This window comes from Siphateles boraxobius, unplaced genomic scaffold (assembly GCF_051911475.1).
Source record: "Siphateles boraxobius isolate OS27281-9 unplaced genomic scaffold, OSU_SipBor_1 22, whole genome shotgun sequence".
Lineage (NCBI taxonomy): Eukaryota > Metazoa > Chordata > Actinopteri > Cypriniformes > Leuciscidae > Siphateles > Siphateles boraxobius.
In genome coordinates, this window is record NW_027508833.1 from 5,447,218 (window position 1) to 5,512,515 (window position 65,298).

At 39.8% G+C, this 65,298-nt stretch overlaps 3 protein-coding genes across 5 annotated transcripts; all 3 read left to right on the forward strand.

Annotated features, from left to right (window-relative positions):
- Window positions 1-5,494: 5,494 nt before the first annotated feature.
- vcpkmt (valosin containing protein lysine (K) methyltransferase) lies at window positions 5,495-9,252 on the forward strand. Of its 2 annotated transcripts, none has more exons than XM_077238480.1 (5): window positions 5,495-5,811; window positions 6,038-6,151; window positions 6,544-6,616; window positions 7,117-7,236; window positions 8,082-9,252. In XM_077238480.1, the coding sequence occupies exons 1-5, from the start codon at window positions 5,525-5,527 to the stop codon at window positions 8,112-8,114; spliced, it is 627 nt and encodes a 208-aa protein (XP_077094595.1). In that variant the 5' UTR covers window positions 5,495-5,524; the 3' UTR covers window positions 8,115-9,252. The 2 variants fall into 2 exon arrangements, with proteins under 2 accessions (XP_077094595.1, XP_077094594.1); XM_077238479.1 differs by having other exon boundaries at window positions 5,497-5,811; window positions 8,130-9,252.
- Window positions 9,253-12,881: 3,629 nt separating this feature from the next.
- Window positions 12,882-23,559, forward strand: LOC143746581 (calpain-1 catalytic subunit-like). Of its 2 annotated transcripts, none has more exons than XM_077238491.1 (12): window positions 12,882-13,047; window positions 13,317-13,561; window positions 14,606-14,678; window positions 14,833-14,951; window positions 15,041-15,174; window positions 15,807-15,981; window positions 17,757-17,831; window positions 18,561-18,646; window positions 20,921-20,992; window positions 21,076-21,236; window positions 21,517-21,684; window positions 21,915-23,559. In XM_077238491.1, exons 2-12 carry the CDS (start codon window positions 13,325-13,327, stop codon window positions 21,965-21,967), a joined length of 1,353 nt encoding a protein of 450 aa, XP_077094606.1. In that variant the 5' UTR covers window positions 12,882-13,047; window positions 13,317-13,324; the 3' UTR covers window positions 21,968-23,559. The 2 variants fall into 2 exon arrangements, with proteins under 2 accessions (XP_077094606.1, XP_077094607.1); XM_077238492.1 differs by lacking the exon at window positions 21,915-23,559 and adding an exon at window positions 21,779-21,886 and having other exon boundaries at window positions 12,896-13,047; window positions 21,517-21,680.
- Window positions 23,560-40,892: 17,333 nt separating this feature from the next.
- Window positions 40,893-52,854, forward strand: LOC143746352 (calpain-1 catalytic subunit-like). Its single transcript, XM_077238178.1, has 14 exons — window positions 40,893-41,101; window positions 41,385-41,629; window positions 43,049-43,121; window positions 43,265-43,383; window positions 43,473-43,606; window positions 44,484-44,658; window positions 44,923-44,997; window positions 45,823-45,905; window positions 46,453-46,527; window positions 49,402-49,562; window positions 49,779-49,942; window positions 50,041-50,052; window positions 50,176-50,639; window positions 52,592-52,854. Exons 2-13 carry the CDS (start codon window positions 41,393-41,395, stop codon window positions 50,407-50,409), a joined length of 1,542 nt encoding a protein of 513 aa, XP_077094293.1. The 5' UTR covers window positions 40,893-41,101; window positions 41,385-41,392; the 3' UTR covers window positions 50,410-50,639; window positions 52,592-52,854.
- Window positions 52,855-65,298: the final 12,444 nt, after the last annotated feature.

The window sequence follows — 65,298 nt, forward strand, 5'->3', positions numbered from 1 at the left end:
TTTCTAATGAAATTTCTGAGAGATTACTGTCTCTCCAGTAAGTCTAGGCCTATTCACCCAAAACTCTGACCATTCAAAACATTCATAAAGAGATTGTAAAAGAAATCCATATCCAAGCTGTTTAGAACAAGTCTTCTGAAGGACCACGATCGCTTTAGATGATGAATAAATTTAATTTAGGTTTTTATTCACAGACAGGTATTGATCAGCGTCAGCGACATACATAAAACACTCAAATATGGTGAACAGAAGTGTAAGTATGCTTGCTTGACATGCAAGAACCAATGAGATTTGTTCTCGCGTGTCTCGCAAACCAGTGTTGGGAAAGTTCACTTTCTACATGAACTAGTTCAAAGTTCAGTTCACAAATTTTAAAATGAACTAGTTCAGTTCATAGTTCATACTTTAACATTTTGAAATAGTTCATAGTTCTTTTTTTCCATATGTTGCTGCGAGCTATTATTTGTCAAAATTATTGCCACAGCCCATATAGAACCACAGACATCAATTATTTTATCGCCGGGCAAAGTTTGCACAGAAATGTAAGATTTTTCCCATCCTCACCGATCTTGTCTTAAAACTTGTTTAAATGATCAGACAACGCCTCCTTGCTGCTTTTTGTTTTGATGACGCATGCGGCGGTGCGACACTGGTGGCTGGTGTTGCCAGATTGGGTGTTTTTCTGCTACATATTAAGGCCTGTTTACGGTGTGTTTTAGCGGGGTTTTCGCCTGAAATCTGGCACCCTATTGAGTGAAGTTAAACTGAGAGAGCGTGCCGTTCACAGACACCAGAATGAACGAGTTCACAGTAACGTTCATCAGACAGTAATACAGTACGTTCAGTTCACGTTCGCCCAAAATATGAACAAGTTCATGAACTATCATTCAATGAACGCGTTCAGGCACAAAACATTTGAGCTTCCGAAAGAATCAATGGAGGTTTGTTCTCGCACATCAAGCAAGTATGATTTACCAAATTTGAGTGCTTTAAGTATGTCAGTCAGAGTGGACGACCAAAATGTCTGGATCTCAACAGGAAGAGTTACTTCCACACCAAAGTCCTATGTAGTGAAGATTCTGGAAGGGTCACTTAAATTTGATGATACTAATTCCATAATCCATTTTTTCTGAATCTGATACTGTAGTTGAGTTAAATCCGGCAAATTTTTGGTCAGAGCAAAATTTTGACAAAAATTGTGGTCACTCTGTTTTACATTTGTACATAATAGATGACAATTATGTCATCATATACTATTGAGAGTGAGGAGTTGTCGTCATGGTACAGAGCCCCTCCCCTCGATATCACGTGATCTCGCGGGATTCTCACCCTCTCCGCCATGTTGGCAGGATTCCGGCGGCAAAACAAGATTGTTTACGTGTGTTGTGAACTCGGTAGTAGAGGAGGTTCTCGCAATTCCACACTGTTTTACCATGCCTGGAAGTCACTGCTGCGTTAAAAACTGCTCCAGTACCTCACACGATACATTTGGAAAACATAGGAAGAATGGAATACAGTTTTTTAGGTTACCGAAATGGACACAGCATCAGGGAGAGCAAGTCTCTGACCTGACGAGGAGACGCCGGATTGCTTGGTTGGCTGCAATAAGAAGGAAGGACCTTACTTTCGATCTCACCCCCCAGTCGATGAGAGTGTGTTCTCTGCATTTTCACTCGGGTACGTTCTCTAAAAAATGTCTTTATGTTGTCTCTTAAAGCTACGAAGTGTAACCTAGGTTACCTAATGTTGTTGCAAACCCTGAAGTGCATCTGAAGTTGCTGCCTAGCTAACTATCTAACAAACTGTTGCCTCTTCAAAAATGCTCAATGGCCAACCATTAATGTTAACTAAAAAGTAGTTGAGATTCTGCTCATGACATTATGTCACCTTGTTGGTGGAATGTGGTCGCTGTAGTGTTCTCTACACCACAATTTCACTAACCTTTTTTTTTGTCTTGTGTAAGTTACCCCCTGAGCTCTTTTGTCATACCATGAGTTAACGTTAGCGTTACCCTCTCAGGATTTATCTTTATTTTGCATGTGTTCTGCGATGGCAGTGTAAAGCAAGCATGGATTACATATATTTTTGTCATAATCTAATTATTATTTTGTAGTAAACCATTATATGAGATTATTTATGAAATGACTAAAAAATAGTTGAGATTATGTTCATGACATTATGCTACCTTGTTGCCATTTTAAAGCATTGATTACATAGATTTTTCATAATCTAATTATTCTGTTGTAGGTAAACCATCATATGAGATGTTGGAGAACCACCCTGACTGGACACCATCCCTGCGGTTAGGCCACAATGACGTTAAAGAAACAGATGGAGCGAGATATCAGCGGCAAGTAAAGCGAAGGACCCAGCATCTGGAGCGGCTATCACAGCCAGCTCAGGACCACCACCAGCCGCCGCCATCGCCAGCCCAGGACCACCAGCCGCCGCCATCGCCAGCCCAGGACCACCAGCCGCCGCCATCGCCAGCCCAGGACCACCAGCCGCCGCCATCGCCAGCCCAGGACCACCAGCCGCCGCCATCGCCAGCCCAGGACCACCAGCCGCCGCCATTGCCAGCCCAGGACCAATACTGGTAATACTGGTGATTCTTTTTAAGGTGCACCTGACCATCAACTACATGTAAGCAGAAGTTGCGGTCATCTGATGAACAAGCTTGAAGGATTGTGCAGTCCTTGTATTTTGCTGGGCATTTCACCTCCACGCAGCCTTTCCCACAACAGGTGCAGGTTACAATGGCATCTGGCGAGGCTCCTACCTGTGGGAAGGCTGGGTTGACAAAAAAACTACAGGTTTGCACTTGTCGATCGGTGTGCTGGTGTGCTGTTTGGGCAGTGTATGCCTGCCTCGCTGTCTCCTCGTGTCTGATTCCCCAACTGGTGGCAGCTGTTCCTGGCCCACGAGTTGGGTAACACACCCTTTTTATGATGGAGAGTGCTGGAGAACTGAGGTCTGTTCCATAGACGCTATGCATCGAGGAGGCCGTGACTCTCCCTGCCCGTGCAGCAAACCAAAGGGATGACGTGTGCTGTCCCCTTGTCCGTCTCTCCATCTGCACTGCCTGTTCCTCAGACACATCTGCAACGATCTTTATGGTCTGACAGTGCTGTTGCAGCGCAGGTAGGTCACTCCTATTAAGGCCAGTTCCATTAACCAGAGACTGTAGGCTCCGAATGGGCAGAACAGGATCTCTAAACAGCTCACAGTAGTCAGGGAGCACACTCAAAATGGCAGATCCTGTGCCTGTCATGCTGATTCGCCGGTAGAATATTGCCAGCTTTTCTGGTGTTGGTGTTGGTGTTGTTTTGGCCATACGTATTCTCTGCGCTGGACTATCGTTGGTCTCACCATCAATTTGTCTGTCCAGAGATCTGCGTTTGGCTGCTGCAGATATAAAATTGATCTGGTGACCAACCTCTGGTTGCACCTTGTTGATGCTGCTTGGGAGCTTCCAGTACGCCGGCTCATCTGTGACCGTGGCCTTCTCCTTTAGCCGGACACAGGCATCGACCATGAAGAGCAGAGCTCCAACGTGGGTGCACGACTCCGCTACGCCGGCCATACAGGTGCAGTGGGCTGAACACACTTGCCCCGATGGTGTTAAGATAACCCATGGAGTAAGAGGAGGCTCACTGAGCTGCCGTGAATGAAGGACCTGTTAAATAAATAAAGGTAAATAAATTAGGGAAACAGTAAAAAGCATTTAAGACAGAAAGTGCCCATTTTTATTTCAAGTTACATTCTAGACTTTAGATTACCATCTGTCTGCAGCCTCGTCTGAATCTCATACACCTTGCATTCACACTGTTAATGGCTTTAATCTAACCAGGACATTTACATCTTGCAATCACACATTTAACTACCCTAGCCAACCCAGATTCAGATTCAGATTATTTTATTTAATGACATTAAATAAAATAATTATTTTATTTAATGGCAGTCAAAGCTATTTTCATGGCAAAAATTAAATTACAAAATTACAAAAGTACAAATATCATATAAATACAATAAAAACAAAACAAATATAAACAACAAGTCAAATTATACAATATATATTTTCAAATTAACATATGATAACAAAATCCAAAACCTTTTCAAGCCAACCCAGAACTGGTTTGTCCACTTTGCCAAAACCAGGTACAGTATGTGTCATTGGGCTAAAATCAAATGACTAAATTACTATTTTAATTACTAAAACTAAATACCTTAACATACACAGCTTTAGCCTACATCAAAACATGTTGGAAACGTTTGTGTACATTGAACATCTCGTTACAATCTAGTGTTTACGAAACAGTCGCAGTTAATTACTTTGTCATTTTGGTCAAGAAGTGTCTGCTAAATGCAATGTAATTAAAACACACTAAAACGCATGTGAAGAAACGTACCTTTGCCAGTACAATGCTGTTTTCACCACCTGGAGGCTTGTAGATGGCCAAGTCCTGCACCCAGCCACAGCAGAAAGCCTCGTAAATTTCCAAAGACTTGTGGCTTTTAAACTCCTGCATTGTGTAGTAACTTACACCAAAAACAAGATAATTCACGATGTCCATATATGTGCATGGAGGTAAATGGTCCAGGTCTCTGTGCCATTCCGCCGCAGGGAGCTCGTATGGGTCGATATTTTGGATGCCTGAGAGCTTCTCCAAATACCGCTGTTTTGCGCTTGGTGTGAGCTTGTTCTTGTAAGGTCCCTTTTCTTTCCCCTTATCTTTTTGCATTACTTTACTTTGTCGTGTTCGTAGATCAGTCTCTGTCCCGCCGAAATAATAAATGCGCGAAAATAATAAATGCGCAAAAATGAAAGAGCTCTTGAATGTTTAGTCGCGCTTCTGTGAAGTTCTGATGGCGTTGCCCCTGGCAACCGATAGCGTCTCCTACCATCATGGCGGACCGGCTCAGACCCCGCCCACATCGGCACGTGACTCCTCAATCTCAATAGGCTACAAACCATAGAAACCTGTATGAATCGGTCTACACTGCCATCTAGAGGCACCATACAAAACCACTATGTTTGGTAGAACAGCACAAAACTATCAACTTCACTATTAAACATCAGTCACATAGGCCTACACGTTCTCACACATCATGCACCTGTCACAAAAACGGAAGTGTTATATGAATATTATAATATGAACTATTGATCATGCAATCAAAATGGTACGGAAAATCTTGTACGACACACACTAACTGCATGTCCTTGACCATAAACTCAATTAACTTTATTTGTAATCAGTTGTCTATCTATCTATCTATCTCTATCTCTATCTCTATCTCTCTCTCTCTCTCTCTCTCTCTCTCTCTCTCTCTCTCTCTCTCTCTCTCTCTCTCTCTCCAGTTCAACAAATAGATTTACGCATAGCCAAAAAATACCAACATTACACAAACAGCCTACCACCAGTATTATGAGTATTATTATACTGCCATTTGAGTCCATCAGTGAAAAGAACCTGTTCAAGTGAATGATTCGCGAATCAGACGTCACGTAGATGCGTGACGTAGAATGCGTGCAGTGTTCAGCGGTCTAAAGAACATGGCGACTGACGAGGATTCGGAAGATTATTTTGTTAGAGAAATAGAAAAAAATGACGGGTCTATTTTAAGAATATATCAATGCAGCAAAGGGGACGTGGGCTGTGTAGTATGGGACGCTGCTATTGTCCTGTCAAAATACCTCGAAACGGAACAATTTTGCAGTACTCAGTCTGGTGTTAGTACGTGGTTCTCCAAGAATATTATTGAACTGGGTGCAGGAACAGGACTAGTTGGTCTCGTGGCTTCAACTCTGGGGTGAGTTATGAATGCTGTGTACCATATACACATATTAATTAAATAGATTAGATGTGATTGTTGCCATTTAAACAACTGATGACAATTAATTTATTATATTCGGAAAGTTATAGGATTTTAATTTATTGTTCTTTGTTTTGATAATAAATATTATGAACAAATATTGTTCAATTAAAAGTGTTTTGGCTGGATTTCAACCTGAGTAATGTGCATTGTGCACCCATAGGGCAAATGTCACAGTGACAGATCTAGAAGACCTGCAGCCTCTCCTAAAGCTGAACATTGAGAAAAATCAGCAACTCATCCGTACAGGCTCAATCACAGCCAAGGTACTGAAATGGTTTGTACTGCATTTCATCCTAAACCACAGGATCTTTTTGGGAGGGGTGTGTTTTCATCTTTAGCCATGAAACCTATTTATTCATTACATTCAAGGTTTACTAAATAAAAGTTTACATCAAAATAAATTAACACACTTGTTTTTTTTTCACACGTTTTCTTTCAAATAAAGTGAGTTGCCCATGACCATATTGCACACAAATACATTAAAATGTCATCATTTATTCATTATTTTTCATTCCAAACATTTATGATTTTTCTTATATTATACAGTATATTCTATTCTTATATGAAAATATTTTGAAAAAGGTCTGTTTTTTTGTCCTTACAATGAAAGGTTTTCATTTCATGAAAATGACTAATGAAACTTATGAAATATTTTCCCTTTAAAAGGGGTGGAAATGTTGAAGATTTTCTACCTTATCATCATTATATTCTGATGGCTGATTGTATCTACTATGAGCAGGTACTATAACAATGAATATTACACAATATATAATTATATATATATATATATATATATTTTTTTTTTAGAACTTTTGTTACACATACAGCAATAGGCTTGATCTTATTCACAGCAGCGCCATCTTTGATTTTTAACTGGAATGAAAGTGAGACTGTGAGGGATAGACATGCATTTCTTCTTTGGGTTGTACTGTTTATATGTACTTTAATGTGGTTTTTGGTTGTTCTGCTGACAAAGCACTGCAAAAATATCTTTCCAAGTAATTTCAGGAGACAAACTCCAGACAACACGAGCTGTGAAAAATTATAAGTGATAAAAATCTAGGAGTTTTATACAGCTTTTTAGAGCGGATGCCATTGAAAACACGGTGAGTCTATCCCTCACAGCCTCGCTTTCATACCTCTTATGGCACTGCTCTGAATAAGGTCTATAGTTAGCTCTACATTCCAGAATTGTTAACAGTACTATGTTTAATACCCATTGTGTTTTATATTCCACAGTCTGTGGAGCCACTAGTGGAGACTCTGAAACTCTTGGCTGGACCAGAGACGTGCATCATCTGTTGCTATGAGCAGCGCACTGTTGGTGTCAATCCTGAAATAGAGAAGAGATTCTTTGAGGTGAGAGAAATAAACTGTAACACCCACCACAGATTTACCAAAAATCCTTTGTCAAACACTGATATTGCTATGCCAATGCAGCTTATAGCTTGTTTTAGGATTCATCATTGTGGAGTAGTTCGATTGTATTTTACAATTAGTAGTTATTTCATCTATTAACTCCTACTCATTTCTACTCACTCATTAGGCTAGATGGCATTAGTGGTTTTAATAGGAGTTAGTATACATATTCAGGGGCGTGAAAAGATCGGTTGTGTTTATGATTATATGTAGTGGGCGAGTCTGGGCCAAAATGCCCAGGCCGATTTTTAGTCCCAGTCCAGCCCTGCTTGTACCTGGAATAGTCTGGCAACAACAAAACAGGAGAAACAGTATGGATGCATTTTTTAATTCCACTGCACTGCTTTTCCGTTATTTTCTATGTAAACGTGCATTAGACAGACCTTGCGTTTCCCCCCCCCCCCCATTCGGGGCAATTCACTCAACGTGTCTTTGCGTCTAAAAACTGGAGACACAGACAGTGGAAAACGCTCGGTGTGGAGATGCGTTTTTTAAAAGTTAAACTTCTTTTACCTTAACTTTAGTGCTGGGTTTTTAGAATGATGTTTCCTGTGGGCGGGATGTTTCCTAACAGCCTGTTACACTGTGACCTCACAATGTACAAAAGATGCGAACAAGTCATTTTGAGACACCGTTTATGAAAATTTGTGGAGAATAAAAAAAAAGGAGTAGTTGGATTTTTACCATTGTAGGAGGTATGTGTACACACACTGCTGACGCATTTGTTTTGCATAATAGGTTCCTTTTAAATGCATGAATAAAAAGCCTGTTAAATTTCTTGTCAGGCTAAATCTGCTATTGTCGTATTCCTCATCTAACACACTGTTTCATAGCTACTTCTGCAAGAGTTCCAGTCAGAGGAGATCCCACCTGAGAAACAAGACCCAGAGTTCAACAGTCCTGACATTCGTATTCTCCACCTGCGACGAAGAGTCGACTGAATGCCTTTTACGAGGATGGGCTGTTTATGTTTGTGTTTTAATAGACTGCAATGTTTGTCACTGTAACTATTATGTGCATGTTATGTGGTCTGGGAATTTGCCTTAATATGAGCCCAAGTGTGTTTTCAGACAAACAAGTTTAAGCAAATGGTTCTGCATGTGCATTGTGCACTATGTTAAACTGACAATAAATCTCAAGTGTGCTTTTTTTTTTTTTTACACCAATTCAAAGAATGTGAAACTGAGTGTGATCTGTAAATAGGCTAATCACTGTCTAAACTTCACCAAACCATTTCTGTCAATACTAAATCATTTAAAATTCTTTAGACAATGCTCAGTTTCAGTGTCATTAATCATCTGATTGTGATGTTTCAGCATTATTATTTTATTTTACAGTTTTGTCCAGTGTCATTCTGGGCCACTTAATGCATTGAGACAGTGGAGATGTTTAGTGGTATGTTTAATAATTTCTTAAGACTTAAAGAGCTACATCTAAAGCAGAAAACACTGAATTTTCAACAAATACGGATGTTTATAGATTTAAATTTAAAGTATGTATTATTTAGTTATAGATTCATATTAATGTTTTTACTTTTCAAAGTCACAATTAATTACAGACGCAGATGTTTTATTTTGTCTTATAGGGGGAAACATTTTGATGTTGTTAAATATATAAAATATAAATTATGAGTTTAAAATGAAAATTTAAGGGATTTATTTTATTGTGATGGTAAAGTAGTTTGGCAAAGTGAATATATGTTACAAAACCCCGGAGATTCATCAGCTTGTTACTTTCATTTGCAAGAATTTTAAAAGAAACTTAAAATAGGAAAAGATTAATATATAACTGCAAGTGTCTTTGGGATAAAATGCTATTAGGATTTTTAGAATGCTTTACTCTACCAAATACTAATAATGATTGTTCAAAGGATTCTACATCAGACCACCTGATCTTAACTGTTATTCCCTCTTCTACACCAAAGATGAACTAAATAAACTATGATTTTATTTAAAATAATGCATGGACTGGATTTAGTGGTTTATGGGCTCACATAAAGTCTCTGGTGGGAACATGATCAAATCTTTGAGTTTATTAGTTCTTTATTTTACAAACAACATAACTTGTTTTCCCATCATTTGTGTCCGGAGTTAAGGCTATATGTGGAATTCACTGTTTGGAAAATTTACTGGTGGGAGGGAAACACTTTTACAAATTCCAAGAGATTTATTGGGAAAACAAAATTGAGGGAAATTTGAGCTGTGGAAAATTGTTTGAGATGATCTATGTATTTTTTAAATTTTATTTTATTTTTTACAGTGGATGCCATTGAGAACAAAGTAAGTCTATCCTTGGTCAGAGGGTTCAGGGTTTTCTATTGCATTTGTGTCCACCACGCTTGTTCATACAAAAATGCAGTTATTTTAGTCACAATGCTTGTCAAGTCAGTGATAGACAGAAATCAAAAGTTCTTCAGATGATGTGCCTACTGCCCCTTTCATTGGGCCTTTAATTTGACCTATTCTGGACACAGATTTGCGGAAACACCAGACTCCACTTAATCTGCAGTTCATAATGATTCAGAATAATCCAGAATTATTTTTGCCAGACCTCAATTAAAAAGAATACAGGTGCATAAACTGATCAGCATAAAATACTATACACAGTTAAAAAATCCAGTCAAATCAAGTCAAAATGTAGCACATTTAAAAGAAACAGAGTTGCACCAGAGTGCTGTACAATAAAACATTGAGCACATAAAAAGAAAGCATAAAAAAACATGCAGCATACAAAATATAAACAAAATACAGTAAAAAGTCTAATCTAATCAAAAGCCAGAGTTCAAAGATGTAAGAGCCGATTTAAAACTGGCTAATGAATGAGCAGACCTCACATTTAAGGACAGACTGTTCCAAAGTTTAGGTGCTGCAGAAGAGAAGGCACGACCACCCTTAGTTTTACAGCGAAAATGTGGGACAGTTAAGAGAAGCTGATTACCAGATCTAAGTGTTCTTTGGGGAGAGTAAGAAATCAGAAGGTCACAAATGTATTTTGGTGCAACGCCAGATAAAGCCTTTTACACAAATACAGCAATTTTATAATCAATTCTGAACTTTCCAGGAAGCCAATGTAAAGTCGCTAAAATGGGAGAAATGTGTTCTTTTTTGTGCCGGTAAGATGTCTCACTGCATCATTTTGGACAATTTGCAGGTGAGAGATCGCAGTTTGAGACAGGGAATTACAGTAGTCCAGACGTGATGTTATGAGAGCATGTATTATAGTCTCCAAATCTTTCGGAGAAAGATGTTTTAATTTCGCAACCGATTTCAGATGATAGAAATTGCCCTTTACAACTGTACTGATTTGTTAAAAAAAAAATATAGTTACGAATCAAATGTAACCCCAAGATTCCTTACATGAAGTTGAACACTGGCAGCAATAGAATCTAAATTAAAAAGAAATCAAAATTTTGCTTTCATTTAATTGCAAAAAATGATTAGTCATCCTACATTTGATCTCCTCAAAACAATTACAGAGCACGTCCAAAGGATAAAAACTGTCAGTTTTAGAGGGTAAAAACTGTTTATTGTCAGCCAAGCAATGGTAGGAAATCCTATATTTCTTAAAAATGGCACCCAAATAACAGCAAATAAAAAAGTTGAAAGAGAAGAGGGCCTAGAATTGACCCTTGGGGCGCACCACATAATAGGGGAACCGAGGAATAAGAAAACTTCCCAATGCTCACTGAGAAAGTTCTGTCTTTGAGGTATAATAGGCCAACCAATGCAAGACGACACCCTGCATATTAAACATAGGTTTAAAGTGTCAGGATACCTGGCAATAGAGAAACACACGGCAATTGTGCTGGAAGTTTTGCTTACAGATGCTTTCTTTAGTGGTTTTCGAAATCTCTTTAAATACCCAAATGGAACAAAAGAACTGTAAACATTTAGCACCTGAATATTTATGAAGCTTTTGTTGGACCTACTCTGATGCTCAAAGGGTCACACCTGGTTTCGGGGATGAAAAGCAATGAGATTTGTGACATATGCATGACTGACTGAGGGAGTGGGGAGACGGCAGCTCTGATTGGGGGGAAGAGATAAGAATGGCCAGATTGAATCGTGTTCTCTCTTTTTTGAGATTTTACATTTGTACTGCTTGTATTACAAGTGAACTTATAGGTATACTGATAGTTTACTAGTCAAATACTTGTAGCACATTTTTTAGCTTATGAAAGTACACTTTGAAGTATACTCTCAGTAAACTACTAGGTTTGGTAGTTTTATACTGCAAGTATACCTGAAAGTTTTCATTAAGTGAACTTAACATCATACTTAGTTTCCTATTTATGTATTATTAAGTATACTACTATGTTCCTATGTAGGTATTACTTTAACTAGAAATATACCTTTAACTGTATTTTAACACTTTCCCCACCTGCATTTATTTGATTTTATTTTATTTACAGTTGCCAGCCAGTGTCAGAATTTGTTATCATTTTCAGAAAACTTTCATGGCCCCCAGAATATTTCAGAATATTTTGTTGTATGAATATTTGAACATACAATAAATCAAAGGAAAGAACAGAACCTCTGTTTTTACACAAACAAACAAACAAAAGTATTGTTTTCTAGCTTCATGCATATTTTTTTTTATCAACACTTGAGTAGTTTAAGTTCCTTTAAACATTTTGAACAAAAAGCTGATTGTGTTTTTGTCAAATACTACAGATTCAGAACAATTATCAAAATGCAGATGGAGAAGATAGAGTCCATCAATACCCCCAAAGCTTCAGTCATTACCTCTTTATGGGTTTAACATTTTATTCCCCCTACCGTACAGTGAAAAAAAATCCATCAGGAAGCATTGTGTCATAAATGATGGAAAAATCTGTCAATGTGGGGATGGGAAAGAGTAAAGTAGATTGGAAGTAAACCAGTGGACTAGCCAACACAAAAATTAATATACTCAGAATTAGGAGTATATGCCACAAATATACCTGTGCGACATGTGACTGTTGTGGTCCAGGGTCACATATCTGTTTTCTTTATAAATAAAACAATGTAAGTTTCTAAGACAGAATGAAAAACTATGTGTAAATGCTACTCAATCAAACACAACTACAAGCATGCTTGGAATAATTCATTATAATTTTAGGCATATCTCTATCAAAGGATTAAGTACACTATAGGCAAAAATACTTTTCTGTCTGTTTAAGTCAAGTATACTTGTGTAATTTTAAGTATATTTCTGAGAGGTCCATAAAAAGTAGACTGAAATTATGCTTTCTTATTTTGTAATTTAAAAGTATACTAGTAGCACATTTGAATAAACTTTTTAAGGGAAGTCTCAGGTGAGAACTTGAGTGAGATTTGTGAAGAGATCAGAGTTTCTGTATTTTCATGATCTTATATATCATTTTAACTCGTTGATAAGTCAGATTACGTTTCTTTATTAATTCAATATTATAAAAAAAAAACGTTATTTTGGCAACTATCTTAAAAAGACATTTGAAGTTCAAACTGCTTTCTGTGTTCATTTGCATATTCAAATTATTTTTAGAGTTAAGGCTATATTTGGTGGAACTGTTACGAAACTGCACAGGTGGGATGAATTGGGAAGTCTTTTTCAGTTTACGCAATAGTGTCCCTGAGCAATATAAAACCTACACACTGCTCTACACCCTTCCTGAAAACATCATTCACTCTGAGCACGGAAACCCAGAGCCAAGGGCAGAACAAAGAGAATCGGTCAAACCTAGAGAAAACTCAACTGCTCAAAAACTTCTCAATTAGACTGCTCAATTAGGTAAGTTGTTATCCTTAAATTTATATCTTCAAAAATGAGTTTAATCACTAATTAAATTTGAAGGTCTCTTAAAAGCTATCAAGATGTGTCTTCCAAAGGGACAAGATTTCTCTCCCAAACAGGTCTAACAAGCCTAGAGTCTCTTATAGGTCTTTGGAAACAAAACATAGTACAGTATATGTTGTGTCATCTTACCAGTAACAGAGGCCAGATGTGACACTTTTATCTGTTTTTCTTTATATTTTTTCCTAAAAACCTGACTTTTACAGCTGTAAAAATGCCACCACCTCGTGTGAACAGAATACCCAGGGATGAACAGCCCAAAATAGACAGAACGGGCACTCTTGACAACCCTTTGAAATTCTTGGATCAGGACTACCAGGAGTTGAAGAAGAGCTGCTTCAAAAATAACAGGAGATATGTTGATGAGAAGTTCCCTTCAGACAGCAGCTCCATTGACCCAAAGAAGAAACTTGGATTGGATATGGAACAAATCAAATGGTTGAGACCATCAGTAAGTCCTGTATTGACTTTCCATCTTCAGACCTTCAGAAACTTGCAAGAAGAGTATGTAACCAGAATTGTTTGAACAGATCTAAACGAACTTGTTGAATATTACCTGTCATCATCAAATGTTGCAATGTCTCTTAGGGCTTATTAGAACAGGTTTATCTGTAGCATTTCCCAACATATTTTTTTTATTTACAATTGTGGCAAGACATCCTAAAGGCACAATATGTAAGATTTTTGGATTAAAATATCCAAAACAACTAAAACAATATTATTTATTTTGTTGACGTGGACTTGCATGATCGCAAATGTTCCAAGCAATGTTTAAATCCAGAGAAATCAGGTATTTTAACCAGCGTAACGGCCCGTGTCAATTAAGTAATATATCCACGGTACCAGTAGGACATATTTGTGTTTGGATACTTTTATTTACAGAAAACTAATAATTGTTATATAGTTCAACACGGTTGATCTTATTGCTTGAATCTCTTGTTTTCTTGATTTATCGCGAGTAACATGTTTGTACCATGCCTCAGAGACAATGTAATTTATTCGAGTGGCTAACATGGCATAACCAGAAAGCGCTTGTAGTAACAGTACAGCATTTTCTCCACTGTACAATATATTTTAAAATGAAGTGCATGCCATTTAGCAACACAAGTCACCCAGCTTTTAATAATATGATATTCTGATATCGATCTAAGCTACTGCAATGTGCAACAAGTGTCTCATACCAGCCACCGAGTGAATGCACAGAGTAACGTTAACATAACTTTCAACACACTCAAAAATATATTTTAGTTTTATAAGTAATTTTAGTAATTTTAAGATGACAACTCCCATGATTCCACGTTCAGTCACGGCATCATCAAGCTACGCCTTTGTTATTGTTTTGATAAAGGAACCTCTAGAGGCGTACTGTGCCTTTAAGTGTCTTGAAAGCAGATTCAAAATACATTATATGAGTCTAAATGTCTACTGGTGTTCCCAAATCCTTAGGGCAAATTTCATTGTATAATGTATTAATTTAATGAATCTCTCTCTTTAGAGAATAGTGGAAGACCCTCAACTCATTGTAAAGGGGGTTTCCAGGTTTGACTATTCCCAAGGATCTTATTTAGGTATGTTTATATCTGTGTTTATTTACATACTCCAGTAGGTGTTGGTTTTGAATGATACTGTATCAGTAAATAGCATCACTTCATATGGACGAGAATGCCTTTTGTTAACTCAATGAAAGATCAATTTTTGCTAATGTTTTTGCTTTTACCTTAGGGAACTGCTGGTTTCTTGCTTCAGTTGGAGCTTTAACCTTTCAGGAGGATGTCATGGACCAGGTCATGCCAGTTGACCAGTCATTTGGTGAAGATTATGCAGGGATATTTCGCTTTAGTGTGAGTTCTTTGATCTTCTTCAAAATAACTTAAATACATTTTATGAAATCAAATGATCAGTCCTTAAGCCTTCTGCTTTATTCATATAGTTCTGGAGGTTTGGGAAATGGATTGACGTTGTCATTGATGACAAACTGCCGACAATCAATGGCGAGCTCATTTTTGTTCATTCAAAAACATCTAATGAGTTTTGGCCTGCCTTGCTGGAGAAAGCTTATGCCAAGTAGGTTTATTCTTAAAATGATTCTTCTTTCATAGTATAAAAGCATGTTTGTTTATTGAACATAAAAATATTAGGTTACACTTGATTTTAAAGTATGTGTACTTACAGTGTACTTACTCAAGACAGCACTGATAATACAAGGTAACTACATGGGTAAAGGTTAAGTTTAGGGGTAGGTTCAGGGTTAGTACCTAGTAGTAACCCAGTTACTGTAATTGCTAGTATGTACATGGGAAACAAGACTGTTATTTAACCATAATTACAAGAGATTTTGGCCTTTTTTATGTTTTGTATGTACCTTGGTTCTGAAGTTTCCTTACATATGGAAGTATTGGACATTGTCACAATGATAACAGTTCAAACCTGGTCCTGGAGGGCCACTGTCCTGCAGAGTTTAGCTTCAGCTCGCCTCAACACACCTGTCTGGAAGTTTCTAGTATGCCTAGTAAGACCTTAATTATCTGGTGTGTTTAATTGGGGTTGGATCTGAACTCTGCAGGACAGTGTTCCTACAGGAGCAGGATTGGACCCCCCTGGTCTATTTTAATCATCAACAATTTGAGTAATCCCATAGAATCAATCATTAAAGGTTTGTTGTTCCACTGTATTGAAATGTAGAATGACTTTTACAGGGTGTGCGGCTCCTATGCTGACATGCACGCTGGTCTAGTATCTGAGGCGCTGTTGGACTTCACTGGTGGCATCCACATGCACTTTGAAACAGCACAAACTTCCATTGATTTGTGGAGCCTGATGAATCGTGCAGCAAAAGCAAAGGCTCTGATGGCCTGTGGCACCTTTCTGGGGGTAAGCGGTGTCCTCATTCCTTTCATTACACTGACAGATTATCACCATGTCCATCTAAAATACTGTCACTGAAGTATTTTTGGTAACACTTTAGAATACGGTTCCTTCGTTAATGAATAACTACACAAGAACCAATGAGTAACACAATATTAACAATCTAGTAACTATTATTAAGTAACAAGAAACTCTGATTAACGAACTAATAAGTAATAGCGCACAGATGAAAGTGGTAGTTCACTATTAACTAATCAATAACTACTATTTTTTTATGCTTCCCAGAGAACTACTGAAAAAGTTTATTAACAATCTAGTAACTACTATTAACTAAAAAGAAACTCTGATTAACCAATTAGGAAGTAATAGTGCACAGATGAAAGTGGTACTTCAATAACTACTATATTCTTTTATGCTTCCCAGAGAACTACTGAAAATTTTCATAATTCATACAAAACTAATCAATAACCAATGCAGAATAAATGACTAGCACTACATTAACATTTGAACTGCTACCGTAAATGAATACACAAGGTTGTTTAAATTATTAATATGTAAGCTGTTAATAATTGGCCTATGCTGTCTATTTATCAACTGAATAATTTTAAAGAAATTGATTTTTAAATGCAGTTGTCGGGACTCGGGACCTTACTTGTCCTGTGGCCAATTTTCTGGCATTCCTTTGGACTGGCATTGAATCACTAGAGTCACGGTGACGACTGGAACATATTGAGTCATCAGCCATCCAAGTACCATATAGATTGAATTTATTATTTAACTTACCTCACAAAAAATGTTGTTTTTATGTATGTATATATATATTTATGTATATATGTATATATATGTATATATATATATATATATATATATATATATATGTGTGTGTGTGTGTGTGTGTGTGTGTGTGTGTCTTGTGAGTGAGAAGATTCTACACTTTATTGGCTTTTCATTAGTAACTACTGTAAGAATCATGGGAACAAACTAGTAATGACTCAAGTGTTACTACATAGTTCTATGGGAATTACTAATTATTTGGATCCGTATTCTAAAGTGAAGATCATGGTAACTAACTATTAATGACTCAAGTGTTACTATACTTCTAAAGAAATTTTACTAAAGTATACTAAAGTTCACAAAAAATCTCAAACGCTTGAAATTACTTTTGTGTTTGGTTGCACAAATCATGACTAGATCATGTAGTAACACTTGAGTCATCACTAGTTAGTTCCCATGATCTTCACTTTAGAATATGGATCCAAATAATTAGTAATTCCCATAGAAGTATGAAGTATGACTTTCATCTGTGCATTATTACTTCCTAATTTGTTAATCAGAGTTTCTTTTTAGTTAATAGTAGTTACTAGATTGTTAATAAACTTTTTCAGTAGTTCTCTGGGAAGCATTAAAAAATTGTAGTTATTGATTAGTTAATAGTGAACTACCACTTTCATCTGTGCGCTATTACTTACTAGTTCGTTAATCAGAGTTTCTTGTTAGTTAATAATAGTTACTAGATTGTTAATATTGTGTTACTCATTGGTTCTTGTGTAGTTATTCATTAACGAAGGAACCGTATTCTAAAGTGTTACCGTATTTTGCATTAAAGATTTCAATGTTCAATTAAATACAAATTACTACAGTGAACATTTTTAAAATGTAAGATGTAGGAAAAAATGTAGAGCATTAGCTGTACATAAAACAACCTGTTCCTATTTCCTGATACATATTTCACTGGGCAGCATTATTGATTCAATATACGTATTTTTTTCATACCATGTCAGAAAACATCTGCAAACACAGTATTACCCAATGGCATTGTTCAAGGCCATGCATATACAGTGACGGGGGTTTACAAGGTAAGTGCACAGAATCAAATGTCAGATTACACTGCCATCAGATTAGACAGACAGACAGACAAATAGATAGATAGATAGATAGATAGATAGATAGATAGATAGATAGATAGATAGATAGATAGATAGACAGACAGACCAACAGACATACATCCTGCTGTCTAGCAACTTTCTGAATTTGTTCTCCATAGGAGCATCACTTTTTAGCTATGTTAGATCTTCAGGAGCGCTTGATAATTACAGACGGGTGTGTTGGATCAGGGTTAGATCTGAACTCTCCAGGTTTGATCTATACTATAGGAACAGGATTGGGCACCCCTGAACTACAACAATACTTGCTTTGTTCTCATATTAAACATTTTTTGTTATTGTCTACACCAGTATTTATTTACTAATTGCATTCAGCTGTATTCAGCATGAGCTCCACACTTTGATATGACCTTTGTTCAGCTTACATTCATTCCTGTGTATCTCTTACGTCAAGCCTGTGATTTTGCAAGAGAAGTTCCTTGAAATAATGTTTTGTACTTTATGTAACTCAAAGCATTGTGTTTAGTCACTTCAGTCCTGAGGTAAATAGGTTATTTCACAATATCCCTGGTGCTGGCATATTCTGTTTAAACTGTGGTGGCGAAATCCCACAGAAGAAGCAAGTAGCCCACACTAAGGTTTTAAAGACTTTTATTACAAGCATTTTGCGTTAAAAGTGTCATGTCATGTTGTATTCTACAGGTAACATGCCAAGAAAAACCAGTTCAGCTGGTGAGAGTGTTGAACCCTTGGGGAAAAGGCGAGTGGACCGGTGACTGGAGTGACAAGTAAGAGTCATATGAAATTATAGGTTCACTAATCAAAACACCGATCAAGCGTCATTCTTTGTTTGAACCACTAGATGACTCATGACTATTATATTAAAAAAAATTCTTAGAGGACAAGTTCAGTATTTTACACTTAAAGCCCTGTTTTAAGATCGTTTCTGATGAAATAGAACGGTTAAGATTGAAATTTGGACAAATGCTGCTGTCCCGAGAATTTTCGGTTTCTGTGTTAGCACCCCCCACCTCCACAATGGTTTCATAAGGGCACTAGAAGAATCATTCATAAAATGCATTAAACTTTAGTTTACAAAGACGTGAAACTCACCGAGTGGTCTGGGGGGTTCACTGATATGCTCACACAAAAATCGCTGCAAAAGATTCTTTCCAACAGGTTTTATCATAGTTTTTGTCCAACTCAATTGACTTGTGTTGGGTGTTCTGTGAGGTACGTTATTACTCCGCCGACGGAAACTGAAATGGGGTTGTTTGTATTCTTTCTGTAGTCTTCCAGTCGCGGTATCGTAGGCTACGCTATCCAAACATTGGCAAAGGTGCATTATCCAACTGGGCTGGAGTGTCTATTATTCAAGCTCTCAACGGAAGAATGTCCAGTTGTGAGGCGTTTGGAAAAATGGGTCCACAGTTTTACAACGAATGGTAAAACACCTGTTTGAAGACAATGACTTACAGTCATAAATCCAACTGTACATTGTTCATCTAGGTGTCAGGTATGTGACAGTAGTGAAATACATATCAATATTTGCATATGATTTAACAGTTTATTGTCATAAATATCAAAAATCTTAAAGGTGTGCATCATACATGAGACCTGGGTGAACAATGTACAGTTGGTTTTATGACTGTAAGTCATTGTCTTCAAATGCTATTGAAGTTGGAAACGTTTATGCCAATGTCGCATGTAATTTTGAGACGGTCCCTAAAATGCGAATATCGAACGTCCAACATCAAACCAAACATTTTTATTCATACAAATAAATCATGAGAACATGAACTTCATCACTGCATTTGCAGGAATTGTAAAAATGTTTTCTTATTAACTCATGAAGTAGCCTAACGCAATATTTTTACTCTAATAGCTCTTTCCCCACACATATGAACTGTGATCATGCACAACGAAAAAACATGCAAGAATTAAATCCCCCTCCCTGTAAGTTTTACAGCTGCTGCTGTTAAAGTAATAACATTAACGTTACATCGCGATGCTGAGCTACAGTGAAATAATAGAAAAGACAGATGCATTATCTGTGTTAGTCAATTATCCTCATTTGCGTGAACTGGACGTGCGAATGAGGCAAATGCGCGTCTACAGCGCCACGCTAAACGAATCATTCGCGCTGCAGGACCTCTAGACGCGCGGAAACACGTCTTTAGTAAAAGTAAAAGTTTTTCTTTTGCGTTTTTGGCGTACAACGACAATGAAACACTACGCGTCACCTATAGACTGAACATGTAACACGCATGCGCATGACGTCACAGTTTTTAATAATGTGTGTTTTTGTACTTTACATGGAGACGATAACATTTTCGTTTTCAAAAACTTGCACAGGCCCCCGAAACACCATTGTCGTGTACAAAAACCCACAAAATGTTTTCTGTTTTTAATTTAAAAGGGTGTATTGTAAATGCCCCCTCAGTCCTTGAATATACCATTACAGTCTTGTTAAGGAATATTCACACTAACATAGATTAAATCGCTGGAGGTTGTCAAGCCCTGTTGGTTTGCCATTTGCATTATTTACATAACGATCACTGTCATTCATTTTGCCGGAATCGAATGAATGAGCTTCTGTTGCCTTTAGTCACTCTTTTGTAATAGAATATCCCTTCAAAAACAAAAGCCAGTTCTTTAGTGACATCATCTTATGGAAAATTACATATATGTTTTTTTATTACTATTAAATTAATAATTAAATATTTTCTTTTTACTACTTTTAAAAAGAGTTGATGAATTCTTATGTTTTGTGCTATGGTCACTTTAAAACATCCCAGCCTGTTAAAATGAGGGAAATCAGTTTGATAATATATAAAAAGATGGTTGAACAATATTAAAATGGACTTTAATCTTATTTAATTCTGTGCCCTTGAAAATTCAACTATACCCTTTTAGAAAAATATTTGTTAATTACAAAAGAAGCCTATTCAATTCAAAAGGTACAGTATATTTGTTTTTTTCCTCTTTATTTGCTGCTGTTATGTTTCTCAGGTAGCATAGCCCCATGCAATATTTTATTATATGCTTTTGCATAACTTTAGGTCATCGTTATGGTACAAAGTGAGTGAGGAGCAATCCAGGTGTCGTTCTTTGGCCAATGACGGAGAGTTCTGGTGAGCATTAACTGTAGTTTCAGATATGATCTCTTGATGCATTAATGAATCAAATGTTTTCAGTAACTCATATTTTACTGCAGGATGTCAATGGAGGACTTCACCAAAAACTTTGAAGACATTGATATCTGCTGCCTCAGTCCAGATTTTCTGGACAGTTCCTCTGAATGCAGATGGACTTCCACATGTTACAAAGACAGCTGGGTTGATGGGACTACAGCTGGTGGCTGCCTCAAAAATAAAGGTAGCACATAAATACATAATGAGAGAGAGAGGGGCATGTGAGCATTTCATACAATTACATACTAACATGCATGAATAGAAATATTAGATACAGCATGCAACATGCTTTTTGGGTGTCTATGCATAATATTGGCCATATGGTTTGTGTGTGTGTGTGTGTGTGTGTGTGTGTGTGTGTGTGTGTGTGTGTGTGTGTGTGTATGTGTGTATGTGTGTGTGTGTGTGTGTGTGTGTTCCTACTGCATGTACCTCAAATGTCTGATTCAATGGATGTCTTGTAGACTCTTTCTGGACGAACCCTCAGTTTCGTGTGAGGATTGAGGAGCTTGATAAGGAATGTAGTGGTCAGTGCCCTGAAAACATACTGGTGTCCCTCATGCAGGACCATGAGAAGAGAAACAGAAGGGAAGTTTCTAACTATGCCATTGGCTTCAGTGTTTTTGCGGTCAGTATTAACAAATAACTCTATTGGAGTCACAGAAAATACAGTAATTTTGGTTTCCACGTATTAATGGTGTGCTATTCTATTTTCTACTTCAACAGATTCCACCAGAGGCAAGTAAAAAATATAATTCAAGCTCAAAAGTGTAAAACTTTGCTTTTACAATGCATACATTACATGGAATTCACAAAATAAACTGGTTGCTTGAATACAAGTTTATATTTAATTCTCCTTTAGATGAAAGATGTGAAGCTCCCGGACAAGTTCTTCTACCGCAAACGCCCTATTGAAAGTAGTGGGAACTTTGTCAAGGCAAGACATGTGATGAAATTCTTCAAGCTTGAACCAGGAGAGTATCTCATTGTACCGGCCACTTTCAATCCTAAAGAGTGTGCAAAATTCATATTGTCCATCATCTCAAAGAGTGAATCCCATAGGAGAAATAAGAAACCTTAGGTGACATGTATGAAATGACCTATCAGTGAAACTCCAGATAAATGAAAAGTCACGACTGCAGTGCTGACCGTTTCATATATCAGTGCTATCAGATTCTTGTTGTTTACAAGCATTAATGTTTCTCTTAATTGTTATTTAATGTAATATATGAATTTGTGATCAATTTTATATATATTTTGAAGGGGTAAGTCCTTGAATATCAGAAGAATAACTAAAACCTTATGTTAAAGGTGCTCTAAGCGATGTTGGGTGACGTCACTTCTTGTTGACGTTCGAAGTATTGTCAAACAAAACGGAGGCTAGCTCAACCCTCCCTCCTCCTCATCCCGTCCCCTCCCCCCTGTGAGTTTGCTTGATCATTTACAATAGAGATTGAGCGCTAGCTGCTAGAAACCTACATGTTGTATTCACCAAGGTTAGCGCTGACTGCATAATTCTAGCTAATTATAGGCTATTCTTGTGTTGGTAAGGCGAACATGAACGTCCATTTAAAAAAAAAAAAAAATGGATTTACCCACCTATCCAGCAAAAACAGAGTCACCTGAATGTTGGATTGGAAGCCCTTCTGCCGGCGGAGTTCTTGCCACCTTTCGAAGGCTTTTCCGATGTAAATTCGGGACTTTGCCCGTTCCTTCTCCTTTTCCCTCTTCTTTGCTATTTGTTCATCAGAACGTCTTCTCTTTGGTCGTGTGTCGATTCAAGAGAATATACTTCTCTTGAGTGTGCGAATGAGTGTCAATATGAATCAATATGTTTGCAAAACTCATATTTGTCCATCTTCTCAAAGAGTGAATTCCATATGAGAAATAAGAAACCTGAGATAACATATGTAGGGCGTATGAAATCTAAAAAAAATAAAAAAAATGATGTCCGCAACACTGCTTTAAATTCCCATATTTAATATAAAGGCAACGTTTCAACAGGTCTTCTTCAGGCAAAAGCTTCTTCCCTGAAGAAGACCCTGCAGGGTCGAAACGTTGCCTTTATATTAAATATGGGAGTTTAAAGCAGTGTTGCGGACATTAATTTTTTTTCACTTTAGTAAGTTCCTTTTGTCCTGCACCTGCCAGGTGGGATGTGCACACAATTACTTTTATAAATATGTATGAAATGACCTATCAGTGCAACTCCAGATAAAAGAAAAGTCACGCCTGCGGTGCTGACAGTTTCATATATCAGTGCTATATTCCCTGGGGATTTTTGTTGTTTACAAGCATTAATGTTTCTCTTAAACTATTGTTATGTAATGTAATATCTGAATTTGTGAGCTGTGAAATTAATGTTATTAGTCACATTTATTGTGGTATATGTGTAAGGATTTTGATTTTCTGTCATGTTGTAACGTTGTGTATGTATATATAATCATATAGGCTGAAGTGTCACAAAAGATCCAATACTAAAAAAATAAACAATGTTTTTCAAATAATTATTTCCACATATATTATTTCAAATGTCATATTCAATTTTAATATTTGCTATGCTATAAGACTGAAAACTGCTCCAAATCATTAAAACTAGTTATTTATTGGATAGTGTTTTGCTCCATTTAGTTTCTGGAGGAATAAGTGAAGTGCCCCTGTAAGTATTGAACTAACACTGCAGCTGCGGGGTTCTTACAGTAGAGGGCAGTAGTTTACTAAAACAATGGACAACAAACACAGGTGGAAATGTGAGAGCATTTACTGAGACCCGCCTCCGTCAGCTGAGAAGTATCGCTGTGTACACCTGTAACATGAGTCTCCTCTGACGGTTGATCTGGTATGAGTCGGATCCGGGTGAGCGTCTCTGGATTTGTAACTAAATCATCACTAAATCATAGTGTTGCCGGGCGTCAGAGATTGACAGGTTATCGTCCTCGCCGTTGCCCCTGTTGATGCCATAACTAGTGACTATTACAGTATTTATAATGGCAAAACGCTCGTCTTTCCATTAACGGCATTCAAAAGTAGCCCTCTATTTCAAATTAATTTGTTTTCACGAATCACGCCTTATCTTCACTTCAAGTAGCCTAGCCTATTTATTATGTGAAACTAGGTTATGTTTGGAGAGCATGAACTTGACATATTTACGATGACAAAACGTCTTTGGGTTTATTGTTGTAGGCTAGCTCTCCACTTTTGATCACCTCATATGGATCTTAATAGGCCTACCAGGTGTAACTGAGGTCTAAGAGAGCCAATAGAGTTTGAATAACCTTTATTTATAAAATGTATTATTAAATTATTAGAATTAAATTATTAATATTCAAATCAAATCAAAGTTTATTTATAAAGCACCTTAAAAACACACTGTGTACCAAAGTGCTGTAAAATTTCAAACGAATTAGATAAAACACAATAAAATACAAGAAAGAATACAATGTAAAAATGAAGAAGTAATAAAATACTACAGATATAAAATCATAGTCTAGCGGTCAGCAAAGGCTTCATCAAACAAATATGTCTTAAGCTGAGATTTAAACATGGTTACAGTAGTAGAGGATCTGATGAACATTGGTAACCCATTCCAAGTAGCGACTGAGAAAGCACGATCTCCTTTAGTTTTTAGACGTGACCGAGGAATTTCAAGGAGCAGCTGATTTTGTGATCTCAGGGATCTCTGTGAGCAACTCAACTCAGCAACATAATTTCAGAAACATATTTTGGTGCCAGTCCTTGCAAAGCTTTAAAAGTATATAAAAGTACCTTGTACTTTATTCTAAAATGAACTTTTTTTTGTGTTTGTCAGCAACCTTGCTGCTGCATTTTGTACCCGCTGAAGACGTTACAGAGAAGACTTATACCCAGATAATGAACATTACAGTTATCAAGACGCGAAGAAATAAAAGCATGAATTACTATCTCCAGGTCACTGAATGATAGGATAGATTTAAGTTTAGCGATATTTCGCAATTGAAAGAAACTATTCTTCACCACCGAATTTAGCTGTCTATCAAATTTAATTCTGTGTCAAAGATAAAACCCAGATTCTTAACCTGTGTCTTCAAATTAGATGACAGAGGTCCTAGTTTTCCAGCTATATTATTTGCACTGTTATTAGGGCCAAATATATTACACCATTGTCCCTCTAGCAGTTAAAACCAAAATTGCATTTTGCAGAAGAACATCGTTTTCTTTGTGCTTTGGCTCTGTGCGGAATGCGGCTGAATATGGCTCTTTCTCATAACTAAATAAAGTAGACAGGGATAGATGCAGGTCGGAGCAATTATTGAATTGTTACAACAGAAACTAACCCCTAACCCTATCCAAACACAGACAGACAGCTTCCGCAACCAATAATAAAGATAGAGAGATTTCTCCACGCTTCTACCTTTTGGCACGTCCATTACTCCAACCTGCAGATACTCACACTCATTAAACTTTAACAACTAGACCTGTTATTACGGCTCTGTGGAATAGTTGATTCTGATTGGTCAATAGCGCCATCCGTTATTCCCAGAGAACAACTGCTCAAAACAGACGCAGACTTATCCGGGTTACTGAGGTCAGCAGCTCTAGGATAGCTTTTTTCTTCATGGAAGTTTTGCATTTAGTGAGCTAATAAAGTATTAAAACTCAAATCAATGCAGTTTCAAAGGTCTTTGACGGGCTGTGCACGATCGCAGCTGAGGAGGAGAGTCTTATCTCGCGAAACGATAGGTCACTTAAAAAAAAAAAAAAAAAAAAAAAATATATATATATATATATATATGTACTTTTTAACTACAATTGTTCGGATTGAGCTGATCTGCAACGCGCCGGGAACTACGTTATCACGTTGAAAGGTCAGGCTCGATGTCGCCAGCGCCAGCGAAAGTACCGCCCCACTATTTACAAAGCGACCAATACAATTTGAACTATCATATATACCATAGACATCATATAGATAGACGCCCTATTGACCGCTACTGCCTACTGGCATGGACGAGCCTTGGGGCCGCCATCTTAGATCGGTCACCCGCTCTCCTCAGTGTAATCTGTTTAACAGGTGCAATGACCTGTCAGCGCTGTGTTAAACATACCTCACTGCATACCAAACTGATTTTCACACGGGTTTTTTTCTGCAAAGGTCATACAGGTAGCTATGATACAGGACACATGGTTCGGCATATTTTAATATTCATAGTGGGCTTAACAGTAATAGAATATTCTGATATATGATATGAAGTGGCCATACTCCCCTTGATAAAATGGGACATTTTGACTATCAATCTGATTGAAAATGAAAAACCTAATGTTGTGTCTTCAAAAACAAAACGGCGACAGATGTATTTTTCTGTATTTAGCCAGGGACAGGCAACCAAAAACGGGGACGTCTGGTCACCCTATGATATGTGATGTAGGCTATGATAACGTAATGTATTTTACAAATCACACACTATAAATATGATAGAGAAGCAGAAAGAGAAGTAAAGTCCGATATTTTGTGCATTGGGAGTAAAGTCCGATATTTTAAAAAGTTGAATAAACAATACATGATTATTTTATATTAGAGTCTACTTAAAGCATTTTATATTTGTGTCTCTCTCTCTCTCTCTCACACACACACACACACACACACACACACACACACACACACACACACACACACACACACACACACACACACACACACACACACACACACACACACACACTGTACTACCGCGTTCTTTTGCAGCCATCTCCTCCCAGCCCTTGACATTTAGCAGCCCACCTCCCGAGTCCCAACACACACACACACACACACACACGAAATAGTGAAGCTATCACCAAAACACTGATAATACTCTGTGCCACTTGTGTAAAATTCGCAGGCCAATGTTATACCAGTAATATTTGTTTTATTTCTACAATAGCCTTATTGTGTCAGTTGTAATCTAAGTCAGTGTTATGGAATGTGACTTATCATGTCTCAATTCATAGCCGGATGAACACCGGCCGGTGCAGTAAACATAGCCTAGCTAGCTGGCCACGATTTCAGTACAGTAATATCGAAGATCCTTGCTTCTTCTTAACTCTCTGGTAATATTTTATTCACAAAATACAACCAATGGTACGGTAATGTTACATTTTATTTGTGAAAAGTAATCCCCCTGGCCCTATTTGCGATGGTCCGCCGATTAGAACATGAAAATGCTCCACAGTGCTCTGGCATCTTAACTGCTGCCACGCAACGAAACTAGGAATACGACCGGTTTGAGATGGCGGCCGTATTTCTTAGTGCTCAGCGGCCAATAGGGCATCTAGTCTCCATATAAAATCTATGCTTCGCACGGTTGAGTGGGGCGGTACTTCCGCTGGCGCCGGCGACATCGAGCCTGACCTGTCAACGTGATGACGTAGTTCCCGGCGCGTTGCAGATCAGCTCAATCCGAACAATTGTAGTTAAAAAGTATATATATATATATATATATATATATATTTTTTTTTTTTTTTTTTTTTTTTGAAAATGACCTACCGTTTCGCGAGATAAGACTCTCCTCCTCAGCTGCGATCGTGCACAGCCCGTCAAAGACCTTTGAAACTGCATTGATTTGGACTTTATTCCAAGAATAAAGTCCATTATTCGAAGAAAAATCCAGAAATGTTTTCCTCAAAAAACCTAATTTCTCTTCCACTGAGGAAAGAAAGACATGGATATCTTGGATGGCATTGGGGTGAGTAAATTATTAGGAAATTTTCATTTTGAGATGAACTAATCCTTTAAGTAAAGGGTGATTTACATGCAACCGGTTGTTCTCAGAATAACCCCCTTCAGGCTGATTAAGGTGTTATGCTCCGCTTTGCATCGGGGTCCTCATCACCCTGTCGGTGGTTATTCTCAAAGAACAACTGGATGTGCATTATCCCTTTCTTAAGATGGAGAGGATTTCAAGCTGAATAGTTAAAGACATTAGCTATATCCATTAATAGACACAATATTTCCTTGAAAAGAAATGCCATCACAGCGCTACGACAGCCATAATGAAATTACCCTTCACAGTAGATAATATTTCACAATATTACAGTTTTTTCCTGTATATTTGATCAAATAAATGCAGGCTTAATGAGCATAAGAGACTTTTCAAAAACATTGAAAATGGTAATGCTTACACACACGCACACGCACACGATTGGAACAACTTGAGGGTGAGTAAATGATGACAGAATTTTAACTTTGGGTGAACTATCCCTTTAATGCGCAACATAGGCTAACACATTGAGGATAAGTACCCAATGAATCAGAATTTTAGTTGACTTATTAAAAAATATATATCAAAACTAGTAAAGGTTTATGTGTTTTCCTGGACTTGTAGCTCTAATTGAATAAAACTGTTTTAAGTGGTTCTTCTAAAAGTTTAAATATTCTATTGTATTGCTTGTAGAATTATTTTTTGTATTACAATTTTTTTAAGTTGTGGTTCTCTCTGTTCAGTCTGACATCAGTGTGATGTTCCACATTAAAGTAATTCGGGCAAAGTTTCAGTTATATGACTATAGAATTGATTCATTGTTCTTTTAGAATGAAATGATCATGTCAGAAAAAGCTAAATGGATAAGGGCTGTACTTGCCTGTTCCAGCAGGACACAACAATAAGTATTCTATTCTGCTGAATTGTAACTGCCCCACCTCCAAAAAAGAAAAGAACAAAGATTGGAATGTTACTGTCTAACAGTAAGTTTATTTCTATAGATGAAGTCTAAGTTGTATGTAGTTTGTTGTCAGACTGATGCCACAATTAATGTTCTTAGTTACTGTTCATAATTATGGCCATTTTTGTGTGTCCCTTTGTGATCTTATCATTCTAACACACTAACCTTCCGTCAAAACATTAATTGGCTTAGCAACAATCTTAAAAAGACATATTTTTTTCTATGTATTCACAACAAGTACAAATAGCGATGCAGATTAACACTATGCGATTTCCTAGGCAGATATTGACTTGGGACTACATTAGGGGGAAACACAGGTGAAGCACTGCTGCTTAGGCGAAGCACTGCTACTTGGGCGCAGAGATATCACGCAACACATGAAATTCCATGAGTTCCGTAAACATACCGGCATGAATAGTAGCTGCCTGACTATTTTCCGTACAGTACATGACTGGAGATGAACATGGCTGATTTTGTGAGAGACGAAGAGGGTGACTTCTCAGATAGTCAAGAGCCAGAGCGATACCTATTTAAACCAGAGTTTACAGAAGATGAGCTGCGTGCTTTAGAAATAGACCGACAGGAGGAGGAGGTTGAGATCGCTCAACAGCCTGAGGACATGAGGATGAGAGCCAACACAAACTGGTGGTGTGAATGTGGGGGGATATGCCAACCTATGCCGACTGAAATAGAGTGTCTGTGCTGTGGAGAGTGGGACCAGTTACTGCCCTCGATGACCAGGCTCAACGCGTCAGATCAAGATGAGCGTGGCCGCAGTTGTGTCACAGCTACCGAGGATTTAACGGCGCTGATCCATCCTGCAGTACTCGATTTTTTTTTCCCGGTGTGATAAGGTGAACTGGAAAAAACGCCCCACGCCGAATGGACCAAATGGACAGCTGTCCACAGAGTAAGTAATTATTTCAAACATGACGCATGTATAGATCGACCCATATTATACCTGTATTCACATATAGTTGCTGTTTTCACAGGCAAGGTTGGTGGCTTATCGTGTTGTGCTGGAGTGGGCCCTGAAGGGAAAGACATTGGGCAGAGGAAATCGAACTCCATTGCCATCATGTGTGGTCGTTGCTATTCGTAAAAAATTTCCATCAGAGTATGATATATTGGCTTCCAAGAGGCACAGGAGGCAATAAATATGTTGTAACTGATTTGATTTCATGAATAAAGTCTTTGGGAATCCTGTCATCTCTGTTTACTTGATTTAATAAACTGTGGTAATGTATTACTAACATGTGATAAAACAGCTTTTACTATAGAAGTTTCACATCTAAGTCGATGTGCATGCTAATTCACCGTAACAAGAGAAAACAGAGAGAACAATTAGAATTTTTTTTATTTATTATTATGAATAAACATATGACAATAAAATTACACAAATATGATTTGGAGAAGGCACTGAAGGTCTAAAACTAAGTTTTCCACTAAATGTGTGGCCTTCTATGACATCCTCCTTGCTGGGTTTTGGATGGAGGCCAATATTTGCTGCCAGACACGGGACTTGAATGCGAGATGAGGAGTCTTTATATTTGATGGATGGGTCTAGTCTTCTTTTTACAACATCCTCCATAAGGTCATCTCTGAAATTTTGGGTTTTCTTTGTGTAAATAGGTCTTGCAATCCACTGTTTTGACTGTTTTTGGTACACAATGTTGTGTCTTTGGAGGCCTGAAATTAAAATGGTCATAGATAAGTTATAATAATTTGGTTATCAGTCGGATGTCCGTTACCAGAACAAGCATTGTTACATTCTAAAACATTAATTTGGTCAGATATAAGTCAAGGCCAGATATTATTTGAAAATCAGTAGACATTTCTATTGCTGAAATGTAAAACGTGGTTCAGGTTCTAGTTTATCAGAGTGCGAACATAATTTACCTTCTCCGTATAAGATATGAAAAGTAACAATCTTCAAATGGTCATATGAGAACTTATAATTGGTATATTTTTGGTACTTACCACTTGTTGTTGCTTCAGGTTTTCGTGGTGAGTCATGATTTTCATTGTGGTCCATAATGGCCAACATTGTGTGTGCCTGCATGGATTGGTACTCAAAATGCAGGCGCTTCGGACAGTACTTCAGCAGGGCGTTGTGGAAAACCTCGAGTTATTCTGCGAAAACATAAATCAAAATTGATGATGGTAAAGTTGAGTAAAGTGCCCCTTTGTGCCCAGAATTTTATTTGACATTACATTACATTCCTTTCAAACTGAATCTGAAAAAAATGCATGCTATAATGTTGTTTGTGTCAACTGTCTGTGATGATAGCATTTGTACTGTGCATTTTACATCTATTCAATAAGCTTGTACCTTTTTATCTCCTTTAGAGGAGCTGAAGCTCCACCACATATGGTTGGTCACGCTTCTTACCCACGGAGCAAGGTCCTTGCAATGTTTACGGTTAGATGCCATAACCAATTTCTTTTTTATTCCTGAATTAGAACAGAAAAATGTTAGAATGAAAGTGTATCGCAGACAATGCACATACAAAATGTTTTTCTCCAATGGTACCTGTCAAACACAGAGTAGCACAGAGAACAAAGGAGAATAAGTATTAGGGGTTGTGCATGTAATTAGACTAATAGACTAACCTTTTGCTACATGCCATGGGTCAAACTGGTGTGCGATGTCTGTATAGTCCTCTCGCATCATCTTCCTGATGGAGGGATGTCTGTCGGTGGTCACCACTTTCACATTAATCCCTTCATCTAAAAGCTTATCCAGACCTTTTTTGAAACCCATTGGTTCCATGGCAACAGAATTTTTAGCTTGGGTCACCTAAGGGAGACAAGGTTACACATGATGTCATTTTAGACCATATTTAATAAGGGTTTGTGTCCATTATTGACTGTTTTTGTTTGTTTGTTTACCTGAATCAAATCAAAAACAACAATCTGGTTGGTAGAGTCATCCATGAATGAATATGTGGTGTATTTGCACGAATGGCCTGGGCTGTCGCTTCTCCCATCCCCACAGACATGCACACCCTAACCATCCAAAGACTGGCAGATGAGTCTGGCTTTGATGATGCTTTCCTGCTTCTTGTAGGCTTCGTTGATGACAGGAATGAGGTAGCTTGACTGTATGGTGTAAAATGCAGATTTTTGTGGTAGCTGAAGATTCAATAGGCCAGCCCAGTCAGCAATGTCTGTGTATGTTGCACCTTTGGAACGTGTGGCTGCTGCTGAAAGGAGGTTATTTTCAGCCATTCCCCGAATATTGGGACATGACTACCATTCCTCAGTGTGTCCATAGTTGCATTTCCATGTGATTTGTATTCTGCTGGCAAATGTTTTTATGTTCTGGTTGAGGTCGCACATTGCTACTCCGCAAATTGTACATTTTTGAAAGAGTTCCATTAGTTTGGACTCGTTTACCATCCACTTCCTTTCCTTCCATCCTCGGTGTGGCCCAGACAGACTTGCTGAGCTTCCTGTGGTGGAGGTGGAGGGGCTTGCAGAGGAACTAAACTGATGTCCGCTGGGTCAGTAGCTGTCTCTGAGTTCATGCTGACATCTAAGGCAGATGTTGAGCTGATGTCCATTTCACCCGAAACCAAATGGTGTGTTTCCTGTTGTTGACAAATCCACATTGAATTATTTTGTTGTTACACACATTTGCATTCAAGTGTTTCAGTACAATGTGCTTGTCACCTCACATAAAACTGACTAAGAGTAAACTGGCAATCATTTGACTGCTCTATGCCTGCATTGTAACGCATTTCACGTAAATGCCAGCAGAATGACTAAACAATAACTGTAACCTTTTCATAACTTCAATCATGAATCAAAGATATCAGGCAACTTGGCCGCTCACATCAAAGGTTAGACTCATTCTTGGACCGCACACATCCGTCATGGTGGACAAGGACGCAATGTCCTGCAACAGAAATATATTTCATGTTATTTAGTCGTTTTTGCATTCATACAATACATGTAACTATAACATGAAAAAGGGTTCATTAGCCTACCGATTGTTGTGTCCATGTGGGTGCAAGGGCAATCCATGGCTAAGTACATGTTGCTATCTGTGCAGAAGTCGTCAGCTGCAAATGCAATGGAACCTTGGACATGGCAGTTTGGGATTTCTGGGGGGTTGATTGTGGTTAACCCGCAAATTGGCGAAAGGATTCCTCAGGTTCTGATAGCTCTTGCAGTACATCACTCAGCTCACCCTGATGGATGGTTGTCACAATAAATGAAAAGTGTTACTCCTCAAAGGCAAAACATACAGGAACATGATTCAAAATCACATGAATGCAAAGTCATATTGGATATTCATTGCCATTCATTAGAGCAAGGTGAAGGTAGTATCAAAGGACTGATTAGGCATTATGAAATTAGACCCTGGACACTATCAGTGTTTCATGTTGGAAGAAAAGGTCTACAGCCTACATTCTCTAGAGTTACTACCAGTGCTTATGTACTACTCAGTCAACTGACTCATCTTCTCGGACAGTACAGGATCTATAATATAAAAAAATAATAATAATAAAAAAAAAAAATATATATATATATATATATGCGTGTGTGTGTGTGTGTGTGTGTTACATAAACATGTGACAGAAGCTGGAGAAGGATGCAATAGCAAAAACGCTTTATTTGTATTGGTAAGTATATGAACAACACGGTCAGGCACACAACAAGGGAAACAACACAGCTGGTCAGAATGGTGGATCGGACGGACACCAGCGCAGATGGTGGGTGACACAGGGACCTCGGTGGACAACCAGTGAAGAATCTCCAGTGAGGTGCTTCCAGTCCAGTGATGAATCTCCAGTGAGGTGCTCAGTCCCGTGATGAATCTCCAGTGAGGTACTCAGTAATCCGTGGAAGTGCAAGGGAAACTCGAAGGAACACGACGACGACACAAGGGAAATCCACAGGAGGAAGAACAGCTCAGGAACAGAAACACACCGGGAAGAACAACGATCTGACAACATGAGACACCAGTTACTGAACATATAAAGGAATAAACTGATTGAAGCCAGCTGGCGCTGCTGATCATCGCTGATCAGTGACCGCGCCCACAATTAACGCACACACACACAACAGCACGCAAGACGAGAGAGAGACAATGAATTCATACACCGTGACAGTACCCCCTCCTCTAAGAACGCCTCCTGGCGTTCCCAGACGGCCTTACCTGTCGATTGTAATCATCGATAAGGGAGTGATCCAGAATGTCTCTAGCAGGAACCCAACTTCTCTCCTCCGGACCGTAACCTTCCCAGTCCACCAGGTACTGAAATCCGCGTCCCCTCCGTCTCGAGTCCAGAATACGGTTAACCGAATAAGTTGGTTCCCCATCTACGAGACGCGGCAGGGGAGGAACCGGGACTGGCGGATTAATGCGTGCATGAAACACATGTTTAATCTTAGACACATGGAAGGCGGGATGAATTCTCCTGTACGCAGGAGGAAGTTTTAGTCGGACTGCCACCGGACTAATGATCTTGGTGACAGGAAACGGGCCGATAAATTTGGGAGCAAGTTTATTAGATACGGATCGGAGAGGAATATTCTTAGTAGAAAGCCACACTTTTTGACCCACGACGTATACGGGAGGCTTCGACCGGTGGCGATCGGCCTAAGCCTTAGTGCGCGCCCCCACTTGGAGAAGAGTTTCACGGGCTCTCATCCAAGTGTGGCGGCACCTCTGGACGAAGGCGTGAGCGGAGGGGACCGCGACCTCGGATTCCGTACTGGCAAAAACTGGTGGCTGGTAACCTAAACTACATTCAAACGGAGTGTAAGGAACTCAGCTTTTTGGAAATATTAATAATCAATAATATCTTGTTATTATTAATTATAAATATTTGGGTCAGTTAATTGGATTAACTTGATGTGGCTGAATTAATATTACAATCAATTAATCAGTTCTTCCAACGAACTCTTTTGATTATTAATTTATTCTAAGAAAAGGGTATCTTCCATGGCCACCGAAGAATAATTATTTCTTCGCCTGTACTTGTACTTTGAGCCAGTAGCAAAAACCGTGACCGTAAAGTGACTTGTATTGCAAGCAAAACAGAACCAAATACATATTATGTACAAGTTTTATTAACTAAATATAGATATTTATATGAATATAAATAAACTAAACAACATACACACATGAATACATAAATAGGTTAGTGATAGGATGAAATTGGAAACCGGAAGAGGGTCTATGAGAAGAACCATCAGAATTTCATTTTCACATTTCATTGAATTGAATACTTGCATTTGTAATGGGAACAATTCTTGAAGTTGTTGAAAATTGAAGTCGTTGATGGTTCCGGCAGTGTCAAGTGGAAGTTGGTTGAGCGTTCTCTTTCTCCAGGACCGCATGGCTGGTTTGGGCAAGGCCTGGGACTCTGTTGAGGCCACGCCGAGCACCCAGGAGAAGTGAGGAAGTCGGAAGGATGGGTGATTGGAGTCGTTGTTGGTTGGAGTCTTTGTTCCAAAACTCTTGAGATTGTCCTTGGTTCTTTGTGAGAGAGTCATCTCTCTCCTGCCTGAGCCCATATCTGGTTGGAATCGAGGCCTGCTGGGCCCTGGGGCCCCCGTGGAGGGGGAGGGGGGCTCCCCAGTATCACCAGAACAGTGTTGCGGCTGGATGAAAGAACTAAGAAAGGGCGGTCACTGTTGCCTGCCTCTGATATACCCTGAGAAAGAACCAGCCCCTAAGGTTTGAATGGACCTATGAGTAAGGTGACATGTCCGAGAGGGGAAGCGGCTCTTAGTTGATTTATGGTCTTTGTCCCCAGCATGCTTAGACTGTTCATTCAAGCTCAAATAGACATAACAAATTCACATTGCATTCTAAGAGAAGGTGATGTACATCAAAGTGTGTGTCATTAAATGAGGATTAATTTGCTAGGAAGCATGATACAGGTGAGGTTATATTGACCGTTGGGTGGTTGTTCAACCACATACACCCCAATCAAACATACCATGTTGTTATACCTAATAGTACACGAGACAGTAAATCATCACAGTTTCTGTGAGGCATGTTCCTTCATAGATCAGAGTAACACCGCAAAGTTTATTTAATTAAAGATGGTCTCTCTCTCTTAAGCATGTGGCGCATGTGGCCACATTCCTTTGAGGTCGTAAAGTCTGTTATCAGTCTTAAAGTGTTCTGTAACCGGACACCCGGCTGACAAAGTAACTTCATTTGTGAGGTTACAAATATAGTGAATATGAATAATTAGTGTGTGTCTGATTGGTCCAGACCCTACAGGAGTGAGGCCCGTGGATGACACTGGTAACGAATTGTGGGCGTACTCCACCATAGACAATTGTTGACACCAGGAGGAAGGATTCTTGGAAACCAAACATCGCAACACTCTCTCCAGATCTTGGTTGGCTCTCTCAGTTTGACCATTGCTTTGGGGATGGAACCCAGAAGAAAGACTGACAGTCGCTCCCAGTAACTTACAAAATTCTTGCCAAAATTTGGACACAAATTGGGGACCCCTGTCAGAAACCACGTCTATCGGAAGGCCATGTAAGCGAAAGACGTGATCAATGACAGTTACCGCTGTCTCCTTGGCAGAGGGTAATTTGGGCAAGGGAATAAAATGAGCCGCCTTCGAGAACCGGTCCACGACAGTCAAAACGACCGTCTTGCCCTGGGAGGATCCTGGGATGTGGGACCAGGGTCTCGAAGGGACAGACAGTGGTTGGAGTAACCCATCTGGGGGTCGATTGGAGAATTTACCAATGGCAGAAACAGAGCAAGCCAAAACAAAACTGCGGATGTCACGAGCCATAAGTGGCCACCAGAATCGTTGCCTGACCAAATAACTGGTGCGATTAACTCCTGGATGACAAGCCACACTGGAACAATGCCCCCACTGAATAACGTTGGACCGACACTCCTCTGGCACAAACAACCGATTCGGTGGGCAATCAGGCGGAGGCGTTACCCCTTCTAAGGCCTTCATGACCTTCGACTCGACCTCCCATCTGAGAGTGGAGATCACTAATGTCTCAGGTAAAATACACTCGGGAGTAGACGGGCGTTCGGATTGGCCAAAAATACGAGATAAAGAATCGGGTTTGATGTTTTTGGAACCCGGGCGGTACGAGAGAGAAAAGTCCAAACGTCCGAAAAAAAGTGCCCACCGAGCCTGCCTAGAGTTGAGTCTTTTGGCGGTTCTGATATATTCCAGATTCTTATGATCAGTCCATACGATAAAAGGTACCCCTGAGCCTTCTAACCAGTGACGCCATTCTTCCAGCGCTAACTTGACTGCCAACAACTCTCTGTTACCAATGTCATAATTACGCTCGGCAGGTGATAAGCGATGGGATAAAAACGCGCAGGGGTGCATCCTGTCGTCTGTGGAAGAACGTTGGGACAGAACTGCTCCTACCCCCACCTCTGACGCGTCGACCTCCACCACGAACTGACGTGAAGGATCAGGGGTAACGAGGATGGGAGCCGAAACAAAGCAGCTCTTAAGTTTGGCGAACACAGCCTCGGCTGTATCGGACCACCTGAACGTCGTTCTGGGGGAGGTCAAGGCAGTCAGAGGCGTGGCTAGATGGCTGAAGTTGCGAATAAAACGCCGATAGAAATTGGCAAATCCCAGAAACCTCTGCAGGGCCTTACGGGAATCTGGACTAGGCCAATCAATCACAGCCTTAACCTTGTAAGGATCCATACGCATTCCCTCAGACGAGACGATGAACCCTAGGAAAGGAACAGACTGTGCATGAAAAACGCATTTCTCCGCCTTGACAAAAAGCCCATTCTCTAGTAACCTCTGAAGCACTCGTCTGACGTGCTGAACGTGTTCCTGGAGAGAAGATGAAAAAATCATTGAAAGTTTTTTTGCCAGTCCAAAATCCATAAAATTACCTTCCGCCCCAGAATCCAGTAATGCCTTGGTGTCGTGTGTGCAGGTTGCCCACCTTAGTCTTACCTGGAGGAGGGTAGATGATGATGGTGATGAGGTCTTCTCGGCAGAGATCCCACCCGATAGTAGCCTCAAAGTTACTACCGGGCTTGATCTTTTACTGGGCAGGCATGAATGAAATGGCCCGCCTTCCCACAGTATAGGCAAAGTCCCTGGGATCTCCGCCTCTCGCGCTCCTCCCGGGAAAGCCGTGCTCTACCCACCTGCATGGGCTCGGAATCGGGGATGGGGCTGACCGTGTCCCTGCTGCCGACCCGGGAATCCTCTGTGCTGCGATACTGTTGATCCTGCTGAAACCGACCCATCCTGCTCAGCCGTGCATCGACTCTCAGCGCTAGCTCGATGAGTCCGTTCAATGTCTGAGGAAGGTCCAGCATGTAAATCTCCCTCTGGACACGGTCAGGTAACCCATGCAGGAAACGGTCCCACTGCGCCTCCTCGTTCCATCGGCACTCTGCGGCCAGGGTGTGGAACTGGATGGAATATTCCGACACCGAGCCATTACCTTGGCGGAGATCGGCGAGTAGTCTGGCCGCCTCCCTACCCGCCACCGCACGATCGAAAACCCTTCTCATTGCGTCGGAGAGTGCCTGGAACGAGATGCAGCATGGATCTTGATTTTCCCACACCGCCGTTCCCCAAAGAGCCGCCTTGCCAGACAGTAACGTTAGAACGAACGCCACTTTAGTTTGTTCTTGGGAGAACGTCAGCGGCTGTAATGAAAAATGCATTGAACATCGGGTCAAAAATGCTCTGCAAAACTCGGGTTCACCTGAGTATCCTTCAGGGGTAGGTAGGCGTGGCTCGCGTTGATGATGCCGCTCTGGTGGTACGGGTTGAACGGGTGGTGTGGGTGGCACAGTGGGAACTCTCAGATGTTGTAGTTGTTGGGTGAGCTCGGACACCTGCGTCACAAGCGCTTGGACCGCCCGACCTGTGTTGGCGATGCTCTCTTCCTGTTGGTCCATTCGCGTGATGCTTCTCGAAGCGAACTCATCCCAACTTCTTGTGCCTGCTGCATCCATAATGTGGTCAGATCGTTGTGTCCATGTGGGTGCAAGGGCAATCCATGGCTAAGTACATGTTGCTATCTGTGCAGAAGTCGTCAGCTGCAAATGCAATGGAACCTTGGACATGGCAGTTTGGGATTTCTGGGGGGTTGATTGTGGTTAACCCGCAAATTGGCGAAAGGATTCCTCAGGTTCTGATAGCTCTTGCAGTACATCACTCAGCTCACCCTGATGGATGGTTGTCACAATAAATGAAAAGTGTTACTCCTCAAAGGCAAAACATACAGGAACATGATTCAAAATCACATGAATGCAAAGTCATATTGGATATTCATTGCCATTCATTAGAGCAAGGTGAAGGTAGTATCAAAGGACTGATTAGGCATTATGAAATTAGAGCCTGGACACTATCAGTGTTTCATGTTGGAAGAAAAGGTCTACAGCCTACATTCTCTAGAGTTACTACCAGTGCTTATGTACTACTCAGTCAACTGACTCATCTTCTCGGACAGTACAGGATCTATAATATAAAAAATAAAAAAAAATAAAATATATATATATAAATATATGCGTGTGTGTGTGTGTGTGTGTGTGTTACATAAACATGTGACAGAAGCTGGAGAAGGATGCAATAGCAAAAACGCTTTATTTGTATTGGTAAGTATATGAACAACACGGTCAGGCACACAACAAGGGAAACAACACAGCTGGTCAGAATGGTGGATCGGACGGACACCAGCGCAGATGGTGGGTGACACAGGGACCTCGGTGGACAACCAGTGAAGAATCTCCAGTGAGGTGCTTCCAGTCCAGTGATGAATCTCCAGTGAGGTGCTCAGTCCCGTGATGAATCTCCAGTGAGGTACTCAGTAATCCGTGGAAGTGCAAGGGAAACTCGAAGGAACACGACGACGACACAAGGGAAATCCACAGGAGGAAGAACAGCTCAGGAACAGAAACACACCGGGAAGAACAACGATCTGACAACATGAGACACCAGTTACTGAACATATAAAGGAATAAACTGATTGAAGCCAGCTGGCGCTGCTGATCATCGCTGATCAGTGACCGCGCCCACAATTAACGCACACACACACAACAGCACGCAAGACGAGAGAGAGACAATGAATTCATACACCGTGACAAAACAATGAAGACTGTTCTGCTACCTCCTTTGGTCAAAATGTTTGTAGTTATACTAAACCTCCTGAGTGTAACTCTGTGAGAGAAATATAGCTAACTTAGCCCTCAGTCACTTCAATTTATAGGCAACGATAACAGGTTGTTCATGCTAAACAGGTGGAATTCAACATGAGGTTCGTAGTCTAGATACAGCTTCTCAGCATTGATCTTACAACTGAATAAAGACACAGATAAACATAAGGAAGAGAGTAATAAAAGACAACTTACATGTGCACTTTGTTCTGCCTGTGCTTTGAAAATAGATGGGACGGCCGTATCTTTCAGACGTAGTACCGTCTTTCTGCGCCCATATTCCATTTTTTCAAAGTAGTCCTCTAGTGCAAAATGCTATTCGCAAACACAAAACTGTTTTGTTTTGTAGAGGGGCGTTGATGTACAGATCTCCAGAGCAGCTAGCCACTTATTTCTCAGTTCAACATTCGATGGAATTCTGTGAAACATTACATTCGTGTATGTTCTTTGCTTGTTCTCACAACCTTTTGGTAATTACCATGTTTGCTGTAACTTCTCAAAATAAATAGTCGTAAAGCGAAGACACTCGGTGCAGGTCACGCCGGTATGTTCTTCTTCTTCTGTTTTTTTGACGTGTTGAACGCCGGTATGTTTATGGAAGTCGTGGGATTTCATGTGTTGCGTGATATCTCTGCGCCCAAGTAGCAGTGCTTCGCCTAAGCAGCAGTGCTTCGCCTGTGCTTCCCCCTAATATAGTCCCAAGTCAATATCTGCCTAGGAAATCGCCTAGTGTTAATCTGCATCGCTATTTGTACTCGTTGTGAATATGCAGGCCACAAGAAGTAATTACGTGGGTTTGTTTATTTTTTTTAATCACTTTTACTCAGGACATGCTAGCTGGCAACAAAGGATTCCATTCATTGTGCTAAGCAAAGCTAGCGCCGACCCTTTCAAACTAAAACAATGCATGCACTGAGACAAAAATGCATTTGCACACATATCTAAATGTAGGAAAGAATGTGAATAAGCCCTATTTCAAAAAACGATGGAGTGTTCCTTTAAGGCTATATATGGTGGAACTGTTACGCAACTGCACAGGTGGGAGGAATTTGGAAGTCTTTTTTAGTTTACGCAATAGTGTCCCTGAGCAAAACAAAACCTACACACTGCTCTACACCCTTCCTGAAAACATCATTCGGTCTGAGCACGGAATTCCAGAGCCTAGGGCAGAACAAAGAGAATCGGTCAAACCTAGTAAGAGAAAACTGCTCAATTAGGTGAGTTTTTTATCCTTGAAGGTGAAGTATATGATTTATATCTTAAAAACTGAGTTTAATCTCTAATTATATTGTAAGTCTCTTAAAAGCTATCAAGATGTGTCTTTCAAAGGAATAAGATTTCTCTCCCAAACAGGTCTAACAAGCCTAGAGTCTCTTATAGGTCTTTGGAAACAAAACATAGTACAGCATATGTTGTGTCATCTCACCAGTAACAGATGCCAGATTTGACACCTTTATCTGTTTTTCTTTATATTTTTTTCTAAAAACCTGACTTCTACAGCTGTAAAAATGCCACCACCTCGTGTGAACAGAATACCCAGGGATGAAAAGCCCAAAATAGACAGAACAGGCACTCTTGACGACCCTTTGAAATTCTTGGATCAGGACTACCAGGAGTTGAAGAAGAGCTGCTTCAAAAATAACAGGAGATATGTTGATGAGAAGTTCCCTTCAGACAGCAGCTCCATTGACCCAAAGAAGAAACTTGGATTGGATATGGAACAAATCAAATGGTTGAGACCATCAGTAAGTCCTGTATTGACTTTCCATCTTCAGACCTTCAGAAAATTTCAAGAAGAGTATGTAGCCATTATTGTTTGAACAGATCTAAAATAACTTTTTGAATATTACTAGTTTTCATCAAATGTTGCAAAATGTCTCTTAGGGCTTATAAGAACAGGTTTATCTGTAGCATTTCCCAACATATTTTTATTTACAATTGTGGCAAGGCATCTTAAAGGCACAATATGTACGATTTTGGGATTAAAATGTAAAAAAAAAACACTAAAACAAAGTTATATATTTTGTTGACGTGTTTCCAACAATGTTTAAATCAAGAGAAATCAGGTATTTCAACCAGTGTAACGGCCCGTGTCATTATGTAGTCTGTCAATGACATATTCAATTTACTGGTAAGACACTTAAATATAGTGTTATAATATATATTATGTTATGTGTTTAATAATTATTATGCTTTCATATACTTTGTGTTTTACTAAATAGGTGAACAACTGTTTGGATACTTTTATTGACAGAAAACTAATAATTGTTATATAGAGACAACACGGTTAGTCTTATTGCTTGAATCTCTTGTTTTCTTGATTTATCGCGAGTAACATGTTTGTACCATGCCTCAGAGACAATGTAATTTATTCAAGTGGCTAACATGGCATAACCAGAAAGCGCTTGTAGTAACAGTACAGCATTTTCTCCACCATACAATATATTTTAAAATGAAGTGCATGCCATTTAGCAACACAAGTCACCCAGCTTTTAATAATATGATATTCTAATATCGATCTAAGTTACTGCAATGTGCAACAAGTGTCTCAACCAGCCACCGAGTGAATGCACAGAGTAACGTTAACATAACTTTCAACACACTCAAATGTATTTTAGTAAGATTGTAAAACAGCGCTGTGTTACCCCACAATTGTAATTCATCAGATAAAGTGACCTGTATGAGAAGTAATTCGGCACTTGGAGCTGTTTTATTAGAATGAAATTAAATGAGGGGAATTTAAGTGATCAAACATAACTGTAACAAAGTTTAAGTTCAGGAAAGGAGGTGAACTTTAAATGTAACTTTAATAAAAACAGCAAGGTAGAATGCCCCACGGCTCTCGGCCCCGCCCTGTTTCATACCACAGTAATGTTAATAAAATGAATACATTAGTTCAATCATTAGTCCCGTTGGATTGCTTTTCATCGGCTGTGGAGGTGAAGAAGGCAACTCCCATGATTCCACTTTCAGTCACGGCATCATCAAGCTACGCCTTTGTTATTGTTTTGAAAAAGGAACCTCTAGAGGCGTACTGTGCCTTTAAGTGTCTTGAAAGCAGATTCAAGATACATTATAGGAGTCTAAATGTCTTCTGGTGTTCCCAAATCCTTAGGGCAAATTTCATTGTATAATGTATTAATTTAATGAATCTCTCTCTTTAGAAAATAGTGGCAGACCCTCAACTCATTGTTAAGGGGGTTTCCAGGTTTGACTATTGCCAAGGATCTTATTTAGGTATGTTAATATCTGTGTTTATTTACATACTCCAGTAGGTGTTGGTTCTGAACTATACTGTATCTATGCTGTAAATAGCATCAATTCATATAGACCAGAATGCCTTTTGTTAAATTTCTGCTAATGTTTTTGCTTTATCTTAGGAAACTGCTGGTTTCTTGCTTCAGTTGGAGCTTTAACCTTTCAGGAGGATGTCATGGACCAGGTCATGCCAGTTGACCAGTCATTTGGTGAAGATTATGCAGGGATATTTCGCTTTAGAGTGAGTTCTTTGATCTTCTTCAAAATAACTTAAATACATTTTATGAAATCAAATGATCAGTCCTTAAGCCTTCTGCTTTATTCATATAGTTCTGGAGGTTTGGGAAATGGATTGACGTTGTCATTGATGACAAACTGCCAACAATCGATGGCGAGCTCATTTTTGTTCATTCAAAAACATCTAATGAGTTTTGGCCTGCCTTGCTGGAGAAAGCTTATGCCAAGTAGGTTTATTCTTAAAATGATAATTCTTTCATAGTATAAAAGCATGTTTGTTTATTGAACATAAAAATATTAGGTTACACTTGATTTTACAGTATGTGTACTTACAGTGTACTTACCCAAGACAGCACTGGTAATATAAGGTAACTACATGGGTAAAGGTTAAGTTTAGGGGTTGGTTCAGGGTTAGTACCTAGTTATTACCCAGTTATTGTAATTGCTATAATAAGTACGTACGTACATGGAGGACAAGACTGTAAATAAAGTTGGTTACACATTATTCTAAGGTGTCATTGTTACTTTGTAATTATACATTTAAGTACTGAATAATATTAAGCAACTACATGTACTTACTAAAGGGTTAGGGTAGGATTAGGATTAGGTTGAGGTTTAGTTGCATTTAATTATGCATAATTTACTGTTATTACTAAGGTAAGTACATGTAACAAGGACACTGTAATATAAAGTGTTACCATAAAGTGCTACCAAATATTATTTAACCATAATTACAAGAGATCTTGGCCCTTTTTACGTTTTGTATGTACCCTGGTTCTGAAGTTTCCTTACAGATGGAAGTATTGGACATTGTCACAATGATAACAGTTGAAACCCGATCCTGGAGAGCCACTGTCCTGCAGAGTTTAGCTTCAGCTCGCCTCAACACACCTGTCTGGAAGTTTCTAGTATGCCTAGTAAGACCTTGATTATCTGGTGTGTTTAATTGGGGTTGGATCTGAACTCTGCAGGACAGTGTTCCTGCAGGAGCAGGATTGGAAACCCCAGGTCTATTTTAATCATCAACAATTTGAGTAATTCCACATAATCAATCATTAAAGGCTTGTTGTTCCACTGTATTGAAATGTAGAATGACTTTTACAGGGTGTGCGGCTCCTATGCTGACATGCACGCTGGTCTAGTATCTGAGGCACTGTTGGACTTCACTGGTGGCATCCACGTGCACTTTGAAACAGCACAAACTTCCATTGATTTGTGGAGCCTGATGAACCGTGCAGCAAAAGCAAAGGCTCTGATGGCCTGTGGCACCTTTCTGGGGGTAAGCGGTGACCTTAGGCTTGTCCTTTCATTACTGTGACAGATTATCACCATGTCCATCTAAAACACTGGCACTGAAGTATTTTGCATTAAAGATTTCAATGTTCAATTAAATACAAATTACTATAGTGAACATTTCTAAAATGTAAGATTTAGGAAACAATGTAGAGCATTAGCTGTACATAAAACAATCTTTTCCTATTTCCTAATACATATTTCATCGGGCAGCATTATTGATTCAATATGTCTTTTTTTTCCATATCAGAAAACGTCTGAAAACACAGTATTACCCAATGGCATTGTTCAAGGCCATGCATATACAGTGACGGGGGTTTACAAGGTAAGTCTGCACAGAATCAAATGTCAGATTACAGTGCCATCAGATTAGACATACAGACAGACAAACAGACAGACAGATAGACAGACAAAAAGACAGGCAAAATCTTGCTGTCTAGCAACTTTCTGAATTTGTTCTCCATAGGAGCATCACTTTTTCTTTTGCATAATTTCCAGTCCATTTAGTTTTAAAACCTCCTGCACTTTAACTTTGTGTTGCAATCCTGAGTAGTGCCCTCAAGGCTCTGTTCTGGGACCTGTCTTCACATGTAACCACCTGGGAAAGTTTTCAATAAGCCTGAGGTTGATTTTTATTGAACGACAGGTGTTTAACTACAACAGGGGTGCCTAATCCTGTTCCTGGAGATCTATCTTCCTGTAAAGTTCAGCTGCAACCCTGATCAAACACAACAGAACCAGCAATTTTAGATCTTCAGGAGTGCTTGATAATTACAGATGGGTGTGTTGGATCAGGGTTAGATCTGGACTCTGTAGGTTTGATCTATAGGAACAGGACTGAGCACCCCTGAACTACAACAATACTTGCTTTGCTCTCATATTAACCATTTTTGTTATTGTGGACACTAGTATTTATTTACTAATTGCATTCAGCTGTATTCAGCATGAGCTCCACACTTTGGTATGTCCTTTGTTCAGTTTGCATTCATTCCTGTGTATCTCTTCCGTCAAGCCTGTGATTTTGCAAGAGAAGTTTCTTGAAATAATGTTGTGTTTAGACACTTCAGTCCTGAGGTAAATAAGTTGTTTTACATTATCCCTGGTGAAATGGCATATTCTGTGTTTAAACTGTGGTGGTGAAATCCAACAGAAGAAGCAAGTGGCCCAAGGTTTGAAAGACTTTTATTACAAGCATTTTGCATTGAAAGTGTCGTGTTATGTTGTTTTCTACAGGTAAAATGCCCCAAAAAAACAGTTCAGCTGGCTAACTCTCATTCACTGACGGATATTTTGAATGAATGAGCTTTTGTTGCCTTTAGTCACTATTTTGTTGAATAAAACAAAAGCCAGTTCTTTAGTGACATTATCTTCTGGGAAATGACATCATTTGGGTGGGGAACAAAGCACAAACATACATTACTTAAAAAGAGTTGATGAATTCTGATGTTTTGTGCTATGGTCACTTTTAAACATTTCAGCCTGTTAAAATGAGAGAAATCTGTTTGACAATATAAAAAGATGGTTAAACAATATTAAATGGACTTTAAATTGACTCTGAGGTACAATTGCTAACTTTATTTCCATTCTTTTTGGTATCTTATTTAATTCTGTGTGATTGAAAATTCAACTATACCCTTTTAGAGAAATACTAATTACAACAGAAGCTTGTACGTTCAGTTCAAAAGTATCTCTGTTTTTTCCCTCTTTATTTGCTGCTGCTAATTTCTCAGTTAGCATAACCCCATACAATATTTTAATATATGCTTTTGCATAACTTTAGGTCATCGTTGTGGGACAAAGTGAGTGAGAAGGAGCAAACCAGGTGTCGTTCTTTGGCCAATGACGGAGAGTTCTGGTGAGCATTAACTGTAGTTTCAGATATGATCTCTTTATGCATTAATGAATCAAATGTTCCCTTTCGAGGGAACTCGCAATGCGTCAACGACGCTTTGGAAATGCCCCCAGCTTAAATGCGTCTGAAGCATCTATGTCAACTAGTCCAATGGAAAGAATGATCGTCGCGGGCGGGTGACATCATGACCAGGAAGTGATAAAAGAGCATCCGGGGGAAACCGGCATTAGCTTCTGTTGCCTCAGCAAGCGATCTGTGTTGTACTGTCTGTGTTAATAGGCTTGTTTGAGATGACCAAAATCTGCGCAGAACCGATCACCGGTGATCAGCGCGTAATGCATACCGGTTAGAAATGTGTCCGAGTGCGGTCCACGTGTAGCATTCTGCCGTCGCGCGCAGTTGCTCTCCACCGACTGCGCTGATCAAAAGCATGATGGGAAACGACTTGCTGACGACACAGCTTAATGTTGATTAGTTTAAACAACCGTGATGTATTGTTCTCTTTTAAAATGTTTGATTTTAAAACTCGGATATCATGTTTTATGTGTATATGTTCCGTGTGAATATTCCCCAAATCTCGGACAGTGCGATCTCTATTGGTTATGCAATGTCATTTTATATATATATATATATATATATATATATATATAAAAACACATCGCCCACCTGTATGTCTGTATTAAATAAAAAATTATTGATAAACATTATCAATTTGGAATGGAATTAAATAACAAGTAGGCCTACTTTGGGTGTCTTGTTCATTATATTTATTTTCATATAAAAGCAACAGAACTTCAATTACATCCAATTTATTAGCCACACTGTTGACGAGCGTAAATCCCGTGAATCCCGCAATATCCATCATTGATCTCGCAGGTGTCATATCCACTGCGAGAAGCGAGAACTGTCCGGCTTGTCTGCGTTTTTTTCACTCCTCCTCTCACTGCAGCCGCCTACTCTCGCCTACATTTCAGTAGCTTCGCATGCTCCGCTCTCGCCTGGCTCTTATTGAGAAAAGTGGCCAGGCTCGCGATCCTCAGGGTGCAGGACCCACTGCTGGCAAGGCAGCACGGAGAATGTATTCCTGGGGATCGCAAAAGGATCTTTCAGAGGGATTGGAGACGGGTCAGAGGGCCTTTTCTCCTTCCTTATCTGGAAGATCCAGCGCTCTCCCTCTGGTGTCAGAAGCCTGCTCTGCGGCTTCTTCGGCCCGGGGAGAGAGCCCAATGCTTCAGTGTTGTACCTCCGAGGAGGTAGAAGTGCTGAGCATTGGTAGTGAAAGCACACACATGGGGGAAGGAGATTCGCCACCTCTTTCCCCCGCATATGAGGAGCTGGTGGAGGTGATCACTCGGGCAGTAGATAAATTACATATTGACTGGCCAGCTGAGAAAATGGGTGCTCGTCTAATTTACTTTTTGGACTTCCTTACATCTAGTGTTTCACCCCCACCACGAGGCCTTCCCTTTTTCCCTGATCTTCACAGTGAGCTGTCTAGATCGTGGGATAAGCTATATTCATCACGATTATTTAGCCCCCAAGTTCATTTATATTCAGGAATAAAAGGGTTGAAAGAATATGGATATGAGTCGATGCCCCGGGCTGAACAGACGCTCGCGAGTTATGTCACCCGGTCCAGCATTGTCTCTGAAGGCCTCATCTTTGCCCACGAAGCCTTTGAATTTATCTGAGCTCAAGGAGAAGGACAGAGCATTCCTCCTTGATGCTCCAGTGGCTCCTTCTGGTCTCTTTGGCGATGCAGTAAGCACAGGCGTCGACAGATTCCAGGAGGCCAAGAAACAATCCGAGGCTTTTAAAAAATGTCTCCCTCGCCATGTCCACCCTACTGGGGCTGCTGGGCGTGAGCAGACCGTGACTCTTGAACCATCTTTCTGCTAGCTATTTCATCCCACAAAAGAGTCGGAGACCTTCAGGCCCTTTCGGTTTCCCCCACTTGCCTTGAGTTTGCTCCGGGGATGGTCAAGGCATTCTTATGTCCAAAACAGGGATACGTCCCTAAGCCGACCATGATTCCGAGGCCTATTTTGCTAAAGGCTTTCTGTCCTCCTCCTTTTACCTCTTCGGACCAGGAAAAGCTGAACCTTTTGTGTCCAGTGTGAGCATTCATGGGACTTCTCTGTGGTGAAGGTCCGATCAGCAATTTGTCTGTTTTGGATCACCCAAGAAAGGTCTTGCTGCTTCTAAACATACAGTTAGAAAGTGGATAGTCGAGGCTATTTCACTTGCTTACGAGTCCTCTGTCCAGCCGTGCCCTTTGTTGGTCAGAGCCCACTCTATGAGGAGTATGGTGGCCTCTAAAGCCTTATTATGTGGGGTTTCTCTCCAAGAAGTTTGTGATGGGGCGGGCTGGTCCTCACCGCTCACATACGTGAGGTTTTACAGCTTGGACCTGGATGCTGCCCCAGGTGCTTGGTGCAGTGTGACAACAGGCTGACACTCAGGCTTTTGCAATTCTGTTTCAAGTATTCTCGTTCCTAAAGCGTCGTTGACGCATCGCGAGTTCCCTCGAAAGGGAACGTCTCAGGTTACGACTGTAACCATAGTTCCATGAGAAAGGGAACGAGACGATGCGTCACCCTGCCATACTTCCTGCATCCCTGTGATTGGCTTGCTTCGGCAATTTTTGAAGCTAATGCCGGTTTGCACCGGGTGCTCTTTTATCACTTCCTGGTCATGATGTCACCAGCCTGTGACGATCATTCTTTCCATTGAACTAGTTGACATAGATGCTTCAGACGCATTCATGCTGGGGGCGTTCCCAAAGCGTCGTTGACGCATCGTCTCGTTCCCTTTCTCAGGGCATTATGGTTACAGTAGTAACCTGAGACTTTTTCAGTAACTGATATTTTACTGCAGGATGTCAATGGAGGACTTCACCAAAAATTTCGAAGACATTGACATTTGCTGCCTCAGTCCAAATTTTCTGGACAGTTCCTCTGAATGCAGATGGACTTCCACATGTTACAAAGACAGCTGGGTTGATGGGACTACAGCTGGTGGCTGCCTCAATAATAAAGGTAGCACATAAATACATAATGAGAGAGAGAGGGGCATGTGAGCATTTCATACAATTACATACTAGCATGCATGAATATAAATATTAGATACAGCATGCAACATGCTTTGTGGGTGTCTATGCATAATATTGGCCATATGGTTTGTGTGTGTGTGTGTGTGTGTGTGTCTGTCTACTGCATGTACCTCAAATGTCTGATTCAATGGATGTCTTGTAGACTCTTTCTGGACGAACCCTCAGTTTCGTGTGAGGATTGAGGAGCTTGATAAGGAATGTAGTGGTCAGTGCCCTGAAAACATACTGGTGTCCCTCATGCAGAACCATGAGAAGAGAAACAGAAGGGAAGTTTCTAACTATGCCATCGGCTTCAATGTTTTTGCGGTCAGTATTAACAAATAACTCTATTGGAGTCACAGAAAATACAGACATTTTGTTTTCCTCTTATTAATGGTGTGCTATTCTATTTTCTACTTCAACAGATTCCACCAGAGGCAAGTAAAATATGTAATTCAAGCTCAAAAGTTTAAAACTTTGCTTTTAAAATGCATAATTACATGATATTTACAAAATAAACTGGTTGCTTGAATACAAGTTTATATTTAATTCTCCTTTAGATGAAAGATGTGAAGCTCCCGGACAAGTTCTTCTACCGCAAACGCCCTATTGAAAGTAGTGGGAACTTCATCAATGCAAGACATGTGATGAGATTCTTCAAGCTTGAACCAGGAGAGTATCTCATTGTACCGGCCACTTTCAATCCTAAAGAGTGTGCAAAATTCATATTGTCCATCTTCTCAAAGAGTGAATCCCATAGGAGAAATAAGAAACCTGAGATGACATATGTATGAAATGACCTATCAGTGAAACTCCAGATAAATGAAAAGTCACGACTGCAGTGCTGACAGTTTCATATATCAGTTCTATATTCCCTGGGGATTTTTGTTGTTTACAAGCATTAATGTTTCTCTTAGTCTATTGTTATTTAATGTTATATCTGAATTTGTGATCAATTTTATATATTTGTTGGGGGGGGTAAGTCCTTGAATATCAGAAGAATAACCAAAACCTTATGTTAAAGGTGCTCTAAGGCAGGGGTTCTTAACCTTTTTGATGTCGGGGCCCAAATTTTACAGTACAAAGTGGCGCAGGGCCCATTCAAATATTAGCACTGTATTGGTTTATTGATCTCACCATTGGTTTGATTTGTATTCAATAACTAAATGAAATCCACTTGCAGTTTAACAGGTTATTGTGTATGTAAACCTGCACATAGGCTACAACAAGATGCAAAACACACAACAATTCATGGAACAAATCAATCTGCATCAAGAACAAATTTAAAGGCTCAAGTCAGGCATATTAGCCTAACTAGTGCTGCACGATTAATCGTATCGCAATCGCGATGTCAAGCCAATGCGATTATATGACGCAAAATGCTGCGATTTTATATTAAATAAACAAATAGGGCTATTAACGCAATTAACGCAGCATCTTTTATTTTTGTCATCCTTTGGCTAGTGTTACATGATCCCGCTCTTATTCGTGCGAATGCTTTTGAACCATTCATGCGCGACAAGACAAAAGAGAATTTGCTGAATCACTTGAATCACTGCCTGTGAATGTCACTGCCTGTGAAAATGTATATAAATAAAAATAAAAACAATAAAATGTGTTGCTAAAATAAATAAATTCATAATAATATTTTTCAAAATAAATAAGTTGTAAATTAAAATTTAAATAAATTGCAAATGAAAAAACTATAGCTTTATAATCTGCAAAATAATTTGATAATTGTTTCAGCAGTCTACATTTTGCATGGTAGAACCTGAAGTTGCTCTTCATATCTGTTATAAATGAACAATAACAATCACAACAGTCCAATTTGAACAAGCTACAACTCCCTATTTATGTTCCCCTCTTAATGAGACACTTGGGCCTGCTTCACAGATATTATCAAATCCAGCCTGCGTGGAATGCGGGAAAGGCTCACTCTCAGAGTAGCCTCCAGTGTTGGCATTACTGCCACTAGTGGTGGGATGGTGCATTGTAACGGCTGTTTCACACCGCAAGCGTGAGCGACGCTTGAGCAGTGCGTCAGCGTAGCTACATCGTCACTGCAGTTGCAGACACGCAAGAGTATTCCCACTGGAAGCGTTTGTACAGTGTCACAGTAGCGGCTCCAAAGCTACATATAAGCGAACAATTATTTACAAAGACAACTATACATTTGATTTTAGAAGTTGGTAAACCATATAAATGTCAGTAAACAACAAAACAACCAAGAAAACAGCTCCAATCTTGTCGTTTCAGTCATAGCATATTTTCAATAGGTTTACAAGAATGCAAACTCCGCAGATAAAGCACACACACACACAAAACTGCACACTCGGGTTTGATTTGGGTTGTGCTAGCTAGCCTATGTAGCTGTCTGTGTATTTCATAAACTAAAAGAAAGTTTTTATATAATATTTTCTGGCTATTTTACTTAAGTTTTTTTAGTTTTTTATAATACACCATACTTTCACCCAAACTGAATTTGCCTATATTCCTTGCCTTTTTTGCCTACAATAGTTCTTGTTAAAACTCACTAGACATGCTTATTCTGTGCATTTTGGGCACTTTTTGTGTGAAATCAAATTTATTTTGTCCATCAAAAGTGTGCTTTCACTTTAATGGAGTGTGAGCAGCGCAGCAAAAATAGACTCGGCACCGAATCCCCCGCTTCACTGCTGCTCACGCTACGCTCCTGCTTGACGCTCACGCGCTGCTCCTGCTCGCAGTGTGCATGCACTCATTGATTAACATGCAAGCCGAAAAAAATACGCGCTGCTCACGTGCCGCTGACGCTTGCGGTGTGAAGCGGCCGTAACTGTCTCATGGATAACAGTGGTCATTCTGGTGTCTTCAATTGATAACTAGTTTTGTCCCGCGGCCCTCGCGGCCCACAGGTAAAAAACGTAAAGTTTTTTGCGGCCCTCCAGGTGGCGCTCGCGGCCCAAGCGTGGCCCGCGGCCCTATGGTTAAGAATAGGTGCTCTAAGGGATGTTGGGTGACGTCACGTCTTGTTGACGAAAAAAACAAAATGGAGGCTAGCTCGACCCTCCCTCCTCCTCATCCCGTCCCCTCCCCCTGTGAGTTTTACAATAGAGATAGAGGGTTTGCACCTACGTCACAATTTGGTCAGTTACCCGGATGCGCGGCCATATAGGAGGTACTCGGATGTAAACAACAGCATGGATTGCACTTTTTATGTACTACTGAACACATTGTTTCACTAATTTATGATGTCAAAACCACAGGAAAAAACACATGGAAGCTGCGAAATCATATAGAGAAGGAGTTAGTAAGCAGGAAAGAGCGCAGGATTTTGACGAACTAAAGTTAATATGTGGTAAAGATGCGAACGAGCTAGATTCTCATTCCTCCTTCTATATCTAATCCCGACATAGGCTAACTTGCGTTCAGATTGCCAGTCCAAAAAAAGCACATGAAATCCGTTTCAATCTGCATATCAGGAAATCCGCTTCAGTCTGAATGCTCTGATCGGATTTCGTGTGGTATGTGACTTTCTCACGCCACGTAAAATGTAAACGTCAGACATTGTTTTAGGGAACATGCTGACAGTCGTTTCCGAAACAAGGCTGTGTTGTTGCAAAGTGCAGGACAAGCAGAAAATTATTATTTTTGAAACCGGCGCTGAAAAAAAGCTGTGCATACCAGCCTCCTACAGTTTAGCAGCAGCTCGAGACGCAGGAGTCCAGCACGGCGGATACACATTTCCAAGTTGTAAAATTTAAACAAGACAACATCTCTATTGCAAATGCAAACCCCTCCATCAACGCAACGTCATTGGCATATTGCCAAAGAGCTGCATGAACACAAAATCAGATCTGAACAGGATTCAGGATTCATTGTTCTAGCTAATTATATCCTTGTGTTGGTGAGGCGAACATTAAAGGGTTCACCCAAAATGAAAATTATGTCATTAATGACTCACCCTCATGTCGTTCCAAGCCCGTACCTCCGTTCGTCTTCGGAACACAGTTTAAGATATTTTAGATTTAGTCCGAGAGTTTTCTGTCCCTCCATTGAAAATCTATGTACGGTATACTGTCCTTGTCCAGAAAGGCAATAAAGACATCATCAAAGTAGTCCACGTGACCTCAGGGGGTTAGTTAGAATTTTTGTGAGAATACTAGAATACGAGAATACTTTTTGTGCGCAAAAACAAACATAAATAACTGACTTTATTTCAACTATTCATTTCCTTCTCTTTGGGCCTCTAGTCAGTTAAACTAGTGTAATAGCGTAGAGCTACGTCACACATAGGCTCACTATTGGCCGACGCTGGTCATGTGGGTGATGCGTATGACGTACAACAACAGAAGCTTACGCTGTTACACTAGTGAACTGACTCGAGGCCCACAGAGAAGGACATGAAGAGTTGAAATAAAGTCGTTATTTTTGTTTTTTTGCGCACAAAAAGTGTTCTCGTCGTTTGATAAACTTAAGATTGAGCCACTGTAGTCACTTGGACTAGTTTAACGATGTCTTTAATAACTTTTTGAGGCTGGCAAGTTCAATCCCTGAAGAAGCCTATGGAGGAGTATGGAGGAGTGATCCAGCTCTCAGATTTCATCAAAAATATCTTAATTCGTGTTCCGAAGATGAACGAAGGTCTTACAGGGTTGGAACAACATGAGGGTGAGTAAATACTGACAGAATTTTCATTTTTGGGTGAACTAACCCTTTAACGTCCATTTAGAAAAAACAAACTGGATTTACCCACCTGTCCAGCAAAAACAGAGTCACCTGAATGTTGGATTGGAAGCCCTTCTGCCGGCGGAGTTCTCGCCACCTTTCGAAGGCTTTTCCGATGTAAATTCAGGACTTCACGCGTTCCTTTTCCTTTTCCCTCTTTGCTATTTGTTCATCGGAATGTCGTCTCATTGATTGTGTGTCAGCCATATCAAAATTCAAGAGACTATAATTCTAGCGTTAGTCATTGTCGTTGTCTAGGACATCTCTCCTCTAGCAAACTTCCCTCTTCATGCTTCTCTCTCCTCCATTCCCAACACCCCCCTTCATGTGCACGCGCACTAATCCCCCAACCCCCACCCCCCAAATCATTCTTGTCGGTTATTGGCTGGAACGCTGTTTGTTATGTTTCTTGGTGCAGGATTGACCAGTTTGTTTTTCTTGCCGCTTGTGGAGCCTGGGCTGTCTACAAAGACTGTTTTTTTTTTTTTTTTACAGTGTGTTCAAGGGACAGGCAGCTAGCGGATAGAGATAAGATGTTAGGAGTATGTTACCAAAAAATGTTAAGACCTCCTAAGACCTGAGTTTTGGTTTGGCATGCATTTTAGATTTCTTCTAGCTTTTTGGGGTTAGGAGGGACCAATACATATAATAACCAGATATTATATTTGAACATGAAGCACTTTTTGAAAAAAAATTATGGAGAAACATACAATTTTAAGAAACACTAAAAACTGTTAATGATATTAGCTGCATAATAATCAAACATTGAAAAAATATATTTTTTTTTTTCAAAAAGTGCTTCATGTTCAAATATAATATCTGGTTATTATAATATCTTAAGAATAGCCTAATGCTGGCCATAAACTAAGAAAGTGCGCGTCCGTTGTGCAATACCTCGAGTTGTCCTACACGCGATGCGGCGCTGGGTCTGTATTCAGAGAAAACAATCAATACACTGTAAGGCTGGTGCCAGTAAGTCTGGTCGACCCCTCGAGGAAACAAAAGGCCCTCCTAAAAATTAACACTTGAACTATCTCTTGCATATGCAACAGGAACTTCTGAGATGCAGAACACAGTGCAGCTCACACCTCACACAAACTACTTACCTTGCATCCCCCTCCTCCTCCTCACCTAAAATACACTGAAAACCTATGCAATGTTAAATATGTACAAGAAGTAACTATACATGTTTGGTCTCATTTTAAGTGTCTCAGTGCGCCTGGTAAAATGGTCTCATTCTCCCAACTATAATGGAAAGTTAAAAGAAGTTATAAACTATGGGAAAAGTGATATGTCCCTTAAAGGTGTTCCCTCCCCAAGATCCTCCATTCTAACTACCTCCTGTATGTAAAACAAGAACCCTATCAAGGTGTGAATCCCTCTAGAGGGGACCAAAATCTAATTATAATGACAGACAAGACCATTTGGTAAGAATATTAAATTATCCGGGTATATAAGGAAAAGGAGCAGAAAAGTTCGGGGAGTCTGTAGGCTGACTGCACACACAATCGCTGTGTGTCATTTTCGTTGCCAGCTAATACTTTCTCCAAATTGATTTCTGAATTGTTGTTATGATATGATTAACTGATGATTTCATGAATTGGATTTTGAATTATTGCTTTATTACCTGGTCAATAAATTGTAAACGTTTGATATTATTCTGATGACTCTGCACTGTTTTTTCCCTACTAGATTATCAGATTCGTATATTTCCACATCTTTTTTGGTCAGTTTTAGCGACGGCTAATTTCCGTATCATTTTAAGTGTACTTGAACGAGGAGACAAGTTATTGGTGACTAGTATCAACAAATGTTGAATTGATCTTCCTAGTTTCCGGTGTGTCTTGATCCACTGTTTTAAGTTAATGATTACTTTAGATAAATGTGCGTGGTCTCGGCCACGGGTTTGACTTGAAGCCATTTTAAGAGAAGTTAGTTGATCGGCTTTTGTCTTTCATGGTGGTGTTGAAGATTTTATTATTTAGAAACTAAGTAATTTAGCTATATAAGAATACACAATTATTTATTGTATGAGTTATTTCCTCTAATAGGACTCTGTCTAGGTGACTTTGAAAGCTGCAAGACCTTCTGTAAAAATACCCTGAATGTCAATTCTATTCTGAGAAGTCACATGGTATGAGATATTTACCCAAAACTATCTATAGGGTGTGTTACCTTCTATGGGAGAAGATGTATGTATAAAGTCTGAACCCAAAAATACTCAGGAGCGCTAGAAGGCCGGAGGGCCAGAGTGTTAGAGCGCCGTTCTATGGAACGGAACGGCGTTCGAAAATAAAGTCTAATTATTTCTGGCATCAAAGTTCTCTGCAAAGTTATTTTTCAGCACAATTGAAACCACTTCAGTGGTTAATCATCCCTACTAAAGTAATTCACTGATTTAACTTCTAGAGGAGGCGCTTCAAGGGCACTTGTACACTCACCAAAAGGATTATTAGGAACACCATACTAATAATGTGTTTGACCATCTTTCGCCTTCAGAACTGCCTTAATTCTGCGTGGCATTGATTCAATAAGGTGCTGAAAGCATTCTTTAGAAATGTTGGCCCATATTGATAGGATAGCATCTTGCAATTGATGGAGATTTGTGGGATGTAAATCCAGGGCACGAAGCTCCCGTTCCACCACATCCCAAAGATGCTCTATTGGGTTGAGATCTGGTGACTGTGGGGGCCATTTTAGTACAGTGAACTCATTGTCATGTTCAAGAAACCAATTTGAAATGTTCGGGCTTTGTGACATGGTGCATTATCCTGCTGGAAGTAGCCATCAGAGGATGGGTACATGTTGGCCATAAAGGGATGGACATGGTTAGAAACAATGCTCAGGTAGGCCATGGCAATGCTCAGGTAGACCGTGGGATGCACATCCAGGGTACGAAGCTCCCGTTCCACCAAATCCCAAACATCCCCCAGAAACAATGCTCAGGTAGGCAGTGGCATTTAAACGATGCCCAATTGGCACTAAGGGGCCTAAAGTTTGCCAAGAAAATATCCCCCACACCATTACACCACCACCACCAGCCTGCACAGTGGTAACAAGGCATGATGGATCCATGTTCTCATTCTGTTTACGCCAAATTCTGGCTCTACCATCTGATTGTCTCAACAGAAATCGAGACTCATCAGACCAGGCAACATTTCTTTCTCATTCTGACATTCTGTTTGGAGTTCAGGAGATTGTCTTGACCAGGACCACACCCCTAAATGCATTGAAACAACTGCCATGTGATTGGTTGATTAGATAATTGCATTAATGAGAAATTGAACAGGTGTTCCTAATAATCCTTTAGATGAGTGTATATATGTCTTTGATTATGTGTTTGCCAAATCTTAGATATTTAGTCAATTGTAGAGTATCTCTGGTCAATTCGGGGAATATGTATACAATAATTAATAATTGATAATTAATAATTATTCATACAGGTTTGAACCAGATAAACTTTACATTATTAAATCTCCCCAAAAGGGATAATATTTTCCCTGCATCTGCATTCATAGATGTACCTAGACAATTAACCACAAAGGATTATAATTAATTGTAAATGTAGACTATATTCTACAGACAGGTTAAAATTACCTCAATTGTATATCAATACTTAATCAAAACGGAGTATAATTAAATATTAATATATCAACTAGGTATATCATATATCAACTCTGAGGGTAGTCCCTGTGGAATTCATTTATGATCTGATAATCCGTTTGTCCAACAAACTGATCATGCGATCTTTATCAATTCTCACACAGAAACTATCTCAGAGACTCGCAGGGAAGGCAATTTCTGGCCATGAATACAACCTTCCTGTTTTACAAAGATAGCCTGCTAGTTAAAGTAATTTTATACTCTTAAAGCTCGTAGCTTTGGATCGTACATTAAAGGGACTTGAATATGAGCAAGAGACAGAATCAATAAATTAATATAATGAATTTAATAAATTAATATAATGAATTTAATAAAGGAAGACTACGTATATGGTTACATGGAATAGATGTATATACAAATAGATAACAGACAAAACACGGAAAGAGATTGTTAGGATATCTTTGTCCTTCAGCATACAATATAACAGGCTATATACAATAGAGATTCTCTTGTCCAGCAGACCAGGCCACGTCTGCACATTTTGTCCATTTGTGTAAGCTAAAACATCTGGTTGTTCAGATATGGAGGATGGATTAGCCCCCTCCTCTGAATGTTCGTTCTTTCTATACATTGTGTGTTTGAAAAGCTTCTAGGATCCCCGGGATCTGTTGAAATCTAACAGGATACTGCCCATATAAAGAAGCTGTTATATAACGTCTATATGATATCTATGATGTAATGTTTGATTTTATTGGATAGACTTGTATTCTTTTCTTTAAGACTTTCACTATATATACCCCAGACAAAGGATATTGGGTCAAGCTTCTACTCCAGCCGGCGCCACTGCATTGTATTATCTATTCATAATAAAAGACCAAGGTTTGGGGCACTTTTCGTTTGGACCATTTCATTTCCATTTCTAACAGAGATTGAAAGTGAAAGAAACAGGGAGTGAGTGAGTGAGAGAGAGAGAGAGAGAGAGAGAGAGAGAGAGAGAGAGAGAGAGAGAGAGAGAGAGAGAGAGAGAGAGGAGATCCGTAAGGATCACAGTTTGGCAAAATTCACCTGGACAGTTAAACATTTGATAGACAACACGGAAAAACACAATCTTAATGCTCTGAAAGCTCGATAAACGAATATACTTGCATATATGGTTCTCTTATGTTGCTGAACCAGGCTGCGCGTGTTGAGCGACCTCATGTCGTGTGTTCCATCGGAGCGTCACGTGGTCTGCTGATGGTCCGGAGCGCGAACTTTCAACGAAGGCTTAAAGGTCTTTGACGACAGTTACCAAAGAAACAATTCAGACTAAGTTAATTTCCTCGACCGTGGAAATGAACTAAGTAGAATACGTAAAGGAAAACTTAAGCAAACAAAGGAAAAGATCCCCGGAGAAGGGATCACGAAGAAGTTACATGGTGATGCAAGAAAGAGAGGTAAGAGAGCTGATCTTGGTGATCAGTGATTTTAAAGCGTGAAGATGTCACACCCTCTGGAGGTGTGTGAGCCAATGGGAAACTGCCCCCTTTGGAGGGAGTTTACACTCTTTGTCTTGCCAAGGCGTTCATTTGCATGTTTTGCATGTTTATACAAGGGTTAGAAGTGGTCATTTTTCCTTCGGAGAAAGGTTATACATGTAATCATACATTTTACAGTATGTTCATGTATATATATGGATTGGTCAGATCCAGGGGATTCTGAAGGACTGCAAAGTTACATCTCAATGCATGAATATAGGCATTCAGAGTTTATCTAACACATCTAGAGAAGTCATGATTACACTAAAATACAGCCTGAGTACTGTGCCTGAACATTTTTTGTCGTTACTCTTGCATGTATAACTTCTGAACATTGATATGGAAAATCCAAAAAAATATAATAATAAAATATAATATCCATAATAATATATAATATCCAAATAAAAAACATATCCAAAAAAACTTGAAAATTTGCTTTCTTTTTTGTAAAACTCCAAAACTTCTGCTTCTCCAAACTAGGAATGTTATTTTTATCTGCGGGAACAGTGATTCACACTTAACCGGTAACAGTTGCCCCTGAAACCACCATGGACTTTATTCGTGCCCAGGAGAGGTGCGCCATGACTGGGATGCTCTTTTCAGAAAAATCAGCCCGTCTTTTCCTGGAGGTTTTTTGATTTTCAGAGCTCCACCACGGTGAAGATTGAACTCACTCCCCAGCCAGAGTGCACTCTCTCAGGCTCGGGTCAATAGCTTGAAGGCCCTGGAGCTTTGAGACCACCGCAACATTTTGGACAATGTCATTTTTAAAAGCTTGACTACAGAGTCAAACCCGCCATGGGCTGTTGAGCTTGATTCGTTCCCAGGAAGGCTGCTACTCCACCTCCTCTACAAAATCCTGAAGGTCCGTTTTAGGACCATCTTTGCTCCAGACGGAGGTCCAGGGGTGACGGGTGAATCTGACTCTGGCCCAGTACGGGCCACCTTCCCTGGCTGGCCAGGGAGGTCTGAGAGCATGGAGCTCTGAACCCACCGCAACTTTTTGGACTTTGTCATTATTAAGAGCTTGGCTTCAGAGTCAACTTCACCATGGGCTTTATTTGTTACCAGGAGAAGTGTGCCATGCCTGGGATGCACTTTTCAGAAAAATCAGCCCGTCTTTTCCTGGAGGTTTCATGTTTTTCAGAGCGCCCCCACGGTGGAGATTGAACTCACTCCACCAGCCTGAGTGCACTCTCTCAGGCTTGGGTCACTGCCTTGAAGGTCCTGGAGCTCATTTTTACGGACCTTCAGGTGACCTTTGCGCAATGAGTGAGCAAGTGTGTGTGTGTGTATGTGCGATCGCGAGCGAGTGAGCAAGAGAGAGAGAGTGTGTGTGTGTGTGTGCGTGCAATGTTTTCATGTTTTTCAGAGATCCACCACGGTAGATTGAACTCACTCCCCAACCAGAGTGCACTCTCTCCGGCCTGGGTCACAGCCATTGAGGCCCTGGAGGTTTGAACCTGTGTAACAGAGCATGTGTGTGTGTGTGTGTGTGTGTGTGTGTGTGTGTGTGTGTGTGCGCCCGCGCGATCGCAAGTGAGCAAGAGTGTGTGTGTGTGTGTGTTTGTGTGTGTGTGTGTGTGATCGCGATCGAGCAAGAGAGATTGTGTGTGTGTGCGCGCAAGATAGAGTGTGTGGTGTGCGCGAGGGAGTGAGCACGTGTGTGTGTGTGTGTGTGTGTGTAAGCGATCGCGAGCGAGAGAGAGAGAGTGAGAGAGAGAGTGAGAGTGTGTGTGCGCACGCGCGACCGTGAGTGAAGCCCCGTTGAGTGTGTGTGTGTGTGTGCGCGCGCAGGATTGAGTAAGCCAGTGTGCGTCACGAAGCTCAATGCAACTACAAATTTTCGTTTTTTGCTAACATCTTATACAGTTTCAACGAAGCTAAGTCCTGGACATCTGGACAGCCCTGGACGTTGACAGCAGCGCGGATTGATAGAAATGGAAATAAAATAGTGCCCATTAAAACTGAGGTATGAATTTTGACCGGCGTGTTTTTTGTGTGTTAAATTAATCAAGCTTTGAAACACAAATAATTTTTTCACGTAAAAACGCACAGTTTTGAGGCCCCGGAAACTAACCGGGAGTACTTTCTTGAAAAACTTCCAGCGGCCAGAACTCTGACCAGGGAGGTGACTACAGAGTGGGTCAGTGTGTATGCACTATAGTGCTGGTAAGGATTCCATACAACGTCATGTCTTAAATGGGCGAACTAACCCATTAAATTATTTATGTTAAAGGGGGGTGAAATGCTATTTCATGCATAGTGAGTTTTTTACACTGTTAAAGAGTTGGATTCCCATGCTAAACATGGACAAAGTTTCAAAAAATTAAGTTGTACGTTTGATGGAGTATTTCTGTACCACAAATAATCATTCCGGTTTGTCACAAGTTTCGGAAAGTTTTTTTCGAGTATGGGCGTGTGTAACGTCAGATGCGCCGGAATTTCCTTATACGGGTCCTAAGGGCACTTTTCAGTAAAGGGCGCGCGTGCACCTGTAGGCTAGAGCAAGAGAGTGAAAGCAGCCCATCAAAGCGCTGTGCTGGGCTTTTGCAGATCGGCTCGTTTTTTTCCGGAAAGACTCGGTACAGCCTATCTTTCTTTTATAAATATAATAAAACTAAAGATTTTTTGGAGATATGAAGGATGCAATACTACTCTATAGGTACTGAAGATTAACATGAAATTGACTGAAACTGAGTGACTGAAACCCCCCCTTTAAATTTTTTTCTCTTCTGACGCCACCAGATGGCAGTGTAAGTGACCTCGTTTGTGAAAAACGTGTTTCAGTTACACAGAATTAAAGGAGAACTCCGGGCAATTTTTAAGTTAATCTTGATCGTTATACCTTTGTGAGTACTGTCTATAGAAAAAAAAAAAATAACCAGATTGGTGATTGCAACACGGAGCTGTTCCCGCAAATGCCCAGAGCTCCCACTCAGCTAAAACGGCAGTTGTGGGGGCATATACGTACATAAAGAGTGTCTTTGTGCCTCTTAATAGACACAAAATGTAATTAATAATGATTGTCCAACATGAACAGGGCCCTTACATGTGAACAAGACGCGATTAGCAACTTAGCCATTGTTTACATTCACCTAAATAGTGTTTTAGACGACTAGCTGTAGTCTCGCGCTGAAGTCCCATGGTAACTCAGTTGCAGCCAAAGGTAAATAGCAGTGTATAGGTGAAGAAGAAATGGTTCGCGTTTGTGTCGTTCAAGGATGACTACACAGACACAACACAGCGCCCAAATGGAAGGATAAATAAAGTTTACATTACCTCCACAGTGGTTGCACACAATGTTCATCCATGGAATCATCTTTTTCTTCAACCGGCCCTGCTGTGTTGTGTCTGTGTAGTCATCCTTGTCAAAGTGTTCACTGCAAATGCGGTAATCTTTAGCGCGTAGTACTTGTATGGGAGTTTGCGCATCAAGTTGTAGTACAACTAGACATAACTGCAGAATCTCGAGGTCATGGAAAGGAAGACGATGAAAAGAAGTTATTTTATTTTCGCATTCTGTTGGCATAATTCGGAACGGCACAAACGTGAACCATTTCTTGAACTGGTTCATTGAAACGAACTGTCCGAAAGAACCGGTTCGCAGAAAAGAACCGGACTTCCCATCACTACTATTTACCTTTGGCTACAACTGAGTTCCCACGGGACTTCAGCGCGAGACTACAGCTAGCCGTCTAAAACACTATTTAGGTGAATTTAAACAATAGTTATTGCTAAACGCATCTTGTTCACATGTAAGGGCCCTGTTCATGTTGGACAGACATTTTAATTACATTTTTCTTCTGTTAAGAGGCACAAAGACACTCTTTATGTATATGCCCCCATAACTGCCGTTTTAGCTGAGTGGGAGCTCTGGGCATTCGCGGTCGCAGCTCCGTGTTGCAAGCACCAATCTGGTTCGTTTTTTTTCAATAGACAGTACTCACAAAGGTATAACGATCAAGATTAACTTAAAAATTGCCCGGAGTTCTCCTTTAAGTATTATGCTGCACACAACCAAAAATGTGATGTCCACGTATGTGAACACCAGGTCTTAGGAGGTTAAGGACATTATGAAATCAAAGTGTGTATTTCAGGTTCATTTTTTTTTAGATAAATTAAATAAGGTTTAGATATCTGAGTGAAAACAAGGAGATCCAAAATCCCCCTCAAACCTATGATGGCTCACAGCCATACAATTTTGAGCGTGAGACAGATGAGGAGCCAAACATAAATTTAAATAATTCCTATCGAAGAAACATAAATATCTGGTGTGAAGAGAACCAGTGGAGAGTTGTTCAGGTGTCTTGGTAAGTAGGCTATAGGCATAACTTAGAGGTGGAATGGTACATGTATTCGTATTGAACCGAAACGGTACGGGCATCACGGTTCGGTACATGAATAAACTGAGAATACATGGTATAAAAATAAATAAAACTCGCGTGCAAATTAATTAATGCGGACCTACTGTTAGATACGCGGGTTATTTAGGGACACCTATTCTATAGCTCCGCCTTAGCTCTGAAGCTCCGTGGCTATAATGAACAGGCTGCGATGTCAAGATTGCAATGCTGGAATATGTTGGTGTGTGTGTGTGTGTGTGTGAGAGAGAGAGAGAGAGAGAGAGAGGCGCAGGCGCGATCGAACAGTGGAAAAATTAAACTGGAATAAATGGGGGCTGCAAATGACCGAAGTCTTTGATACCGAAGCAGCACTGAAGTCAGCGCGTTTCGTCCGAACAAAGTTGACCCAGGCACGGAACACAGACCTGCTTTTTGGGAAATAGTGGACTCTGTGACCGGTTTTACCGGTGTTTTTGCACCCAGCACAAACGCAGTAATTCACCATCGTGAAAATACGCCTGCGTATACCTAACTAACTACCTAACTTAAATAACTAACTAAATAAATAAATGTCCTAATCATTAATTCTCTCGCTCTATCACTCGTACAATTATCAACACAGCTCACAAACTCACTTTCTCAGCGACCTGGGGAGACGTCTCCCTCTTATGACGTCAAGCGATTCGTTTGGGTGGAGGAGCATTTTTAAGTGAGTATAGGCAGTGGGCCAAGTCCGTCTATCTCGTTTAGTTTTGGATTTGACCCAGCAGCTGTCTGGCTCATTTTTTAAATTTGTCTGTATGAATAATTCACAAAAAGATTACCGATTGCTTCCAACGCCAATTGTTGCACATTAAAGTATAAAAATAGATTTAATTTCGCTAGCTAATCACAAACGTTGGCCGGAGTGAGATCCAATCAAAGCTTGTGTTGTTACCTTGTTGAATTGATGTGGCCAATCACGTTATTCGTTGAACCGGCGTCATTCTGAAGCCAAAGCCATGAGTCTACAACCTGACCTGGAGAGACCGGTGTATCCCGGCAAGACAACGTCAAGGTAAGATTTGTTTTACAATGATTATACACCCCTATATCTTAATGGTTTTCATATAAGTTGTAATTAAGACGGCAAGCTATACTTCGCCGTGAATATATAGATTGTCGTTGATTAGAACAATAGCCATGAAAGAATGTTGGTAGTGGAGCAGTAAAGCTAGGTCTAACGTTACGTTGCTTAGGCTATTTCAAAATAAGCATTCGGTGCATGCACAATGAACTAAGCAAAGACAATTAAAATATGGGAAAATATTTAAACAGGAACACAGCGAGAAATAAGTCTAAATAAGGGGGAATCACGGGATACGGGAGGGTTGACAGGTTGACCTAGGCTACAAGTAAGCTAGACTAATTATCAGCTTAAAAGAGTGCAAACCAAATAAATTATTTCAAATCATCTTTATAGTAGTAGTCATGGAGATATTTAAGCCAATTATGGTAGATTGTCACAGTT

Excerpts from the sequence above, each read along its gene's own strand:
- vcpkmt (XM_077238479.1), top strand. The coding sequence starts at position 5,525 with ATGCGTGCAGTGTTCAGCGGTCTAAAGAACATGGCGACTGACGAGGAT. Across the intron at positions 6,152-6,543 it reads ACAGCCAAGGTACTGAAATG|GGGTGGAAATGTTGAAGATT; the intron begins GTTTGTACTGCA and ends TCCCTTTAAAAG. Across the intron at positions 6,617-7,116 it reads ATTGTATCTACTATGAGCAG|TCTGTGGAGCCACTAGTGGA; the intron begins GTACTATAACAA and ends TATATTCCACAG.
- LOC143746352 (XM_077238178.1), top strand. The coding sequence starts at position 41,393 with ATGCCACCACCTCGTGTGAACAGAATACCCAGGGATGAAAAGCCCAAA. Across the intron at positions 43,384-43,472 it reads CAGGGATATTTCGCTTTAGA|TTCTGGAGGTTTGGGAAATG; the intron begins GTGAGTTCTTTG and ends TTATTCATATAG. Across the intron at positions 43,607-44,483 it reads CTGGAGAAAGCTTATGCCAA|GGTGTGCGGCTCCTATGCTG; the intron begins GTAGGTTTATTC and ends TGACTTTTACAG.
- LOC143746581 (XM_077238491.1), top strand. The coding sequence starts at position 13,325 with ATGCCACCACCTCGTGTGAACAGAATACCCAGGGATGAACAGCCCAAA. Across the intron at positions 15,175-15,806 it reads CTGGAGAAAGCTTATGCCAA|GGTGTGCGGCTCCTATGCTG; the intron begins GTAGGTTTATTC and ends TGACTTTTACAG. Across the intron at positions 18,647-20,920 it reads ACCGGTGACTGGAGTGACAA|GTCATCGTTATGGTACAAAG; the intron begins GTAAGAGTCATA and ends GCATAACTTTAG.